Genomic DNA, 72,089 nt, shown 5'->3' with positions numbered 1-72,089 from the left:
TTAAGAAATGAATTCCCCACAATTCTAGGTTGCTTTTGGCAATCAGCATTGCCATTCCCAATGGTTTCAGGCTACTGTGTGGGTAGTCCAATGGTGGTTTTAGGCAGTGCCCTTCTGTGCCCATAACATCGGCAAAAATGGGTGGCAGCCTATTCTTCATGCATTTCCCTGGGCATTTTCTGGGAAGCTCTGGCCATCATGATGTTTTCAATGCCAGTACAGCACAGTTTTTGAGGTAGGGCTCGGATGCATGGGTAAAAACATCCCACAAAGTGTATGATCATTTCTGCGCCACTAAACACACCTCTAGAAGTAATCAAGTGTTCATGCTGTCGCATTGCTCTGTATTCATCCAAGTGTGTACCTGAGCCCCCCTCTGCTGCCTCTCCACTGGAATCTGCTTCATCCTCACTGTCTGCATCCGCTGGCAATGGCACAGCCTTCACATTGCAATGTCGTGCAACACGCATCACACCAGGATGATGCTGCACACCTTGCCAGGGGGACACATCAGCATTCTTTTCCGGTTTACTGTAGGCAGCACCATTGTTTCTTCAGCACTGCAAATACACTTTCAATGACATTGCGTGCCTTTGGGTGTGCTTGATTGTAGCATAGGTCTGCAGCACCTTGTGGATTGTGCGCAGGTGTCAGTAGCCATGGTCTTCATGGATATACAGCATCGCCTGTGGGTTATTTGGGAGACACATTTGCACAGATATATTGGAGTTGTGGCATGCTCGTTGACAGGACAGAAGTGTTATGCCCTACTTGTGTTTCAACAGTTACTGATCAACCATGTCCTCCTGCTGGCCATGCTATTCATCATTCATGGCACACTACTATTCTGTGTTGTCATGGCATCATGTGTGTTTCCTGGGAATTTTGCACATATGTGAATGAATATTATTTTTGCATTGCACAAAGGCTGGATGTTGATGCTATGGAAACCTTTTCTATTCCTATACATGCGTTCACGTGCCCTGGGAGTATGACGGCAACAAGCATCCCATCTATCACACCTCCCATGATGGGTGGGCCAGTGACATTGTAAAATTGTATCTTCATGTTGTTGATGGTGGGGGGCATCTTCTGGTAAATTGATGTGCTCCCCCACACGTGCAATGATACTGTCCACCACCTTTGTGAGGATGCCACTGAATGCAGGCTGTGAGATTCAAGCTACACGTCCAGCAGAGGTCTGGAATGATCAACTGGCACAGAAATGCAATGCACTCATCACCTTCAGAATAGGAGGAATGGATGTGATAATGTTGATCTGAGCCTTTAGGTCAGCTGTTATACTATCTGTTAAGTCCATGATAGTCCTTTGATATGATAAGTCATTCATAAGGCGCCTGTACAAAAGTGTTTCTAGGCGTGACAAGTCAAGGAAGGGTAGACAGAGGGAGGACAAAACAAACATTCTTACTAGGCTTTGTGTTATTCAGATCGTGCAAGTGCAATGGGAGGGAAGAGGAGAAGTGCCAAGGGGGAAGAGGGGTTCGGGGGCAAGACGCGGTAAGTGCTGCCAGGGTGGTGGCTCAAGTAAATGCAGAGAGGCAGGGGACTATATGTGTCACAACTATCACAAAACACTTCAGTTTCGTCTGACCCACTACCCTCCTCCGACTCCTCACCTGTGGAACTGGACTCCGTACTGTATCCTACGGGTTCCCGGTATTGAAGTGAAGAGGGTGATTGAAACCTGCCTCGATGTGAAGCCACAGTTGCCACCAGTGAGATGTGGCTTCCTGTAACTCCACCACTGAAGCAGGCAGATATAAACGGGGGAAAAGCCTTAGGCCACAAAAAACCCTGAAGTCCGATGCATCAGGTCTTGGAGAGTATGTGGAAAGGCAGGAGCAGGTGTTATGAATTCCGCAGCAGAATGATAAAGCAGAACTGACTCTGGTACCAGTGTAGCAGGATCTTTGTTCCGGTATGTGATCGTCAGAGAAAAAAAGGTAAACAAATCCGTAGCTGCCAAAAGCATGGAGGAGACTGACGACTGCGAAAGGCAGACAGCCTGAAGGAATGTAATCGGAGCAGAATGCTCGGAAAGACCGCGCTAAACAGCTTCCGAGTACGGGGAAGGAGAAAGGGAAAGTAAACAGGAGTGAGAACTAAGTGTTGTGCGGACAAAGGAAAATAAAAGCCGCACAACCATGTAACGAAAGGTAGGAAAGAGAGAGAGGGAACAAGAACGTCAGCTACCATAGAAAGGCAATGCAAGGGGAAGAACGCACAAAGAGTGCGAAACACAAAAGAGTGCGCGAGCGCTATAACGAAGCACAGGAACAGCCGGCAAGCGAAACTCTGACGTTGCAACGCGCAGAATGCAAAGGAGTGAATGAGCAAATGCTTCTGGCAGTCCGCACGTCGAACCGAGCTGTGAAACTAGACCACCACCATAGGATGAAGGACAGAAGTGATGGGGTAGTTAATGGTCGCTCCACCTATACCTCTGCCATTGCCTCCAGGAGCCGGCACCCATGACAATATGGTTACAGATACAGTGCCTAAGTGGTTGGGAGGCCTGGAGGCAGTGCAAGGGGCTACTGGTCACAGGTCATGCAGGAGCCTGGTTCCCGTGAGGTCTAGTGAGTGGCCAGGTAACCAGTTAGCATAGCAGACAGGATGATCAGCAAGGGAGAGAGAGGGAGAGAAAGCAGAAGTGAAAAGGAAGGTCTTGAGTTGCTTCCGGAACCTTAGGTGGTCCTGCCCAACTTTGAGAGAGGCAGGGAGGCTGTTCCAGAGGGAGGCCCCAGACGATAACAAAGATATACTCCCCACACTGCCTGGAGAAGACTGACACTCAGAGAGTTGGAGGTGGATGAGCAGAGGGCTCGAGAAGGAGGATGCTTAGGAAGAGATAGTTGGATGTAGTGTGGTCCCTGGCCCGAGAAAGCCTTTTGGGCGAAGCAGAGGGTCTTGAACTTGATCCTTGCAGCCACCAGGAGCCAGTGGAGAGATTTCAGGGCTTGAGATATACTTTGGTCAGGTCTGTATATGGGGAGTTTGTGCTCCCCTGACATCACCTGGAGACATGCCGTTGGAAGATGAATATGTGGTTTTCAGTGTGTTTCATCTGTGATGTGCCTTGTAGGATGCACAATGTTGGGTGTCAATTTCAATTCACCAGTGGGCATTTATGTGCAATACATTCTTTTTAGGGGCACCCCAATTTGGCCATTACTCTGTGTTTAGTACAATGCTGGCCCTACAGTCTTTGATGCTCCAGCTTGTCCATGCCCTTTCTAGCACATTGTCTCCAATACATGTATGCATTTCCTTTGCTGCACTCACCGAATATGTTGTGAAACATTGTCATCTGGTCCTGCTCCATCTTCAGTTTCCCACCCTCCATCCTGAGCTGCCCTACCCACACTTGCTTGCTGTCATCTCTGTGTCTGCAGATGGATGACCACTAAAGCCTCTGCAATGGCCAAATTGCTCAGGTGGATGGGCAGGACTTCCTCCATTGCTTTAATACTATTTCCGTTGCATCCATTGTGGCATATATTTCCAGCATTCTTCGCGATGATTTTGTGGCGTAATTCCGGCTCCTTATTGGCAGATGCATGTACGTGGGAGGAGTGATTTCCCAATGGCGGGCCTCCATTGTCCCGTCAGCGTTGTGGCAGCACCAATGGTGGATTGGCGTCAGTTATGTTTTGTTATATTACACCAGTTTCGCTGTTCTCGTGATTGACGGAAATATGATGACGTTCGCACTACTGCCCCTATTCTGACGTTTTTTCGGTGGGATTTGTGGTCGGAATGCACTTTCCAACACACTCTAAATGAACTCCTAAATGTTTCAATGTATGATCCACAATGTGCTATGCCAGGACCGGTGAATGAATTATTAATTGAGGAGTGCTTTGATTTTGGGGGGGTACTTGTGATTTTCTATGCGAAATTACTACCAAACTCAGTCATTGTTACCACCATCGGTCTGATGGATTTATCGCCAGATGCTGCATGGCTGTATGCTGGTGTTAATCCCCCATTTTGGAGTCCATAGGGTTCTATGGGGATATTGGTGGAATTGCCATGGTGGACGATTTAAGTTTAGCAGGAGGGAAATCCTACACCTCAATGCCAAAGCCGGAATTTGCAGATGCAGTAAAAATTGCAGTAATTACGCTACCGCCCAAACACATTTTGGTAAGTGATTGAAGGCTATTTTTTAAGCACTGTCAAACTCGGAATGAGCCTCATTGTCGGATTGCACTTTAATGGAATGACGGATTGAAAAACAGTTATCCAGAAGGTTATTCCGAGCAATGACATTGGTTTAGATTAATTCTAAACCTCCACACCATCACTCTTCAGTGTTGCAAAAGTCACCCTGTGTGACAGGGGTATGCTCAGAAATGGATCCCAAGCGTGCTTTGTGTGTCTCGAAACCAAACCTAACCCACAGTGAAGATGCCCATTGCAGCCAAAGCAATCATGAGGTTGCTTTTGGTTTCCCGGAGCAGAGATGCCACTTAGCTGTTTTTTTCTGGACTGTTTTTTTTGGTTGGGATCAGGTCTAATTTGCATATGATCATTAATTTTGTGTAATGGCACGATAGGCAAACACATAGGTTTGTGTGATTGTAAGACTAAATGCCTGTGGTTTAGATCCATTGAAGTCCTTCTGGCCATCACTCCTCGGTGTTTCAAAACCCCTTTATGCAAACCAACTTTGTGATGTGCATCATCTTTTGTGTGCACCTGTCCTCCTTATTTACTCCTAGCTGACAAATTGTTACAAAGTTCCACTCTATTCCATAAGGTACTCTATTATTTTTGCCCCTATTTGCCCTTATTTTGACACGTGTTTCAGCCACTCAGTCTTTCTCAAGGAAGGGCTGTACATTAGAAAAACTATGATTAATTCAATATACAGTTAATTAAACATTCCATAATTGCAGCAAATTAACCCAATTTACTTTTGTATCAGAAATACAACAAAAATACAAATTATAAATTAATTAGTATAAAAAAAGAAAACAAAACATAGGGTGTTGCGAGGGGAAGATTGTTAGGGCACTTGGAAACAGTTTTTGCTAATTGTATAAGCGTCTCTCAAATGACCAATAACTAAGTAAATAAACAGTGAAGAGAAATGCAGCCAGTCGCGTTAGTAATCATTCACTGTTTTGTGATCCCTTCACCTTTCCAGTTCCTATGTCACGGTGGTGTTATTCGTGTGGCTTGTATTAGATTCTTGACTTAGTGCATCCCGTCATTATTGGTTTTATTGTATGCTACTTCCTTCATTGCTGCTACCCATCACCTATTGTTATGTGACTAATTCCTATCCCATTATCCATGATCCTCATTCCGGTACATGCATTCACCCAAATCATAAGTTATTGAGATGCTCTAGCCAGAGGTCATCTCACCTTAGACCTTTTTTCATGATCAATTCCTCTCTCTGCACTTCTCATTTATTGGGATTGTTCCCTTTCTTCAATATTAGCCGATATTGTTAATTCATCCTAAACATTCGGAATCCTTGTTAAAGATTAACATGCCCTAGCATTTTAAACCATACCATTTATTGCACTATTGACTCAATCATATAAGTTCAATAATTGTAATACACCTGTTACGATCAGTTCATCTTTGATCTCCACACCCATACTCCATTAATCATTTTGTCTCTGAATTCTTCCCACCTGTAGGCGTAAGATGGTTATAGAGCCTGCTTACCTTCAGTTGCCTCTGTGTTACTGCAAGGCATTCTCTGCCGGTGTCCCGCGTTTCCTGTTTACTATTGCGGGCGCCATTTTAACTTTTAACTCCCGACTTTATAGTGCTAGTCCCATTAAGACGTCCCATATTAGCGTCACCTATTGTCTTTGTGTAAATACTACCAAATAATATGTCAACACATAATTCTTCTTTGACTTAACCCACAAAGCTGTTAGTATTTATTAACCCTCTCATACTAAATACAATGTTTGTGCTTTTTTCTCCCTGTGAGCTCGCACATAATATAGCCAATTTCCCAAGGCACTTGAATTTCGTAATATTAGCGATAGCTGAGGTAAGTCACATACAGACTTCCCTTATATTTGCGATACTAGCGATCGCAGCTTAGTTGTACCAAGAAAACCTCAGTCTTCTCTAATTGGGTCAATCGCGATCCCATTCTACGATCTTTATTCACGTTCCTGAAGATTGCAGTTTTACGTGAAAACGCCATACATTAGTGGCAACCATGTTAGGCTATACCGGTAGTTTATACATTATTTCAAAACATTGCTCGCATTATGCTAAACGTAAGCATTGTAAACACTGCTTGTTCAAGACCATCTAAGTTTACCCTACAATCCTATTCATCTGTATACCTACGTAGGACAGTGCAATACTTCCCAAAGACGTTATTTCTCTTTCCTTTAACTCAACGTCTAATCACAATGGTTTCTATGCTGTAGGACAAACCTAAATACATCATAGGTATCATATTGTGCAAATACATTCCTACCTTTTTACAATAAGTCTGATATTAAAGTACACTACCAAGTACATCATACAGCTCATGACCATCCCATTCTTCCAGGTTCATTCCTAACTACATATCACACTGCCTGACTGACTTGTCAATGCCTACAAATTAGGATCCTAATAACTCAAAGGTACATGTTTTATATGAACACATTATTGCCGGTTCTTTCCTAACTTCATATCACAAAGCCGCTGACGCTCCCTTCCAGTCATCCTTCATTGACTTCTTAACGGCTAGATGTTTGTTCTTCATTATTCAAAATATATGAATCATAGAAACACCCTCATCTCATGGTCCGTGTTTAGACCACTCACTGTGGTCCTCATCTTACATGTCATTCTTTCCTCTGTCTGCCTCAGTTTAAGCTCCTGATCACCCCCTCGTCTCCCTTGGGCGACTTTGCTCAGACCAACCAATACTAAAAAAGAATACACTGCAACATCCTGTATCTCCTAAACCCTGATCATGCTCACATTGGTTCTGTGGGACAAGCAACTTGGTGTTATGTGCATGCCCCCCTAGTTAGTAGACTGGGAACTGGTTTTCATAGTGACCTCAGTGAAAAAAGAAAAGAACACTGTGTCGGAGCTGCAGGCCTTTTGCCAAGTGCATTCATGGAGCTTAGATAGTTGTTCATTTAACAATATCCATCAGCGGACTGTCACTCTGTCTCCAGGTGTTCTGGACTACAAGTCCCATGATCCCTTGCCATTGACTATGACATGACAACATAAAGCACACTGTTTTCAGCAGTGAGCATAAACAACTCGGAATTCTACCTAATGTTCTCACTTTCTAGTATATTTTTTCATAATATAGCATAGGAATTTTAATTCTATGAAATTACATATTCACTGTTCAATATCATTGTTTACTTATGTGATTTGCACATTATATCTTATGATATTTGCAATGTGTTTGCTTCATTATATCATAAATTCTCTTGAAAATATCATAAAGTGTTTTTTTGCAATAAAATGATTTATTAAAAATGCTAAATGGTGTCCCTCGCCTCCCTACTTCCTCCCCTCATTTGTCTTCACTAGTTCCAAAGGTCACGTAAAGCTGTTACAAAGTTAGCAAACTATTTTGGAAGTATTTTAACTTGACTCTGAAGTGCAGATAGACATGGGAATTTTAACACAGTTCTGCAATTCTATTTCGGCTTTGGGCTTAACGCACTGCCCCTTTCCATGTTCAGATATTTTGTCTGGTCCTGCATTTTGTTTTGTTATTTTATTTTGTCTACTGATATGTTTCTGAGAGACTCAAACAACACCATCACACCACCTCCAGAGAGCAAGTTCGGTGTTGCTCGCCGATCTATTTTAGGAAAACTGTTCTGGAAGCAGAACAGAGTCCTTGGAATAGCCATCTGCTTATTGTGGCAGACACACATGCAGTTTGTGAAGCGAATTTCATATTTTCGCACATTGAGAGCACAGCAAGTATCACCACAAGAAATAGTCGGAAACATACTGTGACAGGGTGTCAGGCAAGCCAATGTGGCATGTCACCCTATTTCAGTGTAAAATAAAGGTCTAGAACCTTTGGCTCTCGAGATCTTTTGGACTACAACTCCCATCATTCCTAGCCATCATAGTCAATGGCAAGGGATCACAGGAAGTGCAGTGCAAAACATCTGGCGAGACAAAAGTTGCACACCCCTGGTGACAAATGAGGGGTAATGGATCAGGGCATACTCAGGAATCCAGAAGATGCTGTATGTTATGTTCAAGTTGCCATCACGTTTGCCAGTGTATATAACCTATAAGAGTCCCTGGGACTGATAGCAGGTGTGCTGTCCTCTTAAGAGGTCAAAAATGATTATATACACACTTGTGCAGCAACTGTGTTAGGTGTGTAGGAAACCTTGGATGTCCTTGGATGGAGAACATATACAAGGAAAAGTTTAAGCTAAATGTCTGCAAACACTGGTGTGATTGCCAGTCATTGGACCTCATTACAAGGCTGCCGGTCCAGAAATAGCAACTTACTGGTACCCTTTATGGACCGGCATACTAGGCATACTACAACTGTGACTGCCGGCACTGAAGCACGTGTCAGGTCTGACCTGCGGGGTGCAACGGCCCTGGTAGGCACAACTGTCCTGGAAGCACCGTTAGGAACAGTGCCAGTGGTTTCCGGACTCGCTAGACTTATAATGAGGCCCATTGACTCCAGAAGCGTGAGGCACACAAATACTAGTATTCCATCGACAAGCAAGGTCCTGCTGTGATGTTTTATAAAGAGATCTTTCAAGATCCACGTAGCATTAAGAAAGCACAGACTGTCAATGAGGATTACTTCCATTGGTGAGTGACTTTGTACATATTGCAGTGTTATGCTTAATCAGGGGTCTGCAGCCTCTCCTGATTGTTTGGACTGTGACTCCCATGATCCCTCACCATTGACTGTGTCAGCTAGGACTGGTGGGAGTTGTAGTTCAAAACATCTGATGAGCCAAAGATTGCAGGTCCCTGTGCTAAGTCATTTAGGCATAGCTATATATAAATACACACTGAGCCAATTTGTACATTGTGAGCATGTATGAGCATAATGAAAATCCTGGGGGACAAATCATATCTGGTGGTTGTACACAGTGCCAAATATTGAATGGCCAAGATGGGTGTCATTTGTGCACTTTCACAAGGAAACATTCAGAAGAGGAATGGAGCCCTCAGTTACCCTCGTACATGACGTAGCTTGACAGAATAATGGCCTGGAGCTGCTCAAAGCTATTTTGTCACATGAAGTTGGTGATCACCCAGTGGGCACCTATTGAAGGCACAGTGAACTTCAACATGTTGTTTGCAGCACCCTAAAATGCCACTTGCCAGCTGGCACTGCCTCATGTTGACCTATCTGAAGGCAGAGGAGGAGGTGGCATTGAGGGGGTGAGGGACTCACTGCACAGTGGGGAGCCAGAACAGCACAGCAAAGCTAGCCAATCAGACTGTATTGTTAGCGTGGCATGGAAGAGTCGCACGGCTTGGGTTGCATAGTTCTGCAATGCACAGGTCTGTGTGCAGAAACCTAGTGAGAGACATCCATAGCGAGTCTGAAAATATTGACTGACTTAAGTCCAGTGGTCCCAAGAAGACGAGGCTGCTGTTGCCCCACCTCCCCACCACCACACTCGTGCATCCCATCCTCACCACCCTCCACAGTGACAATCCAAATTGCAGCCGCAGCAGGACTTTGCACAAATACATTCCTGGGAAAAACAAACATAAGAATGAAACCAATTTACACCAAACTTCAGCGGTTCCAAAAATTGCAGTTTACACAAAAAATCACGGCAAAAAGGGTGTGGTTTTGCCAGCGCAATCCATGTTATCAATGCAGGGGACACCCCCACAAACCCTGGACCCATTATACAATTTAAAGGAAGTGTGAGACACCCCTGCAACATCCGCTCCCCTTAAATGGTATAATAGGTACACCTTTGCCACAATTCTTTTTACAGGTGACTTTTTTGCCGCGATTTTATTACTGCACCGCTCCAGTGTGGTAAGATTGGAAAGATCTTCATGTGGTGAAATCAGTAAAGACAAAAGCACAAAAAAGTCAAGTAATGAATCATACTACAGTCAGGGACGTCATTTAGGGGTCGCTAGAGGTCACAACTGCGACCCCTGAGGTATCCCTTGCGATCGCTGTGATCTCCCTTGTGACCTCTATAAAAAAAAGAATGAAAAAAAAACGTTTTTTTTTTTTTTGTAATGGAAGCTCCTGGGCTGTGGCCTGCACCATGTGGCTCTTTACTTCTGGAGTGGCTGGCTTTCCTGTTCAGGCCCCTTAAAAAAAGAAGAAAAATAAGAACAGGAGTGCCACAAATCTAACACTTTCATCACTGACCCTAAATAAGAAAGAATAGGAATACCAAATAATGTGTCTTTCTGGAAGTCCATACAATAAATGCTAGACTCATTAAATGTTTATTTCAGGCACAATTTAGGGGATGAGTAACTGATTTAGTCCGTTCTTAAACGCCTCAACTCAGCCTTTCATCCTTCTGAGGTCGATAAATGAGTACCAACACAGGTTGGGTGATATTAGGTGTATATTTTATCTATATAAAGCGCTTAAGCGTAAGTGTTGTATAATAATACCTCATTATCATTTAGCCTTGGATGTCTGCTATACACACTGATCTTAACGATACATATGGCGATCCATTCTTGTGTGAAATGTACATCACATTATAGTGATATCGTAACCATATTTTTCGTAGTGTACAATGCTATGTGATGCCACTTCCTGTTTTGTCAACGGGTGAAAGGTCATGTTCCATCGCTATCCGTGATATCACTTCGGGGAGGGGGCAAATGACATCACTTCTTGTGATGTCATCAGGGGGTCAAGGGTCATGTGATGTCACTTCCGCTACCCCTGGCATTTTGGTGAAATGACGTCCCTGACTACAGTATGTTCCCACCTTGAATTGTCTTTGTTGCTTGCTTCAAGCACATGGAAGTGACATACATGGCTTTCTGCCCATGGTTATTAGCATTTTCATAAACACAACTTTATTTTGAATGCTGCAATACATTGCTGTGGCGGGGAGGTCCCTGGACGCCATGGCTCAGACTTCAGGAAAATCAATTTCAAAAGAGTGGTTGTTTGACCGGTCACCACCCACTAGTGCCCAGAATTAAATATTTAATATGCAGAAGTGCAGTCCTCCCAGCTTATATGCTTTTGAAGACTTTTTTTAAATAAATGGATATGTGTTCTCCTTGATCTGTAACAAGTACATATAGTTTATTTAAATAATCAAAGGCCAGCATCTCAGAAATAAACTAAGTGTGGAAATCGAGATGTTCCACAAATGCACAAAAAATAAATGGACTATAGCCACAGAAGAGCGCATCTCAGTTATGAGAACTTAAGTAAAAGAGTGCAAAAGTGGGAGGAAAGCATGCAAATGCACCAAAGTAAGCATGTTAATGGGGGATGACCATAGAAAGGGAGCAAAAATGCACCGAAATCCTGATTCACAAAACCAGATCACAGAATCTGCTCCCAAAAATGCCCTTCAACATTTGCTCCATTTACAAGTGGGGCAAGTGGCCCATAAAAGAGTGCAAGTGACCTATCTAACCAAAGAAGAACTCAGTGCTTCCCATCACAAGCAACAACACAGTAAAAAGGTTCAGCACAGAGAGACTGGTACATATTCCCAACATGGCCGATCCAGTAGGTATCATGCTGCTGCACAGACTGATGAGGATGAGGGGAATGGGAAGAGAAAGGAGCTATAGTAGTATCACTCTCTTCCAACTGGCTGATGATGAGGTCATGCAGAGGTACCACTTCCCACCTACATCAGACTGGAGATGGTGAGTCAGGGGAGGGCAGCCCTTACCACACCTACAATGCAAGTCTATGCCATGCTTCCACTAGTGCAGATGCAGGCTGCCTTGCATTTGTTCACCACAGGCTCCATCCAGAGGTCCAGAGGCATGACCTCAGGGATCTCCCTGTGCCCGCGGTCAAGGGCAATACACCAGGTCCTGCAGGTGAATCGTACATCAGTCAGACAACACATCACAAAACCCCATGATGCACGCACAAGGGCTGCCAGAGTGAGGGTGTTCTGTGACATAGCGGGTCTCCCAGGGATGTCTGGAGTTAGTGACCTGTGGCCGTCAGACCCCAGGATATTACAGAACACCTATACAGGAATCAGTGAAACTGGCCTTCCATTAATGTACAGATGGTGATGCTGCAAACATCATCAAAATGTGAATTCCAATTATCCTGGGTCTACACATGACCACTTCATCTACCGTCACTGCTCCATTGCATGACAATTCAATGCTGGAGAATACGGAGAGACCTACTTGCTGGGTAACTTCGCACACACCACAAGCGATGCACGTCCATTGACACCATGCATCAGGACATCCTAGGTGACAGAGGCTATCCTCTGAGTAGACACCTTCTGGCTCTCTACAGAAACCCTGTGATCAGAGCCCAGCAGTGATACAATGTAGCACACTTTTCCACCCATAATCCCATTGAGTTTACCTATGGCATTCTCAAGTCACAATCCAGGTACCTGGAACACTCTGGGGGACTGCTATTGTACAACTCAGTGCGTGTCTGCAACATCTTAGTTGCCTGTGCAGTCTTGCACAAAATTTCCTTTAGGCATGGCCTGCAAATAGAGATACGTGCAGATTTCAGAACACAACCAATTGTCCCACATGATGCAGTTACTGACCAAGCATACGTGACAGCTGCCATATGGGATGGCATGATGGCGGAATACTTCATCTGAGGTGCAATGTGTTGCAAACAAAACCAATGTCTGTGATACCAGTGCATGGATGATGGTTGACTTCCCTGGCCATGGGTCAGTGATTCCTACTGACATGCAAGTGACTTACAGGCATTCCACCCATACATCATTGCCAATCCGTGTCCCAGTTCCGTTGTCAGACAACTGTCTAACAACTGGAACGAGCATGGGCACTGGCAATGTCAGAATACAGAATGCCTGGCATTTGCTGATACCATCTTCAAGCACCTACCGATTTTCTATGTCTACATGAACCAGGTGATGCACCAAGCGGTATACCTACTGTGCAAATGTGTGATTACCTCCCCTGTCCAGATGAAGGGGGTATACTTAAACATCTCACGCAAGAGACAGACAACATTGATGTTCAAGATAATATGCATTGGTCTTCTCTGCACACTTTGGTAGGGAAAAATGAACAGTAACACTTAAAAAAAAGAAAATGCCCATTATGACAACATCACGGGCATGAACAGAATATTGTACACACTGATTTCCACATACATTAATGTTTATGTGTTTTGCATCCTTTTCCTTGGAGATGAGGCAGGGCTTTCAAGTCCATCCCCTCTTGCTATTCGAGTAGATGGCTTGTTAGAAATTGAAGCATCACTTGGTGGACGTTGTTTGTCTATACTACACTTGGAGTAGAGCTCCATTTGGACCCAGTGACGATTACATCCATGTAGCCCTCAATAGCTGTGGCTATCCTATTTGCAGCTGCCATGTTCTCAGCCATGTTGGCGCATCTGGAGTCATACCTGTCTCCGTGCCATGAGCTGCATGCTGCTTCTCGATCCTGCCAATTCATACCAGGTTGCCCTCAGCTCCTCTCGGTTTATGGTCAGCTCCTCCTGCTTACCCCTGTGATGTTCACCGAAATCCCATCTCCATGACACGCATGCAACCCACATTGTCTCTTCAGACACCCTGTATGCCTTCACCCAGAGTGCTCCTGATGGAATTGGGAAGGGTGTACATTGTGTCTTAGTGTTGCTGCAGTTCCTCTTCCCAGGTGTTGTATGGGGTTGTACGTGGCCTAATTGTGTACGCACCCCGCCATTAAGCATCCTGGTGTTGCCCCTTGCAGTGGCTGTTTTTTTGGAGTGGTAGATGGTGTGGCAGATGGGCTAGCACTCACCACTTCATGTGTTGTCATGCTTGACGGTTGAGGCCCCTGTTGCTGCATGGCTCAGCATATGCACATTGCCATGGTTTTCCAGTGGTGACTCTACCACCAGCTATGGCTCACCATCTCTTTCCAGGGGTGGTATGTCTGCGTCAAGATCCCTGTCTGCGTCCTGTCCCACAACATCTGTGATGGAAATTGTCAATGTGTAAATATGTAGCCTTGCCACAGGGCATTCTTTACTGCTGGGCTGGGTCTCTGGCCTGACTGATACGTGTCTCTTCATGGTCCAACATGACATTTTGTTCTCTTTTTAAAAAAAAATTCCCATTACAACTAATGCAGTCTCAAAGGCACTCCAACCTTCCAAATAGTTTGAATTGTGTTCAAATGTACACCCTCCAGGTGAGTCCCTAGTTATAATCTTCCACTACAGGAAGTTGTCTGGCACCTATATGACGTACTTCTGCTCAAGTGAGCAGGATCCTGGTTCGAGTGAACTGCAGAGAGGCATTGGACAAACGCTTTTTCACCCCAATTGTGTCCTTGGGTTTATTGCAGAGAAGAGGCTATATTCACCTCAATGTCATAACACTTTGCAATAGACTGTATCCCAAACAGAGCTCCAGCAAATCCTGTTTCTTCTTCTTGTAAGAGTCGAAAGATGAATCAACTAAGGCAAGAGTTTCCTGTTCTTAAAAATGCAAAATGCCATGGAGGAGTGGTCTAAAGCAAGCTTGCTGTAAGGTGTCCAAACCAACTCTTGCAACATGTGTCCTTTCCCTTCTGACATTATACCCAGCATGCTTTGGTCTCCAAGAAGTGGGGAGGTCAGGAATTATAGAGATCCCCAGCAGAAACCAAAATAGTAGAACCCCTCTCTGAGCCTACCTCTCTCCTCTGTCTACACAATGAACAGGAACCTAATGTGAGTGTGGCTTTGTTATGTCAGGACTTCCTTTGAAGCACTGGTTCTCAGGGAGGAAACTTCCTGTGGAGGTTTCCTGTGACTTTGGTGTAAGGTGTTGCATTGGCTGCTGTGAAGTCATCCAAGCCAGACAGATAATACACATGTTCATGCATTAGCTGAGCCCCGCTCACCAAGTTAACTCTAACATGATATCACATTTCTGTGGCTGTATAATTGTGCAGCACTAGTAGCCACTGCACCAACCCCAGGAATGGATTATGTTTACAGTGTAATGTGCTACCAGGCAGAATATGGTATGCAATTGTTCCATTTTGAATCAGAGATGCAGATGATGACAAAGACACTTCTGCCTGTTGGAACTTTGTGTTCAAGCAGCTGTCAGGAATGCACATGTGGCTTTGAGCATGCACTGCTGTCACTGCAGGGCTGGTGCTGGTTATGTGATAACATGGTCTAGGCAAAGGCAAATGTGTGCACTATAATTTTGGTATAGAGCATTATGAGGGGGTGGTCTGATTAGCAGACTTCCCTTTCAATAACAAAATTACCCACATCATTGTATTAATACAAATCGAAAAAGCTCATGCTATCCTGCCCTCACCAGATGGAATTCTGTCAAAGTCACAGTCATGCTTGCAGTGGAGGAAAGGGTGGTGAATGGGTATACAGGAGATGAGCCATTCCCCGTAGTGCTCCAACAGAGAGCATGTGAGAAGCTGAACAATCCCTAAATGCACGGCCAGGGATAGGCAGCAAGAAAGGATAGAGAAACCAATAGACATTGGCCCTCGTGGAGGAGGGCCCAATTAGGAAATGTGTGTGTGGAAGTAGTTGTTGTTTAAACACTCCAACAACTGTAGTGGTACTGGCTAACCAGGTGAACAAAGAAGGAAGAATGTTTCATGGGGGCTGTGTTTGAAGTACTTAAAAGTGTGCAGTGATGCTAAAAACTAAGTGAACTAAGAAGGCCTTGACAAAACAAATGAACCAAGCAGGAAGAATTATTGTCTGGGAGTTGAGGTTCGACAAAACAAAGAAGTGCAAGCGTGCCAAGAAACCAAGTGGAACCCTAAAATAGTTGTTTAGAGGGAGCTCTGGTTCAATCATTGCAATTCGCGCAGCAGTGCTAACAAAGTAAAGTGAGCAAGTGCCGATCAACTAGCAATGTGGGTAAGTAAGTAAAGTAAAGAGGCCCTAACTCGTTCATTGAGCCAAGTACAGAACCTCTAACACCCACTGGTGGTTCATGACCAACAACTATTGAAGTTTTAACCAGGGGATGTAATCCAATACAGTAATCTAGTATAGAGCCGCAGACCAAGTCAAGAGAACTGTGGGTGCTCTAGCGCCAACAGTCCAAATGTACTGAGTAGCTTCTAAAGGAAAGTCAACCAAAGAAACACAGTTCAAGTGAAGTGGTCATCCAAGTGTTACAGGAATAGTTACAGGGGTACTGACGAAAGGACTCTATTACAGTAGAGGATTTTTTCGATTCAAGTACTTTCACAATTCAGTGCAGGCCCTGGGAAAAAGACGACACACCGGCGAGAGAGCAGTTGTTTCTTTGGAGTTGTGGTGCAGGCAATTCTGTCAAGCAAGTCAGTCATGTTATTATTATTATTATTGTTATTGTTATTAATATGAGGGTATTTATTGAGCTTGGACCTAGCTTTGGGAAGCAACGGAGCACTTTACAATCATAGGGGGAGGAACACAGTGAGGGAAGCAGAGAAAAAAAGGGGGGGCTAACAGGGGAGGGTTGGTAATTGGTAGCATGTGGGAAGACAGTGGAGAGCAGATCACAGAGTGTCAGGTAGGGTGGGGAGTGAAGGGTGTGTGGACCAAGGTGTTAAGCAGGAGCCATTCCTTGAAGAGGAAGGTCTTCAGTTCTTTCCTGAACTGTATTAGTGATGGGGAAGGTCTGGCACTAGGACTGGAAGGAGCTTGTTGATGATTTAGCTGACGAGCAAGAGACATTGTAGCAGAGGCACACATTTACAACACTTTGAAGGGAAGAGGCTACAATGTAGGACACAATGGTTGTGTAGACAGACTGATACTAAAAAAACTCAAAAGGCAAGGAGGGTTGAGAAGTCGACTCAACCTACAGGTAGCTGTGAAAAGGAAAATATATAGGCATTTACATATTTTACTAACTATCTGGTCGACGTCCTAAAATGAGAAAATGTTACAGCAACCAACCCTCTCATTCATTCTTTAGACTAAATGAGATGATACTGAAAAGACATTTGGAAGACGGCATACACACAAATAACTTTCAACAAACTGGATAATACGTTCAGAAGTTGAAATGAAAATGTAAGGTCAAGAACAGAAATAGAAAACGTAAACACAGAAGTTGAAGCTCCATGAGTCCCCTTGAGGTATTATAACCTGACTGAGGAGCAAAACATACATGCAGAGACAGAGTTGAAGGATTTAATCAAAAAGATTATCTTAAAGTCCTCACTACAAGCTGAATGTGAAGTGAAAGTTGAACTACTATTTTCAAAAGCACAAATGCATTACCAACAAATGTTTACCAAATGCCTACAATTTCAGTAAAACTGTACACTATGTGGAGCTGACACATGCTATCATGTCCCTAGAAGGCAACAGGGCACCTGAACTGCTAATGTGTTGAGACTTTAGTGATTCAGCAATTGAATACCTACACATGTCTAAAGAAACAGGCAAAGTGATGATCTCCTGCACCCATCGGCTAAAGCAGTCCACGAGGATTTATACAAACTAGGAAAATCAAAAAAAAAATGTTTTACAAAGAAACAATATGTGTTTAAATCTGGTCTCTGGGACCTGCAGACTTTTCAGAAAGGCCAGCAAGAGAAGTGGACCCTGGTGAGTTCAGGCATGTAATGTAAGTGACTTCAATCCAACAATCCAACTAAGTCAATGCCTAGTCTGGGATGCCCAATGGAAGCCTTTATTAATATATTTTTAAGTCAAATTCTTTGAATCTAGATGATGAACCCTTATATAACGCCTCTCTCTTTGAATCCCCCTGACCTCACTGAGTCAAGAAGTAGGTTTGTTTTGCAAATTAAAAGGTTTATTGGAAAAATTAAACAATATATCTATATCACACTTTTATGAACAAAATAATATCTGATAGCACACTTATGAATATAATAGTGGTCAACAATGGGTAATATTACAATAGCACACTCTCTTTAATCAATGGGGAGTTGGTATAGAAAGGATAAGGTAGCAGAGAATACTTTGTATGGTTTCAAGGAAATGCAAGATATGAAAGAATGCAACAAAGAAATAAACTTGATATGATTTCAACAAGAGATAATATGATCGCTTTTTCCCTTGTGACGACTCACTCCCCCCTTATACAATAGGAAGAGATGGAAATGAGGACACACAGGTTTCAAGAATACAAGTAATAATGCAGTTCAATCCCAGTTCCCCCCAGCAAGCTTAGAGAAAACAGGTATGATTTAAAGCAGGCAAAAATACTTTTGAAGGGGGTTGCGGGGAATGTTAAAAATATGCTGAAATTATTTTAATTCACTTTTGTTGGGAAGCTGGGGATCTTAGCTTTAAAATGGCAGTTAGATTTCACTTCTAGGACATGCGGTTCAAAAGATACAGACGTTTTTGTGGAGGTAGATTTTCAAAAATAAAGTCAATCTTTCAGAATGACAGATGCACGTTACAGATTTGAAATCACCAGATGGACACAACATTCTAAATGCAGTTCTGAATAGATTGAAATGGATGGGATAAGATTACTTTAGACTAAGAGATTGGTTCTGTACAGTTCTTAGACTGGATACTCACTCCTAGTTTTGGAATAGAATGGACCTCGTCACAGATCTGGTCAGGGTTGGACTGCACTCTCGCCACAGGACGGTCTCAGGCACTGGTTCTGCTCACAGTACGGCATGGTGGTCTGGTCTGGCCTCTTGGACTGGATCAAGCGGGTTCTGGATACAGCACTGCTTTCTGGGTCTGGATCTGGTTCTGGCACAGGGTTCTAGCCAGTCGTAAACAGCACGGCAAGGCTGTTGAATAGTTTGGTTAGGTTGCTGGATTCTGAGGCCTGCTGAGAAGAGTTCAGCTTGTGGATTAGGCCTCTGCTTCTCCAAGGTTCTAGAGTTTGGGATCTAGAGTTTTGGTTCTGGAGTCTGTCTGGAATCTGGAGTCTTAGGAGTCTGGAGTCTTTGTCTGGATATGGTCGGGCAGAGTGCTGCACAGGAATCGATGAGTAGTGGAAAAATGAGTATCCCTATCTGGGTCTCAGTGGTTCTTTTTATGTGTTTCCAAAGGGGGTGTGGAGGCTGACTTTCTGTGCCCAACCCACTAAGGATTTGATAGGTTAGAGGATTCTCTGTGCCCTGACTGGAGAATGGAGAAGTGAGTCATCCTATGTCATCGGGTGTCATGTTTATGGCTTGCGGAAAGAACACTCCCCTTTGCATTTACTTATAAAAACAATTTTTCATAATCAAACATGTTTCCAAGGTGCACAAGTTGTTGAGAATACCTGTACATATCAAAGATTAATTAAGACAGGTCTCTTTTCAACCCTGCTCTTTCTAAGAGCTTGGGTTCAGAAATGACAGCTTATTCACGATTTTAGTGGGTTTTGCAATATTGGTTTTGCACCAAATCTTACACGGAGGTACAAACCCTCTCTGTGCATGTCACTGTAAGTTTTCAATTTTCTAGTATACACACAGTGTCTACAATATTAATAAATCCCGGGGTTTGGTGTCAGAACATTGTACGGATTTCAGCTTAGTCTCAAACTGTGGGTGCATTTTTCATATTAAGAATCTCAAATTGTACATTTCTTTCAGCAGGTTACAATTAGTTATCAGTATTCTTATAAAACATATATTTGCCTTCACTTCAGTACACCCATTGGTTTGTCCCCGCCCCTAGAAGCTTGGCTTGACTCAGAGGTCACATGTCTTATTTCTTGCAGAGCAGTTGTTGTTGTCACACCCCAAATCAGCATATTCTATTCAATTGAAAGAGTCTATTGTCTTATGTTCCTGCCAGCATACCAGGGTGCCACTCTCCATCTAATTAACATGACCATGCAATCTCCTGCCTTCTGGTGTAGAGGCCTGAGAAGAGTAGGTGTGAAGGGTTCTCATAGAAAAGCAAGCCTTTTGAAGTCTTAGCTAAATCAGATTGCCTTCTAGTCAATTTCAACAGAGTTCCTTGTAAAACAAAATATAACATTATAACTTTAAAATAAGCAATATCTCTTTAAACCAAGTCTTTTTCCACATTAAATCAATGTGTGGCACTCTATATGGCACTTTGATAGACGTCTCTGCTTTGGCTTATTTAGCTTCTGCAAGACAACTCTCCTGTCAGGATTAGGAATCACCAGCACCTGTCAGTGGCGAGCACCGGTATTGCACCCATTCTTGACAGCTGTCTTTAAATCAAATGTCTTTAACATGGGATTTTCTCCTAATAACATATGATTCTTGCTGACAGTGTACTGATGTGGATTCTTGCAGTAGAGTAATGTAGAACACCCAACAAGAAGTTGTATCCTTTTGGTGGTTTTGTGAGCCATGATTTTAGCAATTTTGACGATCAAGAAAATTAGTTCCCAAACAGCTCTGGGTTGCTTTTGGCAATCAGTATTGCTATTTCCAAGTGGTTTCAGGCTACTGTGTGGGTATCCCAATGGTGGTTTTAGGCAGTGATCTCCTGTGTTCACTGACATGGCAAAAGTGGGTGGCAGCCTATTTTTCAGATTGTTACTGCGCATTTTTGGATGATCTCTGGCGAGCAGCATGCTTTCCGGCGGCCATTATGATGTTTCCACTGCCAGTAATGCACAGTTCTTTTGTAGGGCTTGCATGAGTGGGTTGAAACATCCCACAGTAATGTTCCCCTTCTCTTTTACAAACCAATTTGCTTTTTTAATTGTAAACCCTGGAACAAAAAAGAAAAGAAAAAAAACTAACAGGAAAAGGAGAAAAGAGCAATAGCCCTTCCTTATTGACACTCTTGTCTTGTTAATAATAAATACACACACATATACAACAAACCAGCACTATAATAACATTTACATTATGTGTTTTGGAACAACCTATAAATCAAGTGACATTTATCACTACAAGAGTCTGACTGTTGAGTGAGCAGCCCACTAAATATTGGCATAATAATCATTCCATCCGGGGTCCTGTAAACCCACGAATCAAGGAACAGTCATTGAAAAGATGCACACTTTCCACCGTTAGGAAGATGGTGTCATCGATTCCATCCACTATCCAGCCAAGACCCGACACCCTCATGAAGAACCGTGACAGACCACTTGCGGCACATGAAGTAGTATGCCATTTATACGAAGTGAAACACAAGATGATGATAGCAGGGAAAGGAGCAGGAAAGGACCTACCTGGAACAGCAGAAGTCCAGAGTTAACAGGAGGGCTCTAAAAAACGAAGGTATGGCTTATCTTGTTGTACTCAAAACCTTCTGGACATTGGGACAGCACCCAATATATCTGTGGCAGTCTGCTTCCTTATCCCTAATGATCATTCTACAATTGACCTGGTCGCTGTATGATTTCCCAAAACTATTTCCTGGTTCCTCCTAAACAGAATGTTAGGGTAAGGGTAACATGAGAAAAACTAATATAGGCCCTATGGGAATTGCCTAGCAACTTAAAAAAGAGATTCTCAAGTAGTGACTGTGCCAGTAGTTGGAGCCATAAAAATCATAATTAAATGAATAGATAAATGAATACATTAATTGATTACTTAACTAATTACTTTATTATTAATAACAGTATGGTAGTGGAACACGCGATATCCGGGAATCAAAAATGATGGTTTTTGCAGCAGAATCGACACACTGAGCCCAGAGGATGTCGTATTCAATGTTTCTCTAATAAGAGACCCATGTGGAGAGGGGGAGGAATCCCAAACGTCGAGGAGGAGCAACCCCAGGAGCTTCAAAACTATGCTAGCAGAATAGAACTGAAGCAGATAGCTTCACAGAAAAGGAAAGGCTCTGTTAGCTGTCTGTAAAGGGAGTGTAGGGCCAACTCTAACCTGCCTATGACCTAGAGCATGCAACGCGCTCCAGGAAGTGCCACTTATTTCCAGGATGAGGGAGGGTATGCTGTGAGCCACAGACTCTTCTCAGATTCTCATGTTTTCAAACATCTTTTTTGTTTAGCTCTTGGCTAGAATCCTTAGCAGACTAGTCTCCTGATCATTCTCTTCAGTGCCATCCGGCTCCTGACATATTCCTGGTCAAGACCCTGAGAAGAAGCTCCATGTTTAAGGGAAGTAGACGGGAGTAGGGACAATATGGGGGCCACCAATGATGTACGGCCCTCAAGAGGTAAACAGAGAATCCCCAGGTTGCCCATGTGGTTCATCAAGTCTCTCAACGTTGACCTATTCGGGCACTTCTCAAAGCCCCAAGGTCTGACCTATGACCCCTATAGATGCCACCAGATTCATTTGAACAATGGTGGTCATCAGTGGAACATGTGTCTTCAAATCAATGACTTTGCTCTGAGAGCCTAGCACAATAAGTGGCCTTTCAAACCCATAGCAGCAAACTTGAAAGTGCAAGAAGGAAAAAGAGGGGCGGTGAAGAGGCCTTCATTGTTACAGGGTACTGAGGAGGCATCGTGAAGAGGCACAACTATAGGGAGGAGCAAAGAAAAGAGGAGAGGTCAGGGGCTATAGGTGGTGTCCTCTACAAGAGGCAGCGAGGGGACAGGATGCCTATAAGGCCAATGTTTGTAGAGACTCTGGGCCTGTTGCACAACACACCAAGGTGTCAAAAGCTCTGGAATTGTCTCATCCAGGTATGGGAATGTGTCCAGTGACCCAGAGCTTATTAACCTGATCAGGGGAAGCGATCACCCAGAAAAATAACCACTAGTCAAGACAAGAAAGAAGTTCAGGGGACATTTTCAACTCCACATACCGTGAGTTTCATTTGGTTGACAAGAAGTGACAACCAAGGGAATAGAGAGACACACTGGATTGGTAGACTATGGTCCTTTAGCAAGCAGAATTTGCACATACTTGATTTCATTGGTTATCACCCTTTCTTATCTGCTACCCATCTTAAACACTTGTTAAACAAACCTTTTTAAACTGCACTTTCAAACGCTTGAGTTAATCCTCCAACCATGACCGTCTCATGCATGTTCCTTCCTCTATTCTGTTCTGCAGCTCCCAAGTCACTCACAGTGAGCCCCATTTGGCTCATCAACCACCTGTTCCTTATCCTGCTCAGTGTGCCTTATTTGGCTTAGCCACCGGCTGCTCCTGGTCTCATTCACAGTGTGCCACCACCTGCTCCGTATCTCACCCACAGTGTGCCCTTTTTGGCTTAGCCATTGCCTGCTCCTTATTTCAAAGTGTGCCCTGTTTGGCATGGCTTCCACTTGCTTGTCCCCACTGTTCTTGCTCCTTCACTTAATGCAGCTACAACTCCCTGTCTTAACTCCTGAACGACCTAATGTTTTCTGGCATTTTTCATATGTTTGCTCGGGCACTAAATGTTCCAATGGGAGATCTGATTGGTGTGCCTTTTTCACTATTAGCTCGTGGATGTCTGATTGGTCTATTTTAAATGTTTCCACCTCCTCCCCATGCGTATTTGTGTTTGTTTGTTTGTTTGTTTATTGATTTTGTATGGTGCGCCAAACCCAAAGGTAACAGGGCGCTACAGAGAACAGGAAAATAAGATTGCTTAAAAACTTAGTTACAGGCATACTATAAATATATACAATGCATCACATGATAAAACAGTTGAAAGATATACATATGTATAGTCGGCTTGATAGGTAAGGATAGTACTTGATTAATTTTGGGGGTCATTGGAATGTAGCCATGTGAGAATATTCCATCTGAAGCTATAGTAGGACTGGTCGGTTCTGATGTCAAGTGGGAGGGTATTCCAGTATTGGGCTGCCTTAACTGGTAAGCTGCTGCAGCCTGTTTTTTTTAGTCTAAATTTGGGTATCTGAAGGCAGTTGGAGTTGGCGGGTCTGGTGGGGCGAGTGGATGTTTTTCTCACAATTCTTTCTGCCAGGTAAGGGGGAGCTGCATTATTAAGACATTTGAAGGTGATTGATGCTGTCTTAAGTTCAATTCTGTCATTGATTTTGAGCCATTTGTATTTTCTTCTAGTGTTAGAAATGTGTTCTTTAGGTAGGTTGAGGGCATTTCTAAGGGCGTTGATTTGCAATGTTTGAAATTTGTCAATGATGTATTTCTTAGCTCCCAAATACAGAGCATTGCAACAGTCAAGTTTGGAAAGTGTTTGGAAAGTATTAGGGCATTAGCAATGATGATACAGCTGGCTTGGGTGAGGAAGGCTCTACTTGCCCTAATAAGCTTGCACATGTAGGCTGTAGAGGATGCAAGGGAGTTAACTTGTTTCTTTAGTGTTAGGGCTGAGTTGAGGTGACTAGTGTTTTTTCTGTTTTGGACACTGTGATTATATTGCCATCAATGTTGAATGCTGAGTGGTTAGGGCTGAGTTTTTTTAAGTTGGCAGTGGATCAGAGGAGTAGGATTTCGGTTCTGTCATCATTCAGTCATAGTCCATGTGTGGCCATCCATGCCTGAATGATTAGGTATATTTTGTTTACCAAGGCTGTATCCGTATCGAAATTGCCCGAAAGGGGAATGAAGATCTGAGTGTCATTGGCGTAATTAGAGTAGGTGACACCCAGTATGTCCAATTTGTCAAATAGGGGCTTGGTAAAGATATTGCATAGAGTTGGCGAGACACAAGAACCTTGGGGTACACTGAAAGTTATTTTGATGGGGTCTGCTGATGCCAGTGTGGAGAAGACTCTCATTGTGCGGTTGTCCAAAAATGATTGGATCCAGGCTATAGCCTCATTTGAGAAGTGGGCAGCCGATGCCAGGTGTTTGCACAAGACAGCGTGATCCACCAAATCAAAGGCTGCCGACAGATCAAGGAGGAGTAGCTTGGCGGTATTTCCCTTGTCATTGAGTTTGTCAATCTGTACTTTAAGATCAATTATGGCTGTTTCTGTGCCATGCTGTGGTCTGAATCCTGATTGGCGTGTACCTAAGAATTGGTTAGTTTCAAGATAGTGCTGGATTTGTAGGTATGCTACTCTGTCTATTATCTTGAGGAGAAATGGTACCGTGGTGATGGGTCTGAAGTTAGTGGGAATGGCAGGATCCAGGGTTTGCTTCTTGAGGAGGGGTTGGACCCAGGACTCTTTTAGGTTACTTGGGATGGTGTTGGAGGAGAAGGAGGCATTGATTAGTTTGGTTATGAATGGAGCTAAGTCTCATGCAGCATCCTTAATTAACTGGGATGGGCAGCTGTCAACCTTACAGTTGGAGGGTTTGAGGGATGCAATGATCTTTACGGTTTCTGAGATGGATTTTTTTTTAATTTGAAAGGGTCGAGGCCGGCTGAGTAGGTGGTCATAGGGATGGTGGTGAGTGAGGTTTCAATGGGAGTTAGGTAGTCGTTTTCTAAGGCAATTTTAGTTTGGAGTGTTTTAATTTTGTTTGCTAAGGCATTTTGGATGCTAGTGCACCATTGTTTGTCTTTGGCAATGTTGTCAGGAGGTGGTACTGGGGATTCCAACTCCCTTAGGATAGTAAATAATTATCTAGTGTTGGAAGTTGCATTGCAGATTCTTTCATTAAAGAGATTTGATTTTGTGAGTAGGATTTCTTTTTTGTATTTATTGGCGAAAAGTCTAAGTTTCAGTTTATCTTCTTCAGATGGGGTATGGCGCCATATAGACTCTAGTTTCCTTTTTTGCATTCTTAGTTCTTTTAGGTGTGGGGTGAACCAAGCATTTAGGTGAGCTTGTTGTTTACTTTTTTGAAGTTTTAGAGGAGCAATGGTATCTAGTGCTAATTTCATAGCATTATTGTAGCTTTCTACCAGGAGCTCAGGGTGCTGGTTGTTTGGAAGAGCATTGATAGTAGGTAATACCAATGGCAGGAGATTGTCTGGAATTATATTTTTTTTGGCTCTAGAGGGTAGGGGGGTGCCATGATTTTCTCTTTGGTGGTTTGATTATTAATCGTTAATGTAAAGTTGATGAGGTAGTGGTCTGACCAGTGTTGAGCGGTAATTTTGGTGATAGCGGTATCACAATTCAGGGTGGCGACCCAGTCCAGGGTCCTTCCTTTGTTGTGGGTTGGGGTGAGAACGTTTTGGTTTAGGCCATGTTCAGCTAACATAGTGGCTATAGATTGAGCTGGTTTGTCGTCTGGATCGTTAAAGCCTAGGTTCAGGTCTCCTAGTAATAGGATTTGTGAGGAGTCTTTGGTATTATTAGCTAAGAGAATGGATAGATCCCCTTCGAAGGTCCCAATAGGGCCGAGTGGCCTGTATATTAGGTAAATGGTTAGTGTGTGGCAGTTGGAGATAGGCAGTTTGGGTATGAGGAGTTCGCATGATTTAAAAGGAGATAAAGTTTGTAGTCTGATGGCGAGGTGGGTTCTAGCTATAATAGCTAAACCCCCTCCTTTGTTGTTGGGTCTGTCCATTCTAATTAATTGATCATTTTCAGGGATAGCTAGGGAGAGTGCAGGGCCTGCAGCTTCGTGTAACCATGATTCGGTGACTGCCAGGAGGTCAAGGTTATTGGATAATAGGGTGTCTGCTATTCGATTGACGTGGGCCACTAAGGACCTGGCATTGATCAAGGCACTAGATAGAATGGTTAACTTGGGTGTCTTTTGGATTTTTATAGGAATGAGTTTAGGCTGAGTAGCATTGTTGCAAAGTATAGTTAGGTTGGGTATGGTTTAGTGTGCCGTGAGGTCGGTTTATCTTGGGGGTTAGAGGCCTTGTTGCTATGACATATAGGCTCATAGAGGCGGGGTAGTCTGGCTCTAAGTCTATTATTTCTGTCCATAGTGAGGCACGTGCATATTTAGGAGGACATAATGATCACAGTGCGGAGTATGGTGAGGCACAGTAGAGATACTATCTGGGTCTTATTAAGGCACATCGTAGTGGGTGGTGGTGGGGAGCAAGGTAGTTTAGCTCAGGTTAGGCAAGGGGCGTAAGCTGGTCCCAAGTGTACTAAATTATGAGACCAGCTCAGTGTCTGGCTATAAGCTGTTTCTGGCGGGTGCACCGGTCAAGTAATTGGTTATTTCAAATGGGCATGCTCGTAGTAGCTGGCATTGGCATTAGACAGTCTTATGGGCCCATAATAGCTAATAGTGGGCTCTGTCAGAGGGCATATAGTGGCTGGCAGTGGCAATAGGTGATTGCAATGATGCAGGAGACTAAACAGTTATGCTGTCGCTATAGTAGGCATACGGGAGCGAAGGCCTGAGTCAGAGAGCACAGTTAGCTATAGTAACATTAGGCAAAATAGGCTAGTACACGGTAGGCAGTTCAGGGCAGGCAAAGTAGGCTAGTATACAGTAGGCAGCTCAGGGTAGGCAAGATGGGCTAGTACACAGTAGGCAGCTCAGGGCGGGCAAAGTAGGCTAGTATACAGTAAGCAGCACAGGACAGGCAAAGTAGGCTAGTATACAGTAGGCAGCTCAGGGCAGGCAAAGTAGGCTAGTATACAGTAGGCAGCTCAAGGGAGGCAAAGTAGGCTAGTATACAGTAGGCAGCTCAGGGCAGGCAAAGTAGGCTAGTATACAGTAGGCAGCTCAGGGCAGGCCAGATGGCTAGTATACAGTAGGCAGCTCAGGGCAGGAAAGATGGGCTAGTACACAGTAGGCAGCTCAGGGCAGGCAAAGTAGGCTAGTATACAGTAGGCAGCTCAGGGCAGGCCAGATGGCTAGTATACAGTAGGCAGCTCAGGGCAGGAAAGATGGGCTAATACACAGTAGGCAGCTCAGGGCAATCAAGATGGGCTAATACACTGTAGGCAGCTCAGGGCAATCAAGATGGGCTAACAGTAGGCAGCTCAGGGCTGGCAAAGTAGGCTAGTATACAGTAGGCAGTTCAGGGCAGCTCAGCTCATGTCATAGTTTCCCAAGTATGCATATGTGTTTGTTGTTATCTGCTAATCCAATTAATCCAATGTTCCTACTTCTACTATCCAAGGGCTCAAATAGCCTGACCAACATCTTGAGATCAGGCACAGGCCTTATGGTGATTGTGTGGTCAGGCGTTCTTGTTACGGAGGCTCTCGCGAAGCGTCAGGCTTGCTACTAGCAAATTTGCTTCGCATGTTCCTTTACTCAAAGGTGCCTATTTTGCTCTAGGCTCCATTCCACAATCTATGTCCGCCCAAAGGTGCACTCGGCAAAGAACCGTGCCCCAAATTTGGAGTCATGGACAGAGCGCAGGGCAAACAGAAGAGTGTCCAGCAATTGCTCTATCAACTGAACCCCTTCCTGTCTGCATGCCTGTGTCATGAGTGCATCAGCAATGCTAATCGTGAACCGAAACTGTACTAAATGTTTAATTGTACGAATACTCAATCCATGTATCAGGATCGTCTAGCTAGAAATTAAGGAAATATTGATAAAACATTAAGCTCAAACCCTCTGCAGTGCAAGTGATATGCTGGATAAAGCAACACTTTGCTACTGGCTCTACCTTAGAGTAGGTCGCTAGGCTCCTCATTATTGAATGTGTTCAAAAGATACAAGATGCCCACCTTGATATCCTTGCGCTGAGTGCATATTCCTATTGCGTAAGATAATAATGCAAAATTGATGGAGAATACCTGGTGATAATAACATTGATAGATGTCTTACCATTGTTGCACAGCAATTGAGATGTGATTCTGGGCTTGTCTATCTGCCCCAGGTTAGTGGAAGATACCCTTGCTACACATCACTGATGATATGCAAAGAGAATGAATCACGGCTTGAGTTGCTTGTTGTATTGTGCAAACTAAATGTGACGCGGCAATGTGAGTTGGTCTGCCCTTTTCAGTTGGGATCCACTCTGATTTGCATATCGCCATTCCCCTTCTGTAATCGCATGGCAGTCTGAAAACGATGTAGTGGATGGTTGCGGAAACCAATGCCAGCATTCATGGTTGATTGAAACCTTTCCAGCTATCAACGTTCTGTTGTCCCCTCAAAATCAAAGTGTTTTAGGTGGCCCACGCTTTCCATTGTCACTTAGTAGTATGTGTCTTGGTTGGGCTGGTCTTATTGGGATGCTATATTGATCTACCTGGACCCATGGAATATCTGACCCCACAACCCTTTAACCTTGGGTCATCCAGACAAGGGAGGGCCGTCAGACTCTTTAGCTTTCATTGGGCCCCAGAATTAAAAGACGTCTCTCCCCTCTTTCACTGGTGCAGGGCTGTGTCAGCGAGTTTCTTGTCAAGCCCTTATGCTGAGGCCAGACCCATTTCTGCCGCTGTAGGATCAGGGTTACGGTAAAGACTCTTTTCCCTTTCTTCTTCCCTTCACTCCTTCACCTTTCCTCTTGTACCTTTCTCTCTCGTTCTTTCGTACCAACTGCTTTCTCTCGCTAATACCTCAGCCTCTTTCTCTAACCTCCTTTGGATTCCCTCTTACAAGTATACCTTCACCTACCGTCTCCAACTTTCCTTCCTTTTTGTCAACTCCTATTTAATGCTTTCACTTCTCCCTCTCCTTTTACAGCATTGACTTCACCCTCCTCCTCTCCTGTTTTTTCCTGACCCTTCTCTGTTCCCCTCTCCTACTCTGCCCCTTTGTCTCTCTCTTCTGCTCCGTTTCACCCCCTCCACTCTTCTCTCCGCCTTAATTCCCCCATTGTTCATCTCTGCTCCTGTTTCTCACTCTTCTCCCCACCTCTGCTCCTCTTTCAACTCCTCCACTCTTCTTTTCACTGTCACCTTCCTGTCTCGCTCCTCCCCGTCCGCCTCTCTCTCCCTCTGTCTTTGCTCCCTGCTACACCATCTCACTTTGAACAACTCTCCTCTCATCTCTAACTCCTACTTGCTCTGCCAGGCCCGGTCCCATTTTATCCTCACAAGGCCCGGGCTCTGTGTTTGACAAGTGGATAATTGTGGACAGCTGTATATGTGACGTGGAATAGTGACATGATTGGGTATCATTCAATGGAAGTACAAAATCTGCATCTTAGTCTACTCAGCCATTAGCCCACCCATAGCCCCAAAGACCAATGTATTAAAATGGCAGCCGCCATCTTGTTTTACTTTCTGTCTGGGGATTACACAAGCTGTGCCGCAAGTAGTGGTGGTCTCTGGCACCCAGTGTCACCCCGGTTCAACCCGCTAGCCTTCTTCACACAGTGCATATTAGCATTTCTAGTTCGAAAACACCCACAGTGTATTCTCGCAAATGCTTTTTTCTGCATCAGGAAATGTGGCTACTAGTCTTAAGTTTCAATATCTAAAACAGAGTGCAACATGTGCGCATGCTCCATAGGAGATAGTCGGGGGATGAATCTATGTTGGTCTGATGAAACCAATGAGTTAAACCACTGTTGATAGAATGTCAAGCTTTTGTCTCTAACCTTTCCATCATAGTTGAGAAAAAAAGATGTCAAGGACAGAATGCAGTAGCATCGGCTTCGCCTTCTTTGTCCGAAGAAATAAGAGGAGTAAGCAAAACATGTCTTGTCTCCCACAAAATAGGTAGGCCCGGGTCCAGGAGAAGCATTAGCATACCTTTCCATAGCCTTTAATCACTGAGATTGTGTAGGTTTACTGCGGATCTGCACGAAAATAAACACGCTCTCTAAAAGGGGAGAAGTCTACTGCGGTGCAACCACATTTGAAGGTAAAACAGTGGATCCTTATCATACCAACAAAAAGAGGACTGAACTCAACTAGCAGAGTTTTCAAAGTCATTGCTTGAAAAGTGCTTAGGTCATTTGTTCGCAGTCCCAATTTTGAAGATGGTATTTCCGCAGAAAAAAGAAGAAAAACAGACATCATAGCATATCCCCCCACACCGTGAAAGAACACACTGACCTCTGAAAAAAAACAAAAAAAACAAGCATTGGCAATGCCAACAGTTTGTTTTTGTGTCTAAGCATGGGAAAGGCGCTTGCCAGGCACAGCCATATTGGTATTAACTATCCTCTGCTGGTAGCAGGTGCACAATGGTGCGAGTATCTAGGCATCTAATAGCAGTGCCTGGCAAAAGATTAAAACCATTGCACAAACCAAAAATGTTGGCTTTGCCAATGCTTGCTTCAACCAGGACTTCAGTGGCTTTGCCAATGCTTGTTTTAAACAAGACTTCAGTGAAGGACACGCACAGTACTTATAAATAGACTGGTTGAATAGAAGCGTGGTAAGAAACGTCTGTTACACCAGTAGCGTTTTTACAAATCCAATTAAGTCAGTGGGCCTCATTACAACCTGCCAGTCCGGGACCGTGCAAAATCCGTGACGGCGGTAAAAACGTTTCCGTGTCCGCAAGGTTGCGTCCGATTACACGCTGTCGGTCGCGCGCACCACACGGACTCGGAAACGTTGTTACCGCTGTCACGGAAAACCCCACGGAAATGGAAATAACGCAGCCACAAGTGGCGCAAAACCCGTCTCCGCCTCCGCCGCCACGGACACGGAGCCGGAAATACCATGATCGCCAAAACAGGAAACAGAGAGGCAGCCATCATATAAAAGCGCAATCCATTGCCATCCAGAGTCAGCACATGCACAATCATAACTCTGAGAAGCCAAAAGGGACCACAAGCATGTCTGCCAGGATTCCTGCTCGGAGGCAGCGCAAACAGCGCTTCAGCGAGGTGGAGCTAACCGTCTTGGTGGAGCACATTGTGGACAATGCGGAGATGCTGTTCAGCACCGACCAACGGCGTGCCACACAGCAGCGGAGGAAGTAGGTGTGGGCCGAAGTTGCACGCAAGTGCACCGCTGTGGGCGTGACAGTGAGGAGCGTGAAGGACTGCCACAAGCGGTGGGACGACCTGAGGCTGAGGGCACGCAACCTCATTTCCACGCACCGCCAACGCAGCAGTGGGACAGGCGGAGGACCCCCTTCCCCACTGAGGCTGCAAGCATGGGAGGAGCGTTGCAGCAGCGTCCTCCACCTTGAGGGAATCCATGGGATCGGGGAGGCTGAGGCAGGAGTGAGCCCACCTGCAGATGCCGATAAGTGCCCAAACATGAATGCCACATGAAAATATGCAGTTGTGAGTACTGGGCCAAAGGACCCATTAACAAACCCCCCCCCCAGGCAGTGCATGTGTGGGCCAAAGGACCCATTAACAACCCCCCCAGGCAGTGCATGTGTGGGCCAAAGGACCCATTAACAACCCCCCCCCCCACGCAGTGCATGTGCAGTGCATGTGTGGGGCAAAGGACCCATCATGATCAACCAATATCACAGAATGCATATACCAGCAATCAGATGCATGTGACGAACACTATTCAATGTACAATCTTAATGACGCATGTGATGCACCCATCTGCCACCACAACAACACTAATTGCATGCCCTTTGTGTCCCCACAGCCGTTTCAAGTGACAGTGATAATGCACAACAGGCCAGCCAATCTGCACCGGCAAGTACACAAGCCACCGCCACCACACAGGAGGATGCTGCCGGCAGTTCTGCACCTCTGGCCACATTACCAGCCTGTTACGTATTCCCTATTGCTGCTTTTTTACATGGGACCTGACAATGCCTGTATTTCTGACCTATTTATTTAATTGATGTTTTAATCTTAACGAACTACTGATCATTAAAATTTGATATTGTCTTTTTTAACCATCCTTGGTCCCTCCTAATGTTTTACTGAGAGTGTTTACACCACACACCTCTAGCACCTGCTATATAACTTTGTCTCCCGATACTCCTCCCACATTACCAGCCACTACAGATGTGCCGCCCACCACCACCACCAACATCCCCACCGTCTCCACACTGCCTGAGTCTAGACAGGTGCCACGGGAACCTATCATGGCCACCCAACACACACCGAAGGCAGCAGCACTGCAGAGGGGGCAGCCTGCAGTGATTAAAGTGCCCCGCAAGAGCACTCAGAAACGGGGCCACAGGGGGAGATGCCCACATTGGAAGACCTGGGCTCCTTCCATGAGCTGGAGTTCAGCCCCACATCACTGAGGAGTCCCATGAGGTCGCCCACCCCATCCATGGCCGAACTGAATGCCTGCATGCAGCGGATGGAGGAGCAGCAGGCTACCCTCACCCAGCTGGTGGAGAGGCAGCTAGAGGAATCCAGGCTGCAGAGGGAGAGCTACAGCGCCTCAGTGCATCGCCTGTCGAGGTCCATTGGACGCTTTGCAAGCACTATAGTAACCCTTGCACGCCATGTGCGGGAGGGCAACAACCACACCTCCAGGCTTGTAGAGGCCATGTTGGTTGGCCAACAGGCAAATCTGGCACGGATGCCCTCAATCCCAGATTCTGCACAATCAAACACAACCACCCCATCCAGCTCCACTACTACCAGTCCAAGGTGGCGCTCGAGTAGGCTAACGGGTCCCTCGGGCAAGGTTGCACAGGCACAGAAGCGCACACGGAAGTGATGGCATGTGTGTGGGGCAGTGCAGGACACATGTGGACTACAAGGGTGTGAGAGGGGTGGGCACGTTTGGGTGGTGGGGTAGGTAGTTTTGGGGGTTTGAACAATGGGGCCTGGGTGGGGGTGGGCACGTTTGGGTGGTGGGGTAGGTAGTTTTGGGGGTTTGAACAATGGGGCCTGGGTGGGGGTGGGCACGTTTGGGTGGTGGGGTAGGTAGTTTTGGGGGTTTGAACAATGGGGCCTGGGTGGGGGTGGGCACGTTTGGGTGGTGGGGTAGGTAGTTTTGGGGGTTTGAACAATGGGGCCTGGGTGGGGGTGGGCACATTTGGGTGGTGGGTGGCTCCGGGTGTACAGCTTCCCTAACCAATGCACCTCCTTCCCTGTTGTTATTACATCAATACATCACCATTTCGAATCAAGACATACATGTGTGGACATTGATCATTTATTTTGCAGTGCAACTATTAATTCATTGTCGTCACCATGTTCGTGCATTTCTGTGAATGGGCTGTGACTCAAAAGTAAATGCGAATCAGGGCATCCCGTGCTCTCTGGCCATCATGTGGACCCCCAGGGGGAGGCAGTGCCATCCCATCCCCATCTCCATCCCCATCCCCATCCCCATCTCCATCCCCATCCCCATCCCCATCTTCCTCATCTGCGTCTGGTGGCATTGGGATGTTCCTGCGCAGGCATATATTGTGCAGCATGGCACATACGAGTGTGATTTTACCCGTCTTCACTGGGCTGTACAGCAGTGACCCGCCAGATCTGCGGAAGCGGGCCTTCAGCAGTCCAAATGTCCTCTCAATCATTCCACGTGTGCGGATATGTGCCCTATTGTATGCCTCTTCCTGCCTGTTCCCTGGTCTCCGTACAGGTGTCATCATCCATGGCGTGAGTGCATATCCCGCATCACCTACATGGGATGTAGATGGGGAAACATGTCAGTGTTTGTGGCATCATGTCCTCATCTGCTGCTGTGCATTCTTGTATCATCAGTCATTCATGCATATGTACCATGCAGTGTATGGAGCTATGTTTTGGGCATCACGATGTATGTCGCTAACTGGATATGGGCCTACACATTAACTTGCATGTTTGCTGTGCCCTGTGGGTGACATTTGATTGTGTGCATGTCACGGTGCAGTGCTGTCCACACATGGCAGAGTGACTCCACTGTATGGAAGTAGTAAATACACGTCGTCTCATTTACACGCCTCTCGTGCCTTTTGAGGCAGTGTTTCAATTGAGGGTGGGTGTCTGCAGTGGCACAAGGTTCATGGGACAGTGACGGGATTGGCTGTGCCAGCGTGTGCACGGGCACATCGTGGTGCCCTGTCATGTCTTCCTTCATGATGTTTGGCATCCGCTGTGTATTTGGTAGATGGAAGGGGGGTGATGCATGTGCGGTCACAGCGGCACACTCACAATGCTCATTGGCCTGGACACACACACACCACTTCGACAGGGTTGTAGCATTGTCAGCTGTACTCACCCAATAGCCCTGTGCTTTGTCCGGCATAACGTTCCATGTACCGTGGCAACGTGGAATTCCACAGTACCATTGAGTCATGTGATGAGCCTGGGAAACGTGCGCAGCAGTGTGTAATCAGTTGCATGGCATCACAAACCATCTGGACATTCAAAGAGTGATACTGTTTCCTATTGCGGAACACTGCCTCAATTGCACGTGATACTGTCAGCTCAACGTGGGTGCAGTCAACTGCGCCTATGCAATTTGGCATGCCTGCTATGGCATGGAAGGCCAACTTGGTGGCAATGACCTCGGGGAGGGTGCGGGGTAGGGCTATGTGTTCCGACACATGGCGCAACAGGGCATCCAGTACCTGTACCAGGATTTTTGAGAAACAGGGTTGTGATATGCCGTGCAGCTCACCAACCGTGTGTTGATAGGTGCCAGTGCCAAGGAAATGCAGTACTGAGACAACCTTCAAGAGGGGGGGTGGCGGTGGGGGTGTCACTTTGGCTGCTGATGTTGTCCTCAATCATGGCAGTGATGTGCAGGATTGTTGCACGGTCCAGCCGGTATAGTGTGTGGATCTGTCCTGGGTGAGGTTCCAGGGTGAGGCCCTGATGCGTGGTATTGCTGGCTGGCAGCAGGGTCGGGCTGGCTGGGCAATGGGGTTTGCCATAGCTGCAGGGTTGGCTGGTTGCCGCCTGCGCCTCCTCCGCCTACACCTCCTCCTCTGCGCCATTACTGCCACCATGTGCAGTGCTGCCTGTTGGTTGAGTAGGTCCAGTCCCAGTGCTACTAGACCTGCTGCCTGCATGGTTCTGTGTTGTGTTGGGCTGGGTGTGGCCCTTTTGTTGGCTCCCAGTGGCCTGCTAGGTCCAGCTGGGCTGATTTGGTGCACCTGTGCCCTGATTCAGTTCAGCAGGCAGTGTATAACGCCATGTTCGCGGTGGCGGCGGTTCCGCAACCGTGATCACGGTATTTATGCCATTTTTTTGCCGGTATTTCCGTGTCCGCGCTAGTTGTGAGGCTCACAGTGTTTCGTGTTGACGGTAACGGAGGGGTTTCCGTGCAGACTTAAAGGGACACCCCCTGTCCCCATCACGCAAAATATGTGTGTCCCATACATCCCACAAGAGCGGCGCCAGGAACTCGACCTAAATTTTGTGACACGTGTGTATAGGTGCGCTATAAATAAAATATATCATATCAATTTAAAAATAGGTTGGAGGAGGGACTCGTGTGGTGAGGAGCAGCGAGGGCCCCCAGAAAGCAGCGTAACGGGGTAAGGCGGGAGTCAAAACAGGATGTGCAGCATCATATGCTGTGGAAAAGAATCCATTTGCAAACATAGTAGTGCCTAGAAACACGTGTGTATAGGCGCGTTATAAATGCCATATCATATCATATCATATCATAAGGTGTGTCATTTACAAGCAATGCTAATGTTGGTCCAGCAATTGAGTGACCCTCTTCATTTTTTGCCTTGAGATGATAACCAAAATAGAGGGCCTGGTCCACAATCAAGAGCCTTACAAACTGCACCCCAGAATGTTTAAGATATACCAGCGTCCTCTTTCAGGAGTAATCTTCAGTAGAAGGCCCGGGAGATGAAATTGCTCAATCAAAAACACTTCAGCCATTTCCAGAGTAGCTACAAACCCCTCCCAAGATGTTACCTGTGAGTTTTTGAAAAGGAACACACACAAAGCATAATCACAGAGCACCAATCAGAATGCAGTAGCTCCACAATGAATCGGCGGCAACGATATGGCATGTGTTATTGATGGGACAATTTACTCTTAGCCCATTGTACAAGAAAACACAAACTGGCAAACATCAGCATAGAAAGTAAACTACCAGTCAGAGATCGTGTTGCTGTCTGTTGGAGGTTGCTCCAAAAAAGATGGTCTTTATTAGACTGACTTGGAGGGTCCACCAATGGGTAGATTTTGGCCACAATCGGGTGCTTTCATCTCATCTCTGTGCTTGTGCAGACCGCTTCAAACCCTCATACAATCCTCAAACCCCAACCCTCCCCCTTTGCAGTGTAAGAGGATTCAATCCAGCACTACAGCTAAGTCAATGCCTAGTCTGGGATACTGAATGGAAACCCTTATTGATATATCTTTATGTCCAGTTCATGCGTTCTGGATGACTACCCCTATATAACACCCCTCTCTTGGAATCCCCCTGACCCCACTGAGCCAAGAAGTAGTTCTGTTTTGCAAGTTAAAAGGTTTATTTGAGAATTTAAACAATATAGATATATATCACACTTTATAATAAATTAATAATTGGATATCACACTTAATCTGATCAGTAATCAATAATGGATAGTCTGGCACTAGCACACTTCTTTATAATCAATGATGAGTGGTTATAGGATGGATAAGATAGCAACAATACTTTTATGGTTTCAAATGGATGCAATGTGGAATGAAATGCAGTACAGAAAATAACTTGATAGGATTTCAGCAAAAGACAATGTAATCACTTTCTTGGACAATTGACCCCCCCTTTTATGCAATGCAAGGAAATGGAAGGGAGGCACACAGTTCTCAGAAATGCAATCAAATGTGATTCAGGTCACCCCAGCAAGCTTAGACTACAGAAGTTTGAAACACAGGCCCAAAATGCTTTTATATGTGCTGGCAATGAAGTGAAAAATATGCTAAAATGCTTTTAATTCCCTCTAGAGGTTCAGGTTGAGGATTAGTTGGTTTAAATTAGTTCAGGCTTACTTTAGCAATGTTCTAGGAATGATTGGCAGGTTAAACACATTTTTTTTTAACGGAAGGCAAGCAGCAGCAGATTTTTACACGTGGAGGGATTTGCAAATCGCGGCAAATTCGCGAGTGCGTTTTTCGCGATTGCGGCAAGAGTATACGGAGTAGGAATGCGGTTCTAGGTTAGTTGAAAAGCCAAGATTCCTAGCTTTCAGAGGAAAGTTACTGCAAGTCTCTAAGACAAATGGTCACGGAGATATGAGCGATTAAATAAAGGTTGTTTTTCGGATTTGGAATGTTAAAATTCAAAGTGACAAGTGACAGTTTTGCAAAATGACAAGGTACAACTTCTAGGAGACAGTTCTGGTTAGATTAAAATAGATTGAATTATATTATTTTAACTAAGAGATTGGTTCTGCACAGTTCCGCTAGGTACTCACAATATATTTTAAAATAGAATGGGCCTCGCCACGGATCTGGTCAGGTTTTCTTCACTCGCCACGGACGGTCTCTGCGCACAGCGGTCTGGGGCAGCTCTCTGGTTCTGCGAACAGCGGTCTGGGTCAGCTCTGCTCTGCTGGTCTGGTCTGGGTCTCTGGTTCTGATCAGGTCTGTGGGTCCGGATACAGCGGTCTCCGGTTCAGCTGGTCTGGTCTGGGTCTCTGAAGGTGGATAGATTGAAGTCTCTATGTTGGCTCTCTGGAGGTTTAATGGAGGCAAAGTATGGATTTTTCCGGCAGAGCGTCCCGCAGCAGATGGAAATGAATGTCCCTATCTGTCCTGACTGTCTGCTTTTATGTGTTTTGAAAGTGGGTGTGTGTGCAGCATCACTAGCCAGCCCCTCTCTCAACTGCCCATTGGCCCAATTCTCCCCTCTCCCATGATTGGGGAAGGAACTGTGAGTCAGAGCGATGTCATTTAATGGCTTGCAGAGAGGACACTCCCCTGTCAAATTGCACACAATCTATATTTGTTCAAAAAGACATCTTTGCACAGGTACACATTTGTTTAAAATTACATGCACCCATCACATATCACAGGAGGTATACCCTGTCCAAATCTGCTCTTCCTGGGGGCTTGCATTCAGAAATGGCAACATTTGCACTTTTTAACTGATTTTGCAATTTCGGACATTAACCCAAATTTACACACATGTGCGCAAGGAGTATGGACATTAATTGATGAAGTGTCAGATTTTTAACATGCATACATTTTAAGTAATACCCTCTTAACTGCTAGCTTGCCCCCAGATCATGCCACCGGTTCTAAAAACCTCTTAAAATGTGGGCAGAAAAATCACAAGAATTATGGTATAATTTGTAAAATTTTCACAAGTCCGCTCTATGATTGATCCATCTTCTTAGAGTTATGTTCTGGCCCCAAAGGGGTGTGGTTTCCCCCCAGCACAAGGTTGAATTTCTGGTTTTTCCAGTTCTGCCAAGCCAGCTTGCTCTCACAGGCAGTGCCCCTCCCCTTTCCTTCTAGGATGAAGCTACATTTACGACTCCCACCAATAAAACATTTGCCTGAGTCAGGACAGGGCTTTGTTCAATTTCCTGCAGAGCCCAGGTAATTCAATCAGAGAAGTGTCATATCCCTTTTGGTGGGAACAGCAAAATGCAGCTAGGCCTGGGAACTGCTGTGGATCCAGTTTCACTCCAATTGGGGGGAAGTTGTCAAGCAGAATCCAGTTCCTTAAGCCAGGCCCCAGCTAATGTCACTTTTAGTTACCCAGTTTTCTGCATTCAAATAAAATTAACAATTTTTACATATGCAGCTAGAATGCTGATTCTAAGTTTAAAACTATGACATTTAAACAATTGCAACCTATGTGACACTCAAAGTAGGTCACTCATTTCTTTTAAACATTTAGATTCTTAGTGTCTTTCAGTCCAAATTTACTTAAACTGCTGAAATCCACAACTCAGCCAGTCTTGTTATAACCTTCAAGTCACTTCAGAATATAACTTTACATTGTATCCACCTCTCAGTAAGTCTTTTTTTGGCCTGCTTTGGGTTCATTTATTCAGTTTTACAAAAAAAATAAGTCTGGTGTTGTTTTAAAACGCCAGCTTTCTGATAGTGGTGAGTACTAGTAATGCACCCATTTTTGGGATTTAAGAAAATGAATTCCCCACAATTCTAGGTTGCTTTTGGCAATCAGCATTGCCATTCCCAATGGTTTCAGGCTACTGTGTGGGTAGTCCAATGGTGGTTTTAGGCAGTGCCCTTCTGTGCCCATAACATCGGCAAAAATGGGTGGCAGCCTATTCTTCATGCATTTCCCTGGGCATTTTCTGGGAAGCTCTGGCCATCATGATGTTTTCAATGCCAGTACTGCACAGTTTTTGAGGTAGGGCTCGGATGCATGGGTAAAAACATCCTCCAAGCCCCCCCTCTTGTGATGGCCATTCTGTTTCACTGATGGGACTCGCAAGACCTGGGATGTTTCCTCATCTTCTTCCAATAGATGGCACAGTTCAGTATCTTTTCCTCCATCCGGTACTGATCGATCGGTTCTCCTCGCCGGTCCTGATGGGAATATTGGGCGGTACCCTGGGCCCCTTGTGTCTCTTCTCCCGGTCTCCGGATCATCCTCCTTGGCCCGTCTCCAGCTTTTTTTTCTCCTAGGACGACAAAGGAAGAGCGGCAATACCTATTCATGGACATTTCTCCCCCACCATTGATATAGTGGGGTGGCATATAAATTTATAGTCAAAACATATGAACATGCACATTTCTTTTTGCATTCAAAAACAAAAACACCCACATTGAGAAACTCAGAATTTGATAGGCGATATGTAGGATCTTATAAGTTAGAACTGAATTAATCTGAGACAGTACCCTCTAGGATTCCAGAGGATTGCTCCAGTTGCTGCAGAGTGTGCCTGGGATGGCAACACTTCAACTGGTTAATGTGGACCCACTTGTCTTCCCCCTCTGCCAAACCGCCTTTGGGGATGCGGATCTTGTAGGCCACAGGGGAGATTTTGTCTATAATCTCAAAGGGTCCCTTCCATGTAGGCAAACATTTTCGCTGTTTGGCCTGGTTCCTTTGGAAATTGTATAGATAGACCTGGTCCCCCACCTGATATTCCTTCCTGGAAGTCTTCAGGTCATAGTGGGTCTTCATGCTATCAGCTGATCTTTCTAGATTCCGCTGAGCATAAGCAAAAGCATGTTGGAGGTGTTTCCTTAAATTCTCCACATACTCATGAGTTGTGAAGGCATTTATCAGTGTCTGCTCTTGGGTCCTGTAGAGCAAATGCTGAGGAAGCACCATCTTGCGCCCAGTCATCAACTCAAATGGTGACATTTTGGTTGCAGATGAAGGGGTAGATCTGATGGCCATTAGGACCAGAGGTAATCGGATATCCCAACTTGGCCCAGAATCTGCCACAAACTTCTTTAATATGCTCACAATGGTTCGGTTATATCTCTCTACTGCCCCAGAAGAAGCTGGCCGGTAAGCAATATGCAACTTCCTTTTGACCCCCAGTATCTCCCACATCTTTGTCATTACTTCACTGGTGAAGTGGCTACCCCTGTCTGACTCAATCCTTTGAGGTAGGCCGAAACGGGAAAAGATGTGGTTAATCATCAGGGCAGCTGCAGTTTCTGCCTTGCAATTTGGGGCTGGGAGACATTCCACCCACTTGGTAAACAAGCATGTAACGGTCAACATGTACTTGTTTCCTCTAGACGAGCGAATCACAGGGCCTACAAAGTCGATTTGCAAATCTGACCATGGCAGTGTCATCCCCCCGCTTTTGGAGAGGCGTGCAGTGTGTGAGGGACGTCGGCTGAAATTGCGCACACACAAGACACCCCTTCAAGTATTGGTCAAGGTCCTGCCCCATGTGTGGCCAGTATGCAACCTCTCTTAAGATTTCCAGTGTTGTGTGAAACCCCCTATGACCGGCGGTGGCCGCATCATGGGCGTGACTTAACATCAGGCTTCGGAATGAGGTAGGAACCACCCACTGATCGTGGCCAGCTTTGGATTTCCTTACCAGCAAACCGTCTTGGATTCGGAACATTTTTGGACATTTCATCAACACTCTTAGGTCCTCTTTCCCAATATAATCGGTATCCGTCAGGGGAAAGTTCTCATGGTCCTCAAGGTGTTGGTAAAACTTACCAATAATTGGATCCCCCTTCTGAGCGGTAATCAAATCAGCATCAGGGGTCTCCTTACTCCATTGTGCAATTGAAAGGTCGTTGTGAGCATTTGTCTGGGACCTAGTGATAGCAGTGACCTGGATTTCCCCCAACAGGGACTCAATCTCAATTAGATCCCCTTGGATGGCCCCGGTTTTGGCCAGCTGATCAGCTAAGTCATTTCCAGTTTTGTCTGGTCCCTCTACTTTGGAATGACCCTTGATCTTCTTCCAATAGATGGTCATTCCCTTCGAGGTGACCAGATCATCAATGTTTTGGATCAACTTCCCATGTTTCAAGGGTTTGTTGTTAGCACATAACATGCCTCTGGTTTTCCAATTAACCAGGTGCTCCACGAACCCGTTCCGTACATAATCCGAATCTGTGATTATGACCAGTTCGTGGAGTTGATGCTGGACAGCAGTGAGGATGGCCTGATGCACAGCCATCAATTCTGCCACCTGACTACTTCGGGGACCAATTTTGTGTCCAGCGGAGGGTTCTGGGGACTCATTCACCCATGCATTCCCTACGCCAGCCACCAGTTCTTTCTCCCCGTTGTTGTCAACATGGTAAGAGCATCCATCCACATACACAGTGGGCATTCCCTCACACTTGTCTTCTTCAAAGACTTTGTGGGGGGAATTAAGGTATGCCTCCATGTTGTCCTTTATTTTAAGACTTTCGTCCTCGAGACAGTTTTCTCTGGCACAATCATGCAAGTCAGCCAGACCTTGCGCGAGGGGACTCTTCTTGTTTTGGCCATATCTGACCTCCACAGGAAAGCCTTGCATTGACAGAATCCAGGAAGTAATTCGGGAATTACTCACATTTCCGGCCCGGATTCTGTCACTTTGGAGATATTGCAGAGGCTGGTGTGGAGTCTCCACTATGATGTGTTCCCCCTGGATAAACGGGCGGTAATTCTTCAATGCCCACACCGTTGCCAGGAGTGCCTTCTCACAATTGTTGAATTTTTCCTCCACAGAGGATAAAGTTTTGCTCGCATAGGAGATTACTTTATTGACCTTGTCATGCTTTTGGTATAATACTGCTGTCAAGCACGTATTAGAGAACCCCGTCTCCAGGAAGAACTCCTTGTTTCTGACAGGGTAAGCTAGGCAAGGCGCTTGTGAGAGGCTTCTTTTGAGTTGTTTTACCGCCTCGGCTTGTTCTGGACCCCATTCCCACTTGACCCCCCCCTTCAGGAGATGAATCAGGGGTCTGGTGATCTCTGCGTAGCCCTCAATTAACCTTCTGCTGTAATTAGTCAGTCCAAGGAGGCTCCTTAGTTCCCGCAGAGTTGTGGGGTCTTTCAGTTTCTGAAGTGCTTCCACTTTCTTTTCCTGGGGACAGAGACCCTGAGGAGTAATCTCATGCCCCAAGAAATTAACACGGGTTCTGCACCACTGTGCTTTTTGAAAGGAAAGTTTTGCTCCTGCGGCCCTCAACGGTGTCAGAACATAACGGATCTCCGCTATGTGTTCCTCAACCGTTGAGCTTTTGATGAGGACATCATCTACATAAGCCAGGTTACCCCTCGCACCCAGGTCGGGCATGGCCTTATGTAGGAAAATGTTGAATTCATTACCGGAGTTAAGGTATCCGAAGGGAGTCCGGGTCCATGTGTACTGCTGGCACCCAAAGGTAAAAGCCAGTTTGTATTGGTCCTCCCTGCTGACAGGCACGGTCCAGTATCCATTGGTCAGGTCTATTGCAGTGAATACCTGTGACCCCTGAATCTGGGCCAGTCCTTGGTCAATGTAGGGAAGAGGCCATCGGGAAGTATGGACCCGTTTGTTGAGCTCCCTGAGGTCGGCACAGAGTCTCCACTGGCCGTTTGGCTTCAATATTCCCAGCACCGGATTATTGAAGGTGCTGTGGACTGGATGGATTATTCCCCGGGACTCAAGGTTCTTAATTATTTCAGTAAGGGACTCCATTGATGCGAGAGGCAAGCGATATTGCTTCACAAACACAGGAGTCATGCCAGGGTCCGTGGGGATTGTTGTTGTGTGGATGTCAGTGCGACCACAGTCATATGAGTCTACCGCAAAGAGATCTTGGAAATCCAAGAAAACTTGTTTCAACTTTTGCTTTTGTTCCAGAGTCACACAGGCATCAGCTAGGTTGACTCTCTCTTCCACCATCTGCCTGAAGCCTGGAAAGACTTCTGGTTTGGCTATCTCCGCGGCCTCCTCCAGCTGGGTGGAGAAGTCCCTGGTCAGAGTGCTGATTTGGACCGGAGGCTTCAGGTGGGAAAGGCAGCCCTCATGGACCTGGAAAATCACCTCATCCCTCCTGAAGTCACAAGTCACATCTTTCTTACCATAGGGGCAGGAAGTGTACACCAGGAAGTTCCCCCCCATGCCGGGTAAAAATCCTGTCTGGTGTTGTATTGTCCTCACTGTCACTGTCAACGCAGTCCTTGGGGATTGGCCCTAACAGTTCATTACCTAAATCGATGGAAAAATGTCGGTCATCAACCGCCATTCCAATAATGGTGCCTGCGGCTAGAGTAATACTCTTTAAGTCGCTGTTATCCACCTCTATTAGAATGTTGTCATGTTCTATGTTGACTAATGGTGTTTAGTTTACCCCTAACCCTTGCTGTTGGAGAGAAGCATTTAGATGTATGTAAGCATCAGGGTTTTGCAAACATTGTCCTCTTTTAGCTTTCACTTCCAGGGAGAATTGTCGGGTCCTTTCTGGGATGGTGACTTCCTCTTTGATCTGAATTTCAACTGCATAAGGTAGCAATTGAGCTGACCGAAATGCTTTTTCTGGATCATCAAAGCCCATGGGATTATCCGCTAATCGGGACCAAGCTTTGAAGTTTATTAGGTCCAAACTAATGGCAAAGCGATTGAGAATGTCACTGCCTAAGTAAAAGGCGGCAGGGACGTCTCGCACGACCCAACAATTGTGGACTATGCTCTTGTTGCCAATGGAGATTTTGAGCATACACCTGCTTGGCAGGAGATGTTTGGAATTTGGTGCTTCCCGGTCCCTTTCCCATTTGTCTATCAGTTTGAAGGTGGGAATGGCTGGATCTTTTGGGAGTTGGCGAAACATGGCTTCGCTGATGAAGCTCTTACCGTTGTTCACACACACTCGAGCGAGAACAGAGTCCTTCCCATCATTTAACTGAACAGGGATGAACAACTGCTCTCCAATTTGCTGAATCTCAGCCAGGCTCTGAGCTGATTTCACATCTTTCTGGACTATAGGAGTGGGAGTTTCTGATTGTGGATTAGTAAAGAATTTCAGGGTGTTTCCTTCCAGTGTGGAATACCACCTTAGACTGGAAGGAAGGTTGATTTTCAGAAATAGAGAGGATCCCCCATCACCAGTCTGTTGTCCTACTGCTATTACTGTCACGTCTGGAATTTGGTTATTCTGGAAGTGGAATTCTACTTGGTCAGATTTTTGTTCAACCATGTGGCAGGTGCCGTTTAAACTAACATGGTTAACACTCTGTTTTAATTTTATTGGTCGGCTAGTCTGGGTCCAGAGGACCTTGTTTACGCAATCTATTAGGGGTGACAACCTTCTCAGGAGGTCATTCCCTAGTAAACAAGGGGTGCCCTCTGGGGTCACAACTATGACCGGGTGTTTCACCTTGTGTCGCCCGATCTTAATGTCCAAGTCTGCAGTCCCCTCAACAGGAATTTCCTTCCCGTCAAAGTTCTGCAGTTGTCCAGGAAGAGAGGTGAGAGGAATTTGGTAATTCTCTCCCCTTCCTGCATTCAGTTCGTCAAAGGCCCTTCTGGACAGAAGGGTAGCTTGAGATCCAGTGTCCACCAGTGCCAAAATTTTACCCTGCCCCTGTACTTGTACCGGGGCATAGTATCTTCCCTCCTTCTCTCAAGGGGGCAAAGATAATGAACATTTTTGGACAACTGGTGGGCTAACTTTCTGGTTTTGGACATCGCTAGCGAAGAGATTTGGGCAGAATTCTGTGGAGAGCCTTGAGAATCTGAAAGGAAAAGTTGGCAACTGGAGATCAGAGCCATTGTGGGTTCCCCTGGCTCCGGTTCTGGGCCGCCCCCCCCTTTTTGGAGGCAGTCACCAGGATGGGTTTGAACCAGGGGATTTTCTTGCGGTTGGTTCTGGGATGAGATGGTGGGCGCCGGTAGCTCATTCTCCCCATCTCCCCAGTCTGGCTTTGCATCCCTAGGGACCCATTTTTCTTTGGGAGGAGTTCCCCCCTCTCTGAAGGAGAAGATCCTTTTCCCAGGATCCTCTGAGGATCCCTCTCCCTCAAATTGGAAGATCTGTACCTCCTCCTCAAACTGAGTCTGTTTGGGTCTTTTGTTTCTCCTACCCCCTCTCTGCTCCTTGGGTGGCAGACTTTCAGGGGTAGGAGATTTTGTTTCCGGTTCCTGGTTTTCCAGGGGCTGTTTACAAGTTGGGAAGGAAGCTACCTCCAAGGCTTTACACCCCCCTTCCCCTTGTGCCTCCTCCCTGGGAACCGGTGTGTTATCGGGGTGCTGCCCCCGTCATTGTTCTGGAGCACCAGGTCCAGAGTTGGGTGCGTTCTGCGCCGGCATGCCGATCTGAGGGTTCTGCTGAGCCCTCAGTATGTGACCCAGATCCCGCGCCATGTTTTGAACCTGGCGCTCTAACTGGGAAACCCGCTCAGGCTGATAAGGAGCCCTGTTTTCTCCCCTGGGCTGATCCTGGGAAGGGTAGCTATCCCTTCTTTGGTAGTACCCCTGGTTGGGAAGATTTGGATACCCCTCCACCCTTGGCCTCCCCTCTCCCGGATTCGGTTGTCTGGGCTCAGGGAATTGGGAAAAGAAGGGTGGAGGATTTTGGGGCTGGAAGTTGGGTGGATACCTGGGGAAGAAGTTCTGCCCAGGGTTTGGTGAGTTTCTGCCCTCCTGTGAGAAGTTGGGGGGGAAGTTCTCTGGGTTAGGTGCTTGGCTGGATCCCCCCCCGTTAGGCTGGAGGAGTCCACACATAACCCAGGATGGGTCTGTTTCCCTTGTAACGGGCGCTTACATAATCAGGAGAGCGAGGGACCCCATTTGTGGGGCTGCCTCCCTGGCTCCCTGTCTGTGACTGGCCCGAGGACCTTCTGGGCCTAGCATTATTAGGTGCAGGTAGGTTTTTAGGCCCCCCCATCGCCAAATCTAAAACGGGGGTGACCTTTACCTCTGCCACCTTGGCAGCAGCAGGGGTGTTGTTGGCTTTGGGGTTTTTGGGCGCATTATTTTTTATTTTCTATTGATTTCTGCACCTCATAGATCCGGGTCGCCTGTTCAATGACCCAGTCTAAAGATCTTTTCTCGTGAAAATCCCTCACGAGCTGGGTCATTATGTATTTGGGCAAGGCATGGAAAAACGTATTAATAAATTCTCTGCTATCCGTGCGTACCCTTCTTGTGGTCTGTGCAAAAGCACGCTTTAACTCCTGCACAAATTTTTGTGGGGCCTGATCCTCCCCACATTGTAAATTGTAGGCTGCCTTGCGAGCCTCTTGAGGATTTCTATGAGTAGAAAAATGTTTCAAGATGGCCGCCTTATAGGTGGACCATCTTAAATGATTTTGGTCCTCCAGCCCCGCAAAGAAACTGGAGTATTCCGGGGAGAAGGTCCACTTTACATATTGAATACAGCTTTGGCTGTCCTTCAAATGAAAAGTCTCCATCATTTGCTCATAGAGCTCCAAGTGTTCCCAAACAGAGTACTTGGCGTTCTTATGATAAGGCGTGATGACGCTCCTGATTGCCTTAATCTGCTTTAAGGGGTCCTTAAGCAAGGCCCTTTTTGTCTTATTGGCCCTTTTGGTCCGGGTAACCCTGGTCCATTCATCTTCTGACTCAGAGGCACTGCTCCCAGAGGTTCCCGTCTGTTCTTCCAGGTTTTCCCAGATTCTGCGAGCCTGGGAATGGCTGGCAGAATGTGGGGACCTGGTCTCCTGTGACCTGTACCGCTCAGAGGAGTCTTCAGATCCCTCCTTGCTGCAAGGATTTGATGGGTACCCCCCCACTGACCTAACTGGGCAGAGGTTTTCAGGATGCCCTTAATGGGCCTACTCTCCTGGGGTTCCCCATTAAATAGCACTGTGCTTGGGTGCCCATACCCGGATGCCCGCCCCTCCATTCCTGGGTGGTACTGGCCTATGAGCCCCATGCTTCTGGCTGGATAGTAATCTGCCATCCCTGTGGCCCGGTGCTCATGTGCGCCAGGGGACATGGGGGTGGCAGAGTCCAGGGACTGAGAGATATAAAAGCCTCTGGTACTAGGGCTCCTGAGGTTATGCTCAGGAGTTTCCCTTTCCCAGCGAACCTCATCTCTATCCGCCCCTGCTCCCTGTTGCAATGCAAGAGCCTGCGCCTTCAGTTCCTCAGTTAAGGCCTTACTAGACTCTATCAGTCTCTCCTGCATCGCTACCTGTTGTTGGAGTCTATCATTGTGCTGGCAGAGAGCCTCATTCTCTCTCTGTGCCTCCTGATTGGTCCTGGAGCACTGGGCCAGTCTTTGCTGCAGGAGGGTTACCTCCTGAGCTGTGTCCCTATTGGCCTGCTCCTTTCTTGCCAGAGCATCCTCCACCCTCCTGGTGTGGTCTAACAAGTTCTGGTGTTCTTTTTGGAGGTCACCCAGCGCCTGGAGGGCCAAGTGATTTTCTTCTGTTTTTCTTTTTAAATGGCAGACTTCCTGGCCTAAGGCGTCTCTTTCCTGACTAAGAGCCTGCATTTGTGCCGCCAGGTCGTCCCTCTGCCTTTGAAAGGCATCAGCTTTCTGGCGTTCTTCATCAAACTCTGCCTGGGTGTCCAGGTCTTTCAAAATCAGCTTGTTGCTCTCTGCCTTCACTCTATCTAGATGACTTTGCAGGGTGGCTACCTGCTCCGTGCATGCCCTGTTAAAGGCTAATTGTTGCTCCAGCTTTTTCTGGCTCTGCAGTAAGAAGTCCAAACTGTCTTGGTGCTCCTTTTGCAGGGCCAGAAATCTAGTATCCTGGTCAGCCTTTTCCTGTTGCAGTATATCCATGTCCTCTTTTATTTTAATGATATACTGCCTACTATCATTTTCTGACTCCTGGCTCCTCTGCAGCCGCTACTCAGAAGAGTCCAGATCAGATTGGGCCTTCTGTAATGCCAGCAGTTGCCTACTCGCCAGATCTTGGCCTTCAGCACATTTGTCCTGCATGGCTCCCATATGTAAATATAAATATGCTGCTACCCTGGCAATCTTGTGGTGCTCATCCTTGGCCTTCGGGGCCATGTATAATTCACTCAGGGCCACATGTAGGGGACCCTGATCTCCCCATATATCTGACCCTGTTTCAGTGACCTGTTGCGCGATTGCCTGCAACCAGACTGTTTGGTCCTGGTGAGTCCACTCACCTCTCACAAATAACTTATGTAAGAAGTGCTCTCTGGCTATTTTCATGTCTACTAAGGTCGTCATTCTAGAGATTGGTCTCTGTCCTGACTTACAGAAGTTTGTATTTTATTTTTGCAAAACAGACCTTTTCCTTAGAGCGTTCCTTTGAGGAGTGCTTTACAGCGTAACACAGCGTGGTGATCCGACCGGATATGTGTATCTGGTCAGCTGGCACACTGTATTAATCTGCACAAGTGATAGATCTAACCCAAACGTCCGGCCCGAGCCCCCAATTTGTAAGAGGATTCAATCCAGCACTACAGCTAAGTCAATGCCTAGTCTGGGATACTGAATGGAAACCCTTATTGATATATCTTTATGTCCAGTTCATGCATTCTGGATGACTACCCCTATATAACACCCCTCTCTTGGAATCCCCCTGACCCCACTGAGCCAAGAAGTAGTTCTGTTTTGCAAGTTAAAAGGTTTATTTGAGAATTTAAACAATATAGATATATATCACACTTTATAATAAATTAATAATTGGATATCACACTTAATCTGATCAGTAATCAATAATGGATAGTCTGGCACTAGCACACTTCTTTATAATCAATGATGAGTGGTTATAGGATGGATAAGATAGCAACAATACTTTTATGGTTGCAAATGGATGCAATGTGGAATGAAATGCAGTACAGAAAATAACTTGATAGGATTTCAGCAAAAGACAATGTAATCACTTTCTTGGACAATTCACCCCCCCCCCTTTTATGCAATGCAAGGAAATGGAAGGAAGGCACACAGTTCGCAGAAATGCAATCAAATGTGATTCAGTTCACCCCAGCAAGCTTAGACTACAGAAGTTTGAAACACAGGCCCAAAATGCTTTTATATGTGCTGGCAATGAAGTGAAAAATATGCTAAAATGCTTTTAATTCCCTCTAGAGGTTCAGGCTTACTTTAGCAATGTTCTAGGAATGATTGGCAGGTTAAACACATTTTTTTTTAACGGAAGGCAAGCAGCAGCAGAATTTTACACGTGGAGGGATTTGCAAATCGTGGCAAATTTGCGAGTGCATTTTTCGTGATTGCGGCAAGAGTATACGGAGTAGGAATGTGGTTCTAGGTTCGTTGAAAAGCCAAGATTCCTAGCTTTCAGAGGAAAGTTACTGCAAGTCTCTAAGACAAACGGTCACGGAGATATGAGTGATTAAATAAAGGTAGTTTTTCGGATTTGGAATGTTAAAATTCAAAGTGACAAGTGACAGTTTTGCAAAATGACAAGGTACAACTTCTAGGAGACAGTTCTGGTTAGATTAAAATAGATTTAATTATATTATTTTAACTAAGAGATTGGTTCTGCACAGTTCCGCTAGGTACTCACAATATATTTTAAAATAGAATGGGCCTCGCCACGGATCTGGTCAGGTTTTCTTCATTCGCCACGGACGGTCTCTGCGCACAGCGGTCTGGGTCAGCTCTGCTCTGCTGGTCTGGTCTGGGTCTCTGGTTCTGATCAGGTCTGTGGGTCCGGATACAGCGGTCTCCGGTTCAGCTGGTCTGGTCTGGGTCTCTGAAGGTGGATAGATTGAAGTCTCTATGCTGGCTCTCTGGAGGTTTGATGGAGGTAAAGTATGGATTTTTCCGGCAGAGCGTCCCGCAGCAGATGGAAATGAATGTACCTATCTGTCCTGACTGTCTGCTTTTATGTGTTTTGAAAGTGGGTGTGTGTGCAGCATCACTAGCCAGCCCCTCTCTCAACTGCCCATTGGCCCAATTCTCCCCTCTCCCATGATTGGGGAAGGAACTGTGAGTCAGAGCGATGTCATTTAATGGCTTGCAGAGAGGACACTCCCCTGTCAAATTGCACACAATCTATATTTGATCAAAAAGACATCTTTGCACAGGTACACATTTGTTTAAAATTACATGCACCCATCACATATCACAGGAGGTATACCCTGTCCAAATCTGCTCTTCCTGGGGGCTTGCATTCAGAAATGGCAACATTTGCACTTTTTAACTGATTTTGCAATTTCAGACATTAACCCAAATTTACACACATGTGCGCAAGGAGTATGGACATTAATTGATGAAGTGTCAGATTTTTAACATGCATACATTTTAAGTAATACCCTCTTAACTGCTAGCTTGCCCCCAGATCATACCACCGGTTCTAAAAACCTCTTAAAATGTGGGCAGAAAAATCACAAGAATTATGGTATCATTTATACAATTTTCACAAGTCCGCTCTATGAATGATCCATCTTTTTAGAGTCATGTTCTGGCCCCAAAGGGGTGTGGTTTCCCCCCAGCACAAGGTTGAATTTCTGGTTTTTCCAGTTTTGCCAAGCCAGCTTGCTCTCACAGGCAGTGCCCCTCCTCTTTCCTTCCAGGAGGAAGCTACATTTACGACTCCCACCAATAAAACATTTGCCTGAGTCAGGTCAGGGCTTTGTTCAATTTCCTGCAGAGCCCAGGTAATTCAATCAGAGAAGTGTCATATCCCTTTTGGTGGGAACAGCAAAAGGCAGCTAGGCCTGGGAACTGCTGTGGATCCAGTTTCACTCCAATTGGGGGGAAGTTGTCAAGCAGAATCCAGTTCCTTAAGCCAGGCCCCAGCTAATGTCACTTTTAGTTACCCAGTTTTCTGCATTCAAATAAAATTAACAATTTTTACATATGCAGCTAGAATGCTGATTCTAAGTTTAAAACTATGACATTTAAACAATTGCAACCTATGTGACACTCAAAGTAGGTCACTCATTTCTTTTAAACATTTAGATTCTTAGTGTCTTTCAGTCCAAATTTACTTAAACTGCTGAAATCCACAGCTCAGCCAGTCTTGTTATAACCTTCAAGTCACTTCAGAATATAACTTTACATTGTATCCACCTCTCAGTAAGTCTTTCTTTGGCCTGCTTTGGGTTCATTTATTCAGTTTTACAAAAAAAAAAGTCTGGTGTTGTTTTAAAACGCCGGCTTTCTGATAGTGGTGAGTACTAGTAATGCACCCATTTTTGGGATTTAAGAAAATGAATTCCCCACAATTCTAGGTTGCTTTTGGCAATCAGCATTGCCATTCCCAATGGTTTCAGGCTACTGTGTGGGTAGTCCAATGGTGGTTTTAGGCAGTGCCCTTCTGTGCCCATAACATCGGCAAAAATGGGTGGCAGCCTATTCTTCATGCATTTCCCTGGGCATTTTCTGGGAAGCTCTGGCCATCATGATGTTTTCAATGCCAGTACTGCACAGTTTTTGAGGTAGGGCTCGGATGCATGGGTAAAAACATCCCATTGCAGGACTCCACACACTTCCCCAGCCACCTCTAGCCTTCCTCTTCCCACCCCCCAGAAACCAAAAAAAACCCACCTGCTCTGCCTACTTTCTTGCTCTGGTCACTGAGCTTCACACACTGCCCCTCTCCATCCCTACCCCTGTCATATTGTTGAACATAAGGCCCTTAATTAGTAACATTTCATGCAAAGGAAGGGATGCAGAGTAATTCTTACTCCAAATAATCTGACTGACTCTGGAAGTTGGCAAAGTCCAATTTGACTGTTTTAATATCAATTGTCTAAAACAGGGAGTTACAACGGACACCAGCGGATGTTCGCTCGAGCTCTCAATACATTTTACATAAAAACACATTTATATACAAAACATGTGTCATACGTGATGTCATACTACATGGAAAATAAGAAAAACTTATGGGGATTTGTGGTTGGCTCAAGGGGAGCATATAATTATACTTTCTAAAAGGGCTCAGGTTGTAATAGGACATCTACTGTCAGGTGGACAACTTAAGCCTGCCTCGAGTGCAAGCCATCCTCAACACTTATTAGCTACACGGCACACCATTGGCTTGCAAACTATAAGGCCCTTAGTTATATGGCCATTTGAAATTGGTTGGCACGCTTGTGCCATGTCTGGAACATTCAGCTCCTTAGCAGCACATCAGCTCAGACCCAGGTGCCAGGGGGTGGACATGACTTTACTTTTCCACCCAATTTGCCCGAAAACTCTCATCCTCCAGGCCTTCTACCATGAAGATAGCCTTTGAACTTGGCCTTGAAATGTATTCGCGTCTCTGGGAATATAAGGGAGTACGGCACACTCTTATCACCGTTCTGGTCTGCATGCCCAACTCCTATTTTCATCCTTGGTCCACGTGACAGGAGACTGTGCTTCAGCCCATTTGCAGCATTTCATTGTCTTAGAAGAATAAAGAAGAATAAAACTTGTCACTTATGGTGTTGTTTCTTTGCACCTTGACAAGGAGCGATTCAGCTTCTCATGTCTGCTGCCTTTAAGAATAGATAACCGGCCTTGGCTTGCTTCAGCTTTGATACCAGGCCAAACAGCTTCACCCTTCAAGTCCGCGATCTCCAACTACTTCTTTACAATGCCATGCATAGCTCTCCATCCTTTTTTCTCAGTGGGTTTGAACTTACTAAAATTTGTAGCACCGATGTCCAGACACTATATAATGGCGGCTTCACCTGCAGTCTATTCACTACGAATAGCTAGCTTCTATGATCACTTAGTCTACTTGCGTTACTGCATCTGTACAGTTATTGAAGGGTTTGCATGTTCTGCAGTGTCACACACATATGCAATCTGCACCTCCCATATGAAATTTCACTTGTCTCCTTATTTCAACATCAGTTTCTATAGAATTCATTCCTCTTCTTCTTGTTATCTTCTTAGTGCATCACTCTTACTTCTTTTGACATCACAAGCTAATCTTTATCTCATTTTCATATGCTTTCACGTTCCTCTTCCACAATATTTTCTAGCATACATCTGGTATGGTTTTCTTAATGGATACCTTTCCTTGAACACTTGTTGCGGTATGGTCATAACTACTGGTGTCGAGGATGGTTCCGTTTCAGTCTTCCAACATACAGGCAGCAGGCGGGCGGGTATTCTTGCAGAGGCATTCGGCTGCTACTCTACACTCCCCCTCTGGTTGAGTCATTGACCACACCTTCACCAATCTCCACATCTTGATACCTTCTCTGAAAGAAGTGTTTCTTTGGAGTCCAGATTTTCATAACTCCCTTCAGAGATCCTGCTGATTTTACATGTTCATCAACACTCCAGGTCATGTAACTGCACTGTACATTTGGATTGCAATAGACCCATCATCCTACATACTTCTTGTGTTTTTTTTAGATGAAGGAACTTCATTCCCTCAGGGGCTAGAATTTTGGCTCCTATATATTTTCTGATCTCTTCAAAAGTCAATTCCTTGGGTCTTGACCCTGATTCAACATCGATCATGACCGTCATTCCTACTGCCTTCTTTGCTGTCTTCTTGCACTGTGTAATTATTTTCCTGATCGTATAGAATCCAAACATTATCATCATCAACATTGCTCCAAGAATCTTGAAAATGTTTGCCATACATTGTGGAACCCAGAAGAAGATAGATGCAAACCAACCGTCGTCTGCATCCTCTGTCTTGTCTTCCATCTTGTTATGCAAGCTTGTCAGCAACGTGATAGCCTCTGTCAAGGTCCCATTCCATCATCGTGAGAAGGTATGAATGTGCAACATGATGGTACGATTTTGGCGCAAACTCCTCCCACCATCACTGTCATCATATCAAGGACATATTTTTCTGGAGCGTCATCAATCTTATGGCACTCAATTCTACCCTGATAGCATTGAATCCCTTTAAGGTAGTGTTCATTGTCTGGAGGAGCTCCCAGCGAGTGATTTGCAACCACTTTGCATTTGCCATCGTCTGGATTCCAGGCATAAAGATAGTCATAAAGATTGAAGCAGTCTTGCTGAACAGCCTATGCTCATACCGGATGGCCGCATATACGTCTATTGATTTTGCTGAGAAGTAGTTCTCCCTCTTGGTTCAAACAAATTCGAGTGATCTTCTTCTCAAATGGGCATCTGCTTTGGAAATTCTCCAATCCTCATTAAACTCCTCCATCTGCTCTTTGAACTCTCTACAACCCCTCCTTACATTGTACAATATATTCCTTACCCTCTTCAACCTCGCCCTTTGATACCTTCTACCCCTCACACTCTCCACCTTAACATGATCCTCTAGCCTCAGTACTCCTTCCTTCTGCCACTCTCCAACTCTCTTCAAATTCTTTCCTCTTGGTTTTGCTGGCGCCACCCTCCTCCTTCCCCCCAAGCTCCCACAATGACTGATGTGGAGCCTGCACTTATATAAGGCTTTGCCCTCATCTTTCAACCTCTCTTTGGGGAAAAGGTACTTGGTAGGAAAGACTTGGAAGTTGTAGTCGCTGTGCCTCGGTGGGTCTTCAGTGTCTGCTGGCGTGCATCGTCTGGAACTGCGTCCACCATATTGGTGTTCCCAACGTCCAGTTGCTGGTATTTGTATTGCTTGGTAGGTGATTCGCCAAACTCATCGGCCCCTCTTTGTGGATTTAGGAGTGGTTCCTGCACCAGTGCAAGGGAGCCAATTGTGGAGTTGCTGCCGGATCTGTGGCACTACTGCTTCTGGGTTTCCCATAAAAGAGTCCCTAATTTGTCCAATTCGTTCTAAGGAGGCCTCTTCTGAAGTTATAGGTATATTTTTCTGCCCCTTAAATGGGCCCTGTCCTATTTCTATATGCGGGGAGGTGTGGACCCCCAGGTACTATATTCCCCTAAGGGTAGTCCATAAAGGTGTTGCCTTGTGTAGGGTGTCTAGCCGTAGTAAATAGGGATTGTGTTCCCTGCCTTACCTCATGGGGTGATTATGTGCGTTATAAAGCACATGTCACTGGCCACTCCTATGCTGTGGGCCTGCTGCCCGGTGCTCCAAGGAATATACTGAACTCTACCCATGGGGTCACCACCCTGAAGTGTGATTTCTTGTCCCCAGCCTGGGTCTAGGACCACTGCACTCCTGGCACCCAGTGCCAAGCGGAGGACCTTGGGCCTCATCAAAAGTTGGGTGGTGCGGTAAAATGCAGTGGTGAAACTGTATACTGCTGCATTGCTGCACCGCCCAACTACAAGTTTGTGGTAAGGTGGAGGGAAAACCTCCAGCACAAAGCTGCAAGAATTTCCTCAACCTTTCTGCCCACAATTGGCCAATTCAGTGGTATTACTATCGTCAGAATTACCAGCGGCGGTAATATTGCCGAAATTCCATGAGCAGTACGATGGACTCAGATTAATGAGGTCTAACAATGTCTATTCTTTTGGAATTGGGGGCTGTTTGATGCTTGTAGAGGCTGTTGGTGGCAGTGATGCGTGTTAATGAAGTAATGTATGTTGTTTGATCCCCCAATTTTGCTAGGTACACTTTAAAGGTGGCGCCTGTGTTTTTAAAGCATTTGCACATGAATTGCATAATTCATGTCCTCCACCCAAGGAATGCAGTTTCTTACCTACAGGAATTAATACATCTCAATCTTTTATCCTCTCTTGCATTTGCACAGCCTGCAGCAGCCCCGCCATACACAATTTGACTTGCTTTTACGTAACAATCCTTTCTTTTTCCTCAGTTGTTATTCACTCTTATTCTTACTGAGGAGTGAAAACATCTGGAGTGGCACAGTTATTAGGAAGCTGTTAAAGTGTGGATGTACTAATCCCAAAATTGACCAAACATGAATATAATTATAATTCCAAAAACATTCAATCCATTGATCCACCAGGAAATCTCAAGGAGTCAATAGTCATGAAAGTGATGAATCTTGTAAAGAGGAAGGCAACCCAAAACCTCAACGGTAAAAATAATCCAAAAGGAAAAATAATCACTGCACTTTAGACTTATTACATGCAAAAAGGTCTTGGATGGTCCCGTAGAACCGAACTGACATGGAGCTCAACACTTCCCAAGAAGTTATGGGTTATATAGTGGAAATCTGCAATATCTGAACACATAGGGTACAATGTTATCCCACCACCCTCTTTGGCTACCGCCTATAGAACATGCTAATACCCCCTATAATCCCTGGACCAATTGGCCACACCTTATCTAAACCCTCCACCATAGACACATGGTCCACTACATCGTCACTATTGAATCCAGGTACAGATTGGTTGTTCGAAGATATTGACAGTTCGAAGATATTGACAGATTAATACATTGTAACTGTCAAGTGATGTGCACCCTTCCCATCCAAACTGGCAAGGCCAACTCTGCTTTGATAAGACAACTCATTATACCAGATGCTGCGACGCACACAAGCTGCACCCATGTCCTTGTACTAAATGTATTGACATCACCTCTGCTCCTCCTATCCCAAATCACGGAAATTTCCAGACTCGTCTCCGCCATTATCTCCTTGCAACCCCAGGTGCCCAGTAATGACGTGACCGGGCCACCGCTCTTGTGTCTGCATTGCAGGGATTTATTTACTTTAGTTGTGCTTCTACTTGTAATTCAAATGGGATGACTGTGCCATACGTGGGGGCAGTAGCGCACTAAATAGTTTCCCGGCCTCTTGGCATCATAACACCTCATGCCCTATTCTCATAAATCTGTCCTTCAAAGGGTGTAGCCCTGTCTGCTCTGCCAGCAGCTAACATTCCATTCCCACCACGTTCATGCCCTGCAGATGGAGAAATTGTGTGCCTCTAAACTCAGCTTCCCTCATGGGGGACGGAAAGCGGATTTATCTTGGGACAGAGCTAAACGAGCTGCCGCTCCACATCATGGCCTGCACCCTATTCTGTTCATTGTTTACTAGGCCTTAACATCTAATATGGTGGCCTTTTTGCCAAGTTAACACACCGACCTCACTCTACCACACTACCTTTCTGATCCATCTTCCAGCTGCTTACACAGCCCTATCTATAACCTCTGCAACCGTAACATTGGTATATCTGTTGCTCCTTCTGTGCTGGCATAGGTAGATATCTAATATGGTGTCCTGTCAATTGGTCGACTGCAATTTGGTCGACTGCAATTTGGTCGACACCATTTGGTCGAATGCCAAATGGTCGAATTATTATTTTTTTTATTTATATATTTTTTTTTTTTTGTGGGTTTTCGTGTGGGGAAAGAAAAAAAAAGAAAAAAAAGGGGGTGGGGGGACCCCCCAAAAAAAAAAAAAAGGGGTAAAAAATAAAAAAAAAAAACAAATTCGACCATTTGGCATTCCACCAAATGGTGTCGACCAATTGTCCTGTCGACCAAATGTTTTCGACCAATTGACTGGTAACCATCTAATATTTATCAGAACTACGATACTTGCGCCTTCTGCCGCGCCACCCTCACCCTGCTTACACAATGAGACACGCTAATAGATTATTCTCTGCCTGAAGCTTCTTTTTTGCCTGGCTTGGATGCCGTACGTGCATCCCAACAAGCTTAATACAAAGGAAATCCAAAACAAATCATTTTTAGAAAAAAGGATTGACGGGAGAGCTTCCTCAGGACTCCATGCAGACATGATTTGATCGGTTGGTATTGTATCAAATGTTTGGTTTTGGCAATTGATGAATACACCCCATTAGAAAAAGACAATTCCAGGGGATTTCCAGCCTTGGATCTTTTCCTGGAACCATGGTTCGTCTTTGCAAACCGCAAAGGACAGTGCACCGCTTACAAAGATTGTGCTGATTCATGAAGCTCAAGACTTGTGCTAATTGAAGAAATGTTGTGTCTCTGCACGCCCAACGCATGCAGCCGGCACAACAGATCTCTGCCTAAAGTATCACAGTGCTAACCTCTGAGCGTATCAATAAATACAATAGTAACTCATTTGAAGAATAACTTGATGGTCAGTAGGCTGATCACCACTCATCTCAATTGCAGTTCCTATGTCTTGATTACATTTCAGATGCTTAATGCCTGTACACATGCATGCATCTGCATTGGGGCATTTGCATCGCTGCACCCAAATCACCTTTTTGAAAACAAGCGGAAATGATTGCCTTGCATCCCCTTTTTTTACTTTTTACCCTCTATCCTTTTTTTTACATCTCTCTTTTTCAAACTGTGTGAAAGCAGAGATGCAAATGTGCCGATGCGAATGCACAGAAAAGCAAGTGCATCGATGCAAAGACATGGCACCAATCTCACGCATCCTCGAGCCCATGTTCCATATGGCTGATGCTCTAACCCAAGGGTCTGCAACCTTTGGCTCTCTAGATATTTTGGACTGCAACTCCCATAAGACCTAGCAAGTATAGCCAACGGGGATACATCATGGGCGTTGTAGTCCAAAACCTACCTCCACACAAGTGCTGGGGTACCCCCATCAGAACTGTTATCTACATTTTCTGAAACGAAAGCTAATGAATTGTGAAATAACTGTTTGCAAGTGCAAAGCAAGGATAAGGATGTGCTGTCATCTACAGGGTTAAACATGGACACTATATTAGACAGGAATTCAGCTGTAACATTGAATGCAAGAGGTACTGTTTGGCTGGCACATCTTTGGAGATAGCTTTTTAATCCTGCCCCTGAGCACACGGGTGGAGAGACCCTTATGAAATTAGCATCTCTAAAATGCACTATCCAAATGAATGGTTGAAGAAGAAATGTACAGAACTGTGTTCCCCCTCTTGCTCCCCCCATTTCTTCCCACTTACCTGCATTGAGATGCAAAGCGGTCTCTTCCTTCCCTGTGTTCACCTGCAACCGTCCCACTCTTTTCTGTGTCTATTATTTGCTCTTCAGTTGGTCTCTGTTGGAGATGATTGTGTCTGCAGGGCGGCTGCGTTTTAAAACCCTGTGTTAATGCACTGTTAGCTTGTTGCTTCCGCACACAGCTTGTAAAATGCAAATGAGATGCATGGATGGATAATAAACATATCTCTGAATTCACGTGTGCCTTCTAGGCACCCTAACCAAACAGTGCTTCCATTTAAATCAGTGGTCTTCAACCTGTGGGGCTGGCCCAGAGGGGGGGACGATGGGTGTCCAAGGAAGGGAGGGCCCAGACTCTTCAAAAAAGGGATTAAGATGACTGTTTTTAATATGAAAAGGAATACATTGACTGCTTTTAATAGAAAATATAATATATTTTAAAGAGCCTGGGGACCACCTAGGCATCCTGTGTCCCCTTTAGGAGGGCCAACCTGTAGGTAGCGGGGCCCAGAAACAATATTTTTACTCAAGGGTGGGGGGGGGAGGTCTTGGTATGAAAACATTTGAATACCACCACTTTAAATTAAGATGCTGTTTCGGTTGTACTATTGTGTCCCAATGAAGACACCCATGGAGTCTTCAAGGGAAGCAGAGAACAATATGCCTAATGAACTCATCATATTTTTTTTTTTTTTTTTTTGTTTGCTTAAATGGAGAATCTGCTCCAACATTCGATAGCACTTTCCAGAGATGCTCTTGTGCAAATCATTGAGTTGCGCAGGGTTTTAGGTAATTTGCCAACATGCGGGAAGCCAAAATCAAATGAAACCATTTAGGTATGTGTTTAGACTGTGTTGCTGTGCATTGCAGGGACTCGTGCCAGAGGTTATGTAAGCTCTCACGCTGATCCAGCACGCCAGTGCCTGTGTGCGTGAATAGCATGTGCGGGCAGATCACTTTCACAATCTTCTTTCTAATGTTTGTGATTTGCAAACCCCTCATTGCCATTACTGAGCCTGCTTTGTGACACTTTCTAGCTTCCTAGCCCAGAATGCATGCACACTGCACAGAGCACTGGCAGCCCTGCCCTTGCCTTGAAATGGACTGAATGAATGGTGGTCAAACTTGTAAACAGAAACCTTTATTTACATGCTCCTGAACTTTTAGTGAAGAGAGAGGCACCTCAGCCCTTGCTTACATATCCCATGACTGCACACAAGATTCAACACGCATGAGCTGCTCCAATTGGATGGTGCATTAATGCCATTTTAATCTATTAATGGACTTGCATTTGTGTCCTATCTATGGGCACCAACAGCAACAAAACATGTTTTATGGAAAATGAACAAATCGGATGAACACTTCGCATATAAAACAAACAGCAGACGATTAAGTCAGAGCACGCTAAAGGAGAAGTAATAGTGTATTAATAAACCCGAATTGCATACATTCACAGTGACACAGTATTTACAATGCTGAACACACGACAGAAAAGCTATCCGCTGATTATGGACACAGTACATACAATAAGAACAAAAGCTGAAATAGTTCGTACAATGTGCATATTCCTAGAATTAGTCGGGCTTCAAACATAATATTCACTTGAGGCAGTGTTATTTGTGTCCTGGGGATTAACCATCCTTTTAAATCCATACTCCCAGGTTGGTTAACCCTCAGTGGAGTCACATGAGAGTAGAATAACAGTCCAGGCGTTGCTCTACAAAGGTTTTGGGGTCGGGGATCCCCACGCTATGGATTACTCCCTCCCTTTGGCCCTGCTCTGCGAGTCGGAATTTGTAAAGTACTGCAAAGCCTAGAAAATGCACCGGCTTCACACATCATGTTATACCGGAGTAATCTTGCATACGGCTGTCTTGTTGCTTTCCAATTTGTTTTGCAACAATCCCCTGTTTTAATTAATGGCTATGATGTGTCGTTTTAACAATATCAAGTGGTGCGAAGTCTATCGGTATGGATAGTGGAATATGGAAAACGTGTATAAATGAAAATCCACATTAGTTAGTTGCCAGTATTCCCTCCTTTACTATGTTTCTGGCATTGTGATTTGCTGAACGGTGAACATTCTCAGGCCGATTCATGTAATTCCTCTCAAAAGTGTCGCACGCGGCTGGCGCACAGCGTGCCCGTGCGAATGTCTGCGCCAGCCGTGTGCGATAAAATCAATTCCTGCGCACAGCGTATTCATGGATTCTCGCCTCCAAAAGCAGACGTGGCGCAGAGTGGCGCAGCGACCCAGCAGCAGCGCCAGTTACGCCCCCAAGAACACCCTCGCGCAAGGAAAAGCCATCAAGATCGCAAAACCATCGCAAAGGGCTGCGCCAACACTGTACCAGTTTACCGGACTGGCAAAAGCGGGGAACGCGTATTGCGGGTGTCGGGAACACGCGTGCGCAAGAAGATCCACACGCGATCGGGCCAGGGGGAGCGTGTGCGTGTATTTCGGGGGTGCGTGAGAAGTTCTACACACGAATGGCCTAGGTGCGTGTATTTCAGGGGTGCGCGGGAAGTTCCACAAGCGATTGCCCTGGGCGTGTGTATTTCAGGGGTGCGTTGGAAGTTCGACACGCGATTGGCCTGGGCGCGTGTATTTCAGGGGTGCACGGGAAGTTTCACACGCAATTGCTCTGGGTGCGTGTATTTCAGGGGTGCGCAGGAAGTTTCACACGCGATTGCCCTGGGCGCGTGTATTACAGGGGTGCGCGGGAAGTTTCACACGCGATTGCTCTGGGCGCGTGTATTTCAGGGGTGCGCGGGAAGTTTCACACGCGATTGGGCTGCGTGCGTGTATTTCAGGGGTGCGCGGGAAGTTTCACACGCGATTGGGCTGCGTGCGTGTATTTCAGGGGTGCGCGGGAAGTTTCCCACGCGATTGGGCTGCGTGCGTGTATTTCAGGGGTGCGCGGGAAGTTTCACACGCGATTGGGCTGCGTGCGTGTATTTCAGGGGTGTGCGGGAAGTTCCACATGCGATTGGCCTGGGCGCGTGTATTTCAGGGGTGCGCGGGAAGTTTCACATGCGATTGGGCTGCGTGCGTGTATTTCAGGGGTGCGCGGGAAGTTTCACACGCGATTGCCCTGGGCGCGTGTATTACAGGGGTGCGCGGGAAGTTTCACACGCGATTGCCCTGGGCGCGTGTATTACAGGGGTGCGCGGGAGGTTTCACACGCGATTGGGCTGCGTGCGTGTATTTCAGGGGTGCGCGGGAAGTTTTACACGCGATCAGGTCTGGGGGAGCGGGGTACGTGTATTTCAGGGGTGCGTGAGAAGTACCACACGCGATTGGGCTGGGTGCGGGTATTCCAGGGCTGCACGGGAAGTTTTACACGCTCGCCTACAACACGTATTCATGGAAACGAACGTGGCCAATCCAGAAACACGTACGCCAGCAGGAAGTAGGGTCCACCCGCACAGCATAAAAGTGCACGCAAACAACAAACAAGCTCAGACGCCAGGATGAACATACCGTTCCTAGTAGCAGTGGCCGTGGGATACCGCAGGAGGAGGAGGAGGATAGTCCGGGCCAGAATTTTTACACCCAGAACCAGCCTTTTTGGGATGCCTGATGACCATGTGTATGGGAGGTACAGGTTTCCACCTCACATAATACTCGACCTGGTCAGTGAGTGGGAGGATGACCTCATATCAACCACCCTGTGCTCCCAAGCACTCAGCCCCCTGGAGAAGGTCCTCAATGTACTGCACTTCCTGGCCACTGGATCATTTCAGCGGACAAGTGCCATAGTGGGGGGGGTGTCACAGGCCACGCAGTCACGCTGCCTACACCAGGTCTTGGCCATCATCACTGCACGCCCATCAGTCCGCAGGCACATATACCTGCCCAGAACACCTGCAGAAAGGCAGGCTGTTGCCCAGGACTTCTACAGGGTGGCACATTTCCCCAAAGTGCTAGGTGCCATTGATTGCACCCATGTGGCTCTACGTCCCCCCAGGGCAACTGAGCACATCTATAGAAACCGCAAGCACTGGCATTCCATCAACGCCCAGGTAGTATGTGATGCCAAGGGAATCATCACCTCAGTATACGCCAACCATCCAGGTTCCACCCACGACAGTTTCATCTACAGAATGTCTACCCTAAACCGGGACATAGAAGCTGAGCGGCATGGCGATACATGGCTGCTCGGTGAGTATAAATGCCACTGCGCATGCATGCATGTCAGATACTGAGTAATGTTACAACCCCACTGATGATACCCATCACCACCTCCCCAGGGGACAGTGCCTACCCTCTCAGCACCCACATGATGACGCCAATTTGGAACCCCACCACGCCACCCCAGGTAAGATACAACACAGCCCACATTGCAACCCGGGGCATCGTGGAGCGCACATTCGGAGTGCTAAAGTCACGCTTCCGCTCCCTTGACCATTCTGGCGGGCAGCTGTTACACGCTCCCCCAGTAGTGTGCAGGATCATAGTGGCAGCATGTGTCCTGCACAACATTACAACACGCCGGGGGCCTGGCCGTGGACATGGTGGTGCCCCCACATCCCCAACCGCATGCATGCCCACTGCGCATGGGAGGGGAAAGGGCACGGGGTGAGGCAGCCCGTACCAGCTCGTGGCTAATTACTTCACATAAAATCACACCCCTGTGGAGTGCACACAGCCCTGGCACATACCAGCTGACAACCAATGATGATTGTTACTGACAATTATGATGTGTCAATGGACAGTCAACTGTCACAACCATACCAGCCTGAGATTGTACATCTGGAAGTGTTCCATTGTGTGCTTCCCTACCTACACAAACAGCACCAATGCTGTGTTCAAAAGACACACTTCTATGCTGCTAAAATCATTACCCCCTTGCAAGACACAACATGACAACAGTGCCATGTCACCCAACCCCTCCCCAGCACCACCACCCAACACACCATGGCATGACATGCCATGTGAGAGCAAACAAAGTCATCCCCCAAACATGACACGTGTCACAAAGTACAGTGTCCCTAATGGAAACTGGCCACACACAATATGCCCACATAAATGTAGAAACAACAACACACATGACCAAATACTTACCACAATACAATCGACATAGCATAAACATGACAGTACTAAGGCAAAGGATACGTAGTCTTACAACATGAGAATGCCAGCACATCCACCACCTCCAACTGTACAGTGTTGTTGCCACGCACATCTGGAAGTCCACTGCTCACAACATGAGCTCCATCTCCAAAGTGGACGGCCTTGTGAAGACATGAGGAATGAACCTGCAAATTAGGAGGGAGACATGGATGCACAAGCACACATCAATACACCATGCAGTGCACAATACAACAACAATATGCACTAGGAATGTATACACAGTATTGACTACAGACTGCCCACACAGCTCATGGGAGTCCAACGTCACTGTGTAATTCACTGTCACTTGGGCACACCCTTTGCAAGCCCATGGAAACGGGAAGCAGGAGGGGTGTGTGTCTCACGGACCCAAGTATCTAACCCAAACTCAGGACAAGCCTGCATGTGCCCAGCCGGAATACAGTGGATGCCCACGGGAGCCACACAAGGCAACACACTGCAACAAAAAATCAAAAATCAAAAATCAAAAATCAAAAATGGCCATGTGTGGGCCAGGGGGGGTGGGGGAGGCCATCCAGGAGGTCCGAGGACAGTGTGCCCACCAACAGCCACTTGCGTGAATGTTGCGAGAAAAAAAACACCTCCATGGGCTCATGGCCTGCACGGCTACTAAATAGTGGGAGATTCACTGCTGGATTCGCTCTCCTCAACCTCTGCTGCTGCTGCCACAGGAGGTGGTGGTGCCATATGAGGCAGCCCACGCAATGCCCTAGTTTGGTCCTCCATGGCAGCAAGCATGCGGGTCTGGAAGGCCTCGTTCTGGAGGGATATGGTGCAGAGATCCCCATGCAACACCCAACGTGTTGCCCGGACCTCCGCCCGAGTTGCCTGCATCTCTGCTGAGAGCGTACAGGTGACGCGCTCCAGAAGCTGTTCCGTCCTGGTGACAGTGGAAGCCTCAAGGTCCACAAGAGTCTGCCTGAGGTGCCGGACCTCTCCCCTCAGGGCATCCCTCTGTCCCTGGGCATCTATAGAAATTGATTCCCTCAGATTGTCCAGGGCCGCCTGTCTGTCCCTGTTGGACGCCAACATGTCCTCCCTGACTGATTGGCAAATGGAGTCTGTTGCCTGCTGTAGTAGCTCCATCTGCCTTTCTGGGGGGACAATGGAAGTGGCCACCCTCTCCATGGCTTGAGCAATCATTTCTGATGATGCTGCCTGTTGATTGGCCATACCGTAAAATGGATTGCTCCCATGTGGTATTGCCTGGTGGCGGACGGCCACCGCGTTGGCGGGCACCACACCTGTCTGGGGCAAGGCGAACTGCGCCTTGCTGTGTCGGCACTGCCTGAGGTTGCAGGACTGCATTTCCCCTCTGAACTGCTGGCCCAGGAACAGGATCAGATGTTGCGGAGTGTGGCCCTGCATCCGTAACCACCACAGGCGCACCTACCAACACTGACATCCCCATAGTGGGCTCTACCCCTGGTGCAGGTGGGTCGGACAGAACAGTATCCCTTCCATGAACACATACCTGCAAATCCACATAGGCCTCATCCGAATCAACACCTGAAAAGAGTTCTGGGGAGGTGCAGCCAGGGACACCCCGGGACAGTATGGCCTGCAGCAAGAGAAGGTTCTCCCCCACCACAAAACCACGTCCCCCACTGGTGCCTGGTCGTGCTTCAGATCCCTCCTGGGCCTGCACCATCTCCTCTCCCTCAACAGCATCAGGTGCGTCATCCTCTGCAAAAACAAGAAAGAAAAAAAATGGAAACAGGCATTAGCACCATGGCACGCTATTAGGCCAGACAAGCTACAGTACCAGTACTTGATTTACACATGTCCCACATGACTATGACCCTCCCATGCATGCACTGTCCATGAGTTGGAAGGGGAGGAAAATGTCAGACACTGATGACACCAAGATGGGAGAGCAACACATCAGCTGCATGCTGGCTAGCAGTGCCATCACACATTGGCCTGTGAGTGGCATGTCCAATACACATACATGACACATGCCATCACACAGATGGCATGTACCATGGGCATGTCATATATGTGACAATAGGGCAGAGTGATGCGCAGTAGAACCAGGTGAATTCCTACAATCAGCCTGAATTAACACAACTAAATACGGAACAATGTGGTAGCAAGATGCCACTTCAAGGGCAACTGGCGCGATGTAGTGTAAAACACCTACTGTGGCCAGAAGGGATACTGTAATATCCAAATCCCGGGGCGCAGAATGCATTGGATGAAGCACATGGGTGGGACAAAACACTCAGGCACACACACCCTGACCTGGCACTCAACCAGAACCCCTCCCACAAACTACATACACATGGATCACACACACATGCATGTGCACTCACCGGACAATGCCTCGTAATCTGGCAGTTCTCCCACACCTTGGATCTGCTCCTCTGTGACGTAGGTCCCAGCAACATGCTCATGTAGAGTGAGTTCTATGTCCTCTTGTGGAGACCCACCTCCAGTCACCAGAGTTGCGGCATGACTTGAGGCCAGCTTTTTCTTTGCCCTACGCTTAAGGTCGTTCCAGCGCTTGTAGCACTCAACAGCTGTGCGCCTCATAAACCCAAGGGCACTTATGCTGTCCGCGATGGACTACCAGTGTGCCTGACGTCGAGCAGGTGTAATCCTACACCCTGAAGTGACCAACATTTCGGCGTCATGTTCGGACACATACTGCACAAGTGCATCCAGTTCGGCATCATTGAAGCTAGGCTTCCTTGGCGTGCCGGACCGTGTAGCCGTGTCGGGGTCATCAGCCTGTACTGGACGAGCACTCTTCCTCTTTCTTTTTGTGGGTGGTGGGGATCCGGAGTGCCCTACGCCGCTCTGGACACTAGAGGCAGGAGCACCGGTGGACTGTGTAGTAGTAGTGTGCGATGGCACACTGACCACATGACTTTCTGCAGGCATTAGCTGAAGTGTGATGATGGCAGGGGGAACCTCAGTCTGATGTACCGGGACCAACACTGTCCTTGCTGGGGGAGTCAGAGCTGGGGTGGACGGAGCTGCAGCTGCCCCTGCAGCCTCCCCACCCCGACTACTCGGGGCAGCAGATGACATGGCTGCCCCTGTACCACGTGGCCTGGTGACACTGGCTTGCGCCGCCACCCGTGGCCTAGACTTGGCGACCTGGAAGTCAGCCTGGGAGTCACCCTGTGCTAGGTCAGGTGCCACAACGGGCCAGTCCAACAAGGGCTGAGCAGGGATGGTGTCAGCCACGTTTCCCTCAACCATGGGGGGGGGGTGTGTCCCTAACTGGTCCTCCACACGTGGGGGGCTGGGGGAGTCTGCAAATCCTGGCCACTTCCCCTACCGCGCCCACCATGTCCACCTCTTGAGGCTCGGCCACCTTTGCCACCCTTACCACTTGCTTGCCTCCCAGCCATGGCACTGATGGAGTTGTGCGTATGGGAGTTGCAGTGGACAATTGTCCTGGGCAATTGGGGGTGAAAGGGGTAGGGTACTAGATAGAATTCGTACCCAAGTGCTCTAGCAAGGCTGTATGTAACCCCTGGGGAAAGATGACGGGTCACGCAACGCACAGGCACCCCTAAAACAGAAAATGACGTGCACGCGACCCCTCATAGACCACGTGCGTGGGAAAAGGAACCTGCACTACGCTATGGCACCCAGAAACACAAAAATGAACGTATGCGTGTCACATGCAGCCTACAATGACCTCTGAAGGGTTACGCTACACACGGGGCTAGCACAGTTGGTAAATACGTGCGCGACTCACCGTCTGCCTGGGAAAAGAGCATGAAAAATACGCGCGTGTGCGCGTTGGCAACACCCCCGCCAAAAGAAGAATTGTACACTGTCTGAGGAGACAGGGCAAAAGGAGAAGTCAACGCTGTTTGAGGAAACAGGTCGAAGAGAAAATCAGAAAAATACTGACAGAGGTAACAGGGAGTACGAACTAGAAACGCTGTGAAGTAAATCGTGTGTGAACCGACAAGAAGTACAGATTTAACCCACTCGCTCTCCACGGGAAGCACGTACAAGGAAATGACGTACTACACGCACCTTTTAAACCGCACCACACGTCCAACGTCACTTCTGCGTATACGCACTGAGGCACTATCCTCCAATTACGCGGCCTGACACTCGGACGTGCAATTTTTGGTCTTGTAACATTCCCCCGGGTACAGGGACACGCCCGCACGTGTCACGTCACAGACGCGCCTGCGCTGTCAGGGCCTTTGGTCCAATGGAATTGCGTACACAGGCCAATCGCGTGTGGAACTTCTCGCGCACCCCTGAAATACACACGCCCAGGCCAATCGTGTGTGAAACTTCTCGTGCACCCCTGAAATACACGCGCCCAGGACAATCGCGTGTGGAACTTCTCGCACACCCCTGAAATACACGCGCCTAGGCCAATCGCGTGTGGAACTTCTCGCGCACCCCTGAAATACGCACGCCCAGGCCAATCGCGTGTGGAACTTCTCGCGCACCCCTGGAATACACGCGCCCAGGCCAATCGCGTATGAAACTTCTCACGCACCCCTGAAATACACGCGCCCAGGACAATCGCGTGTGGAACTTCTTGCGTACTCCTGAAATACACGCACACGCTCCCCCAGGCCCGATCGCATGTGGAACTTCTCGCGCACCCCTGAAATACACACGCACAGGACAATCGCGTGTGGAACCTCTCGCGCACCCCTGAAATACACGCACACACTCCCCCAGGCCCGATCGCGTGTGGAACTTCTCGCGTACCCCTGGAAAACACGCACACGCTCCCCCAGGCCCGATCGTGTGTGGAACTTCTCGCGCACCCCTGAGATACACGCGCCCAGGACAATCGCGTGTGAAAACACCCGCGAGCCCCTGAAATACACGCACCCAGGCCAATCACGTGTGAAACTTCTCGTGCACCCCTGAAATACACGCGCCCAGGACAATCGCGTGTGGAACTTCTCGCGCACCCCTCAAATACACGCGCCCAGGCCAATCGCATGTGGAACTTCTCGCGCACCCTTGAAATACACGCACACGCTCCCCCAGGCCCGATCGCGTGTGGAACTTCTCCCGCACCCCTGAATTACACGCGCACAGGACAATCACGTGTGGAACTTCTCGCGCACCCCTGAAATACATGCACACGCTCCCCCAGGCCCGATCGCGTGTGGAACTTCTCGCGCACCTCTGAAATACACGCGTCCAGGACAATCGCGTGTGAAAACACCCGCGAGCCCCTGAAATACACGCACCCAGGCCAATCGCGTGTGAAACTTCTCGCGCACCCCTGAAATGCCCGCACGCAGCCCAATCGCGTGAGGAACTTCTCGCGCACCTCTGAAATACACGCACACGCTCCCCCAGGCCCGATCGCATGTGTAAACACCCGCGAGCCCCTGAAATACACTTACCCCGCTCCCCCAGGCCCGATCGCGTGTGAAAACACCCGCGAGCCCCTGGAATACACGCGCCCAGGCCAATCGTGTGAGATACTTCTCGCGCACCCCTGAAATACACGCGCCCAGGCCAATCGCGTGTGGAACTTCACGCGCACCCCTGAAATACACACACACACTCCCCCAGGCCCAATCGCGTGTGGGCCTTCTCGCTCGTGTAGGACTTTGTCGCACATTTTTTTCCTGCGCAGGGACGCTACCGCCTGCTTTCGTGTGGCGGACATGTATGGGCCTGTGCGTGTCTTTGGCCGTGCGCTGTTTTTCCCTATTCGATTCCATGAATACGTGTTGTAGGCGAGCGTGTGGGCGTTCTGCGCACTTGCCTCCTGTACTTCCCCCGTGACGCCCACATTTTCACAAGTTGTTCCCCATTCTGCGTGTGACGCCCCGTGTTACGCCTACTTTTGTTATGTGCGCCGCGCTATGTGCGAATTCGCTGTGGCCTTATCGCACGGCGTTCGATGACCTGTGCGCCAGCGTGCGCCGCGCACTTTTTCAGCGCACATCCCACATTTCGCGCGTGCACGGACTTCCATGAATTGATGTGCGATGTTTTCTGTGCGATAATCGCACTTGCACTGCGATTTTCGCTATTTCTCTGCGAATCGCACGTTTTCGCACGCGTGCACCATTTTTTCGGCGCTCATTAATTCCATGAATCGGCCTGTCTATGTGTGCCTTAATCACAACTGGTTGCTTCTAATTTCAATTTAATGGAAAGTGTCCCGGATGTCCAAGGTTTGACAGAAAAGGTTCTGCTTTGATTGGCTTCTTTTATTTGAAGTGTATACCTGTTTATGTATTAATTTGTTTATTTAATAATACAAATTACAGGGAAACCAAAGCATTTTTTGACTGAATATATTTTACAAAATGTATCATTCATAAGAGAGCGGAGGACATGGGTCCTTTACAACGTGGTGAAAGAATGTGACTGAAAGAGCAGATGCTGCAGGGCAAGGTGGAAACATAAACCAGAGACGAGGACACAACATAATTACATTGGAACGGGGTGGTGGACAAAGTGCTGAATTAAGGGTGGTGGGGTGACAGAAGGATGCTATAGGGGTGTCCATGAAAGGTAGGGCAAGTTGCAAACAGGGTGATGCAGTAGTGTAGAGTGCTAGAAACAGGTTCTTCAGTAAGTAGTGGTAGAGTTGGAAAGGTACATAGAGGGAGAGAAATAACTTTCTAGAGCAGGGGAGAGAGGAGAGAGAGATACTGGAAATGAGAGGGAGCACAGGCGACTTGAGTTGTGCCAAGGAGGTGAGCTGGGGATGATCTTAATGAGCGAGGAGGAGCATAGAGAGTGAGATGAGTAGATAGGTAGGACGGGTTGAGTCCATGGATAGTTTTGAAGACGATGAGAAGACATTTATATTTGGCCCTTTGTTTCATAGATAGCCAGTCAATCTTGCGACGGGGATAAGAGGTAGAGGTAATGTGAGAACGTAGTAGTAGTATTCATTGATATACCACCTGTTCCGATTGTTATGGTTGAAAAGTGTAGGGACCGAAAAGTTGAGGACTTTGTCCAGATGTGAAAAAACATCGGTGGGAAGGCCATAGAGGAGACTGGCACAGTAATCAGATCTAGAAAGGACTAAGGGAGGGATTAGCTGTTTAGCAGTCTTGAAAGGAAGAAGTAGACAAATTGTTCTGTTATTGAGGAGGTTGAGTCTGGCTGCAATGGCAGATTTGGAGATGAATAGCGAGACGCTGTGTGATGGTTCGAAGATGACACCGCAGTTATGAGCGGAAGCAGGGTAAGGAAGGCAGTCAGGAGAGAAGAGATGAAGAGGAGGAGAGGAAGAGATAGCCCTTTTGGCTGGAAAGTAGAGAAATTCATTCTTAGTTGATTTGAGCATGAGCAAGCTAGACGCCATCCAATATTTCATGGCAGAGAGGCTGTTTGATGTATTTGACACCAGCTTGTCAGATAAATAAAGAGAAGAGGAGATTACGGCGCCACAGGCTGAAGTATAGTGAATAAAGAGA

This window comes from Ambystoma mexicanum, chromosome 9, assembly GCF_040938575.1.
Source record: "Ambystoma mexicanum isolate Mex_15411 chromosome 9, UKY_AmexF1_1, whole genome shotgun sequence".
Classification (NCBI taxonomy): Eukaryota; Metazoa; Chordata; class Amphibia; order Caudata; family Ambystomatidae; genus Ambystoma; species Ambystoma mexicanum.
The sequence above is the reverse complement of the archived record's forward strand: the minus strand, read 5'-3'. Positions refer to the sequence as shown.